General features: G+C 41.9%; 8 protein-coding genes across 9 annotated transcripts in view; 3 read left to right on the forward strand and 5 right to left on the reverse strand.

Annotated features, from left to right (window-relative positions):
- The first annotated feature begins 734 nt into the window (after positions 1-734).
- On the forward strand, positions 735-1,900 carry LOC9272708 (zinc-finger homeodomain protein 11). Its single transcript, NM_001424603.1, has one exon. The coding sequence runs from the start codon at positions 1,083-1,085 to the stop codon at positions 1,797-1,799; it is 717 nt and encodes a 238-aa protein (NP_001411532.1). The 5' UTR covers positions 735-1,082; the 3' UTR covers positions 1,800-1,900.
- Positions 1,901-11,097: 9,197 nt separating this feature from the next.
- LOC4333922 (cytochrome c oxidase assembly protein COX11, mitochondrial) lies at positions 11,098-14,058 on the reverse strand. Its single transcript, XM_015773436.3, has 6 exons — positions 13,665-14,058; positions 12,913-12,965; positions 12,276-12,348; positions 12,097-12,201; positions 11,504-11,584; positions 11,098-11,406 (listed from the first exon to the last, which is right to left on the reverse strand). The coding sequence occupies exons 1-6, from the start codon at positions 13,983-13,985 to the stop codon at positions 11,305-11,307; spliced, it is 735 nt and encodes a 244-aa protein (XP_015628922.1). The 5' UTR covers positions 13,986-14,058; the 3' UTR covers positions 11,098-11,304.
- Positions 14,059-20,657: 6,599 nt separating this feature from the next.
- On the forward strand, positions 20,658-21,540 carry LOC4333923 (cortical cell-delineating protein). Its single transcript, XM_015773387.3, has one exon. The coding sequence runs from the start codon at positions 20,894-20,896 to the stop codon at positions 21,263-21,265; it is 372 nt and encodes a 123-aa protein (XP_015628873.1). The 5' UTR covers positions 20,658-20,893; the 3' UTR covers positions 21,266-21,540.
- Positions 21,541-25,124: 3,584 nt separating this feature from the next.
- Positions 25,125-30,408, reverse strand: LOC4333924 (65-kDa microtubule-associated protein 6). The gene is made up of 11 exons (XM_015773390.3): positions 30,166-30,408; positions 29,861-30,067; positions 28,068-28,328; positions 27,244-27,462; positions 26,981-27,136; positions 26,728-26,887; positions 26,463-26,614; positions 26,282-26,369; positions 26,102-26,175; positions 25,923-25,997; positions 25,125-25,734 (listed from the first exon to the last, which is right to left on the reverse strand). Exons 1-11 carry the CDS (start codon positions 30,295-30,297, stop codon positions 25,378-25,380), a joined length of 1,881 nt encoding a protein of 626 aa, XP_015628876.1. The 5' UTR covers positions 30,298-30,408; the 3' UTR covers positions 25,125-25,377.
- Positions 30,409-37,286: 6,878 nt separating this feature from the next.
- On the forward strand, positions 37,287-45,406 carry LOC4333925 (E3 SUMO-protein ligase SIZ2-like). The gene is made up of 16 exons (NM_001418595.1): positions 37,287-37,625; positions 38,672-38,752; positions 39,154-39,202; positions 39,289-39,367; positions 39,452-39,611; positions 39,997-40,130; positions 40,504-40,572; positions 40,754-40,841; positions 41,086-41,161; positions 41,957-42,030; positions 42,168-42,275; positions 42,689-42,850; positions 43,173-43,277; positions 43,360-43,440; positions 43,528-44,542; positions 44,776-45,406. Exons 1-16 carry the CDS (start codon positions 37,581-37,583, stop codon positions 44,889-44,891), a joined length of 2,442 nt encoding a protein of 813 aa, NP_001405524.1. The 5' UTR covers positions 37,287-37,580; the 3' UTR covers positions 44,892-45,406.
- A 2,747-nt stretch (positions 45,407-48,153) lies between these two features.
- On the reverse strand, positions 48,154-56,041 carry LOC4333926 (putative 3,4-dihydroxy-2-butanone kinase). 2 transcript variants are annotated; one of them, XM_015777377.3, is made up of 20 exons: positions 55,852-56,041; positions 55,633-55,706; positions 55,476-55,539; positions 54,148-54,260; positions 54,008-54,055; positions 52,983-53,054; positions 52,796-52,885; positions 51,847-52,020; positions 51,594-51,677; positions 51,157-51,212; positions 50,822-50,952; positions 50,412-50,504; positions 50,208-50,272; positions 49,751-49,894; positions 49,627-49,670; positions 49,207-49,290; positions 49,053-49,120; positions 48,862-48,974; positions 48,690-48,785; positions 48,154-48,549 (listed from the first exon to the last, which is right to left on the reverse strand). In XM_015777377.3, the coding sequence occupies exons 1-20, from the start codon at positions 55,889-55,891 to the stop codon at positions 48,418-48,420; spliced, it is 1,785 nt and encodes a 594-aa protein (XP_015632863.1). In that variant the 5' UTR covers positions 55,892-56,041; the 3' UTR covers positions 48,154-48,417. The 2 variants fall into 2 exon arrangements, with proteins under 2 accessions (XP_015632863.1, XP_066164816.1); XM_066308719.1 differs by lacking the exons at positions 55,476-55,539; positions 55,633-55,706; positions 55,852-56,041 and adding an exon at positions 54,536-54,621.
- A 4,564-nt stretch (positions 56,042-60,605) lies between these two features.
- Positions 60,606-64,275, reverse strand: LOC4333927 (uncharacterized). Its single transcript, XM_015772610.3, has 7 exons — positions 63,522-64,275; positions 63,300-63,338; positions 63,132-63,202; positions 62,103-62,167; positions 61,930-62,019; positions 61,718-61,810; positions 60,606-61,459 (listed from the first exon to the last, which is right to left on the reverse strand). Exons 1-7 carry the CDS (start codon positions 63,938-63,940, stop codon positions 61,058-61,060), a joined length of 1,179 nt encoding a protein of 392 aa, XP_015628096.1. The 5' UTR covers positions 63,941-64,275; the 3' UTR covers positions 60,606-61,057.
- A 4,171-nt stretch (positions 64,276-68,446) lies between these two features.
- The window catches only part of LOC4333928 (uncharacterized), a 7,222-nt gene continuing 5,819 nt past the window's right edge, over positions 68,447-69,849 (reverse strand). The window contains exons 5-7 of the mRNA XM_015774856.3: positions 69,768-69,849; positions 69,240-69,383; positions 68,447-69,114 (exon numbers count right to left, since the gene is read on the reverse strand). The exon at positions 69,768-69,849 is cut by the window's right edge and continues 197 nt beyond it. Coding sequence (XP_015630342.1) covers positions 68,926-69,114; positions 69,240-69,383; positions 69,768-69,849 — 415 coding nt within the window. The 3' untranslated portion in view covers positions 68,447-68,925. The remainder of the gene's footprint in view (positions 69,115-69,239; positions 69,384-69,767) is intronic.

Consider the following 69,849-nt stretch of genomic DNA (forward strand, 5'->3'; position numbering starts at 1 on the left):
TATTTACATAATCGGGAGTGCTTGGTAAAAGGGTTAGTTTGGTAATATTTGATTTGATTCAAGGCATATTTTTTTTTTGCCCAATTATCGTAAAGCCAAAAGCACGTAACAAAAAATAAATAATTCTATGCTATAAGAAGATTAAGGTTCAAATATTCTTTCATGTTGTTTTACAGCCTCATCGATTGCTCACATATTCTAATGAGGTTTATTAGAAAATAAAAACTAATTTACAGGTAAAACTTTTATATGTGTGTTATTAACGATTTAAAATTCAATGCTAAAAAGAAACTACGTTGAAAATATCTTAAACTAAACTTCGAAATTAAATTTGAAAATTTAAATTGTGTTTTTTTATTAGGACAACCCATGAGGCTTTTCTACTTATACTCTATTAGAAATTCAACACATCCCTCGTTCACTTAGAAATTTTAATGTTAGAATCGTTATATTGATCTTCTGCTACCAAATGAGCCCTGTCACTGTAAGTCTGTAACGATATTAACAAGTCGTCGTCCCATCCAATTAAACCAAAACTTATAAAGAGTGTACTAGATCTCTAATACAAACAAAACATGATGGACTACCCAAACCTTCAAAAGATTCTGTTCAAAACAATTAGAGCCCCGTAGAAGTCAAACAGTGAGCTGCCCCTGCCTGTGCTGTCCGTAGCAAATCCAGAACTGCGAAGATCGCAAGCAAAGCAAACTTTTTTTTTTTATCGACGTGCTCCCAACTGGCCAGCCACAACAAACACCCTCTCCCGTTTCATCCCCACACATCATGAGATACATTTGATACTACAGCTCTACTAGTGCTGCCGCTACTCATGGCGCTGATAGCCATACGCGCATGTGTGCAAGTGCAATGCAACCCAGCTCCCACAAAAAAGTCACAGCTAGCTAGCCATCGATAGCTCTCGGCGTCTCGCTCACATAGACCCTAGCAAAGCGAAGCACCGCGTTGCATGCGCCCAGCTGCTGCTGCTCACCGCGCCACATCGCAGCTGCAGTAGAAGTAGATCAGAGAGAGGCGGAGACAGATCGAGATAGAGAGGACTAGAGGAGGAGGAAGAAGCAGCAATGGAGCAGCAGCAGGAGCGGCCGCGGGAGGTGTACAGGGAGTGCATGCGCAACCACGCGGCGAAGCTGGGGACCTACGCGAACGACGGCTGCTGCGAGTACACCCCCGACGACGGCCACCCGGCGGGCCTGCTCTGCGCGGCGTGCGGCTGCCACCGCAACTTCCACCGGAAGGACTTCCTCGACGGCCGCGCCACCGCCGCCGCCGGAGGGGCGGGAGGCGCCGGCGTCGGCGTCGCGCCAATGCTGCCGGCCCCCGGTGGAGGCGGGCCGCCGGGATACATGCACATGGCGGCGATGGGAGGAGCGGTGGGCGGCGGCGGCGGCGTCGACGGCGGCGGCGGCTCCGGGGGGAGGCGGCGGACGCGGACCAAGTTCACGGAGGAGCAGAAGGCGCGGATGCTGCGGTTCGCGGAGCGGCTCGGGTGGCGGATGCCGAAGCGGGAGCCCGGCCGCGCGCCCGGGGACGACGAGGTGGCGCGCTTCTGCCGGGAGATCGGCGTCAACCGGCAGGTCTTCAAGGTGTGGATGCACAACCACAAGGCCGGCGGCGGCGGCGGCGGCGGCGGCAGCGGCGGCCCCGGCGCCGGTGGAGGCGCCCAGACGTCGTCGTCGACGACCAGGGGCGGCGGCGACGTCGGGGTGGGCTTGTCGCCGGCGATGGGCGGCGACGGCGAGGACGACGAGGAGGTGAGGGGGAGCGAGATGTGCATGTAGGAGCCACGTACTTACGTAATGCAGGCAGCATTGCAAATTTGCAATTGCATTGCTAGGGTGGGATAATTCACAATTTAATTAACTCTCTCTTTTTTTTTGCTAATTTCTTTTATTTTTTGCTTCCCTGAGTTGATTCTTGCTGATGAGATTGATTGTTTTAACGGTGCCACTAATTAATTGTGTGTTATTATGATCATTCATTGGTCAATCGATTTTGTTGTAACACTCAAAGGAGATGCTTCATAATTTCTCCTCTTATTTCCCTGTATATCTTGCATAAGCTCACTACTCAAAAGAGATGCATTGTACTGAGGAAGTACGTAGTACATACGAAGGGCATGCTTCTTTTGTTATTCTTTTATTCGACATCAAGCAAGCATGAATTTATAGCACGCCAAGAATCAAGATGGGCATAAAGTTTTGGAAAACTGCTTCTGTTAATTCTATTGGAAGTTCGCGCTTTCATTTTTTTGTAACCACCAAAGTTTGTGATGTACTAGCACTGAACTTTATCTCTATTCCCGCGTAGAGAAATTAATTTTATTTGGGTTTCACTATGATTTTCTACTACTAAAGAAAATTAAAAGGCTGTTTCTAGAAAGTAGCATCGGAAATAAAGACGCATTCCACATTTGCATTGAATGTGTTATACTTCCTCAATACTCGATTTTTCGAACAACATTTTTGTCAAACTTTTAAACTTTTGACAATAATTCTGTATCATTTTTAGAAAACCACGGTACAAACACCTCACGTCCCGTACACATTCACTCATATAAACATACCCCTATGAATACCTTCGAAACCCACATGAATGCCTTCGAAAGGGAAAGGCCACCCACATGAATGTCTTCGAAAGGCCGATTTATATATTTTGAGATTGACGATTTCACCATAAACAGAGATTGGTGCCTATAAAAAAACTGCATTATGACTATACTAAAAGGGATAGGCAACATAATTTATGGTCAAAGTTTTAAAATTCCAATCATATCTTATATATAATCATCTGAGCGGAGGGAATATTCATATTTATATGTGTTTTATTTTCTATATCCTATTATTTAAGGCATTAGATATGTAATTAAGCAGTCAAACTTCTTTCCAATTAATGTTCAGTGCACTACAACAAGCGGTAAAGTGCAGATAAATTAGCAGCTGGCGAGCACAAATAACCAACCTAAAATTACTTGAGTACCAATGCATTACTCAATACAATAATACATGCATATGTTTGGTATTTAATTTACTGATAGAATGGAATAAGCAGTGTATAAATCATAGGTAGATTTGGATGGCATTTTTACGGCTGCAGCTTATTATATATATTAGTTATGAACCGAAGACACGTGATTAAAAAAATAGAATTTTACTAAGTTGGCTAAAGCAAAATATCTCTAAATCAATTCTAAAATTATGTTCTAAAATGTGTAAATCTCATTGCGCACTACGGATACCAGGCCCACCTACAGATTATACACTGTATGTACAAAGCAGTCAGGCAGAGTACCAGCTGGGTCACTGGATTTAACTTACAGTTGATCGAAGCAGAATATCTCGAGTTAATTTGTGTAATCGCATATTATACGACTCAATTATTTGTGCTATATATATGTATGGTGGGTCCATTATGAAACGAGCTAATCTGAGTCTAACTGCATACGATATACCGGGCGTGTGATCAGTTGCAGCAAGCTGCTGCAGTGAAGTTACTTGGTTGAATAGAGTAATTAGTATGTGCTTTATTAAATTATAACGGGATCGCAAACTCAAACCTTTGTCTAGATGCTATTGTAAGACAGTAAAAGGCATGATTACATCATGTATTTTACTATATATGAAATCATGCGGCTCGACCGGTACACGAGGATAATCCTTGAAAAAAAAACAGAATTGATAAACAACGTTCCACAGAAAAATAGAAACAATATCTTGGCAAATTTTTAGTCTTTAGATATGCTTCACAATTTGTACGCCAACATGCTTCTCCTCTAACTCCAGCGGTCTTGATGAACTCCAATAATCAGCGACGACGACTCCGACCATTTAGAGTCTTGGGTTAAGGTGAGGATAAGGGAACAGGCAGGAGGAAAAATATCATCCGGTTTAGAGGGATGATCGCGGAAGGTGGAGGCTTGGCAATGGGTGGTAGACATTAGTGATGGCGGTAGAGCCGCAGGGATAGAGGAGACAATAGATCAATGTCGGCAACGGGGCAAACTAATGTTATGATTAAAAGGCGGTGGTGAATCTGACGGTGGGGCTGGGACACCGTTGTCGCTGCCATCTTGAGGAAGGAGGGATGAATGGGGAGGGGGTGGAGGCCTGCTAAGGGTCCTCGCTATCGGCGTTAGTGTCGAGGTTAGGTGGCGGTGCATTGAGATGGTGCTCTGATGCAGGAGACAGAGGCACGAAGACATTGGAAAGTTGAGCGCGTACGTATTGTGCGGTGGCTGGGAAGAAAAAAAATAAAAGAAGAGTATCAAGGTTTGCGAGGATTTACATAAATTTTTAAGGCAATCCAACAACCTAAAATTTGTAAGGTATTATTTTTTTTTCAAATGTAGAGTAGACTGTTTCCTAAAATAATGACGAATTATTATTATTATTGGATGGTAATGATTGGCTTATTATTCATTCAGTCCTGTGGCACTTAGATGGTGTTTGGGATAGGATCAAAAAACATAAATCCCTAACTTATGTTTTTATGATTAGTCCCTTTCATCCCCAACAACCCTTTATATGAGGTGATGCTACCTATATTTTGTTTAGGTTTACCACTATACAGGAGTACTATATAGCTACTACTAGCTTACATTAAACATTTGTACTGAAGGATCTTCGCGAGAGATCCCCTACTAAAAGATTACACCAAAGAAGCTTGGAATCCTCAATATACTGTTGCAAATAAGAAAGTTAAATTTGTCTACTCAGCTCAAGATTGCAGCATTGTTAAGAGATTTGACTTCATCATGTGGATCTTTTGATTTAAACGCTTAATGATTACCTGCAATGTTGCACATAGCACGTGTTTAGATATAGGGTATAAAGTTTTAGCGTGGGACATCGAGTATTATATAGGCTGTCGTATAGGTTGTTCGGGTATTAATAAAAAGAACTAATTATAAAATCCGTAAATAAACCGCGAGATTAATTTATTAAGCCTAATTAATCTATCATTAGTAAATGTTTACTGTAGCTCCACATTGTCAAATAATGAAGTAATTAAACTTAAAAGATTTGTCTCACAAATTAGTCCCAATCTATACAATTAGTTATTTTTAATATATATGTATGGTGAAACATTTTGGGATGGGATCTAAACACCCCCATACCCATACAAGGCAAGTTCAGTTTTGACTGAAATATGGCCGACATGCCCACGAACATTATCGTACAGTGTCCAATATTCTGCGGATATTTTTAATCTTTATATAAACATCTCATTAAGGCCATGTTTAGTTGTAAAATTTTTCTTCAAACTTTTAATTTTTCTATTCTATTAAAATTTTCCTACACACACAAACTTTTAATTTTTTCGTCACATTATTCTAATTTTAACCAAACTTTTAATTTTAACGTGAGTTAAACTCACCCTAATCTAACAAATCGTTCAAAGCTGGACACGTCGACCCCCTTCCTGCTCGCTAGTCACCACCCGAATATGCTTATGCGTCACATCACTACATCAGCTCACTCTCTCTCTCTCTATCTCTCGAACCGTCGCGAAGCGCAGTGCACTGCACCTCGCTCGCTGTACGCAAACCTTTTCGACTTGTCTTTGTCTTCGCTCACACAGATCCGCATGCAATCCGCAGCTTGACCGCCCGAATTCAACTTTAGAGCAAGTTTAACAGTACAGCTACAATTCATTTATAGCCGATATAATAGTCAATTATTAATATATTATCTCATATATATATATATATTTTGTGTCGTAGAGTTAGCTACATATTTGTAGCCCGCTGCTCATCTCTCTCATCTTTTATTTTATTAAAATATATTTATAGCTCGTTAAGGGCATTTCTAATCCAATGACTAGAATGGTGTCCATAGCATTAAATAAGTTGCCACCTAGAAAAAAAATGATGTGGTAAGTGAATAAATGAGAAAAGAGAAGGAAACCATGTCTTGCATGAGACATGGTTTCTACACAACATCTAAAACATCATGTGAGATAAGCAGCATTAAATTAAAGTATGGAATAGTGGTGTTTGCATTAGAAGAGTAGTGTCTAGTACTATTTTCTTAATGATATAGAGTTTATGAAAACCATATCTATTATTATGGGTTAGCACTGCCCTAATAATACACCTCTCCCGGTTTTCCACCTCGCGACACGCGCATCGTCCAAACTTCCAAAACCGTGCAGGTCGCGCAAGGCTGCAAAAGCCGCCGAGCCGCTTGCTTTTGCCGCCCCGCCCGCCTCGCCCTCGCGGCGGCGCTTGCTTTGCTTCTGGTTGCCCGTGTCTCCGATCCGCGGGGCGCAGCACGGCTCGGTCCCCGCTGGGTAGGGCGAAACGGTGGTGGAGCGCGGCACGGTGGGATCGCGGAAAACCCCAACGCATCCAACGTTCACAAAAACCGCGGCTCCTCCTCCGCACCACGCATCCGGGCAGGGTGCAGCAGCTAGCGCGCGCGATCGGTACGGCGGATTCGGTCTCGCGGGCCGCGCTTGGCGCGACGTGCGGGTGCGGGTGCGGCTGCGGAGTCCACGTGCAGCGGCAGCGGCGAGGACCGTAAGATTCGGGGTGATCTCGCGTTCTGTACTTCTGTAGTCGGCTTGTGGATGGATGGTGGTGAACGGTGATAGGCTGGTCGATACTTCCTCCTCCAGGAACATGGCGGATGATGGGCCTCGCACATGGACGCGCCTGGCCGGACTAGCGCCTAGAGTGCAACTTCTCGCAAGCCAACAGGGAGCAGAACCATGGCCTAGTGCATCCCACGCAACGCGATAAAGCCGTGTCTAGGGTGACAGTGACATATCTAGAACTAGAACCACCCATAAACAGTTTTAATTCCTGTTTTCTTAATAAGGTCTACATCATCCAAGTTTGGGCAAGAACAAAGGACACGCCCGACGCCAAGATCCGGCATCTCTCACTCAATCCAAAATCTGATATCTCTCGCCCTACTAGGGGTGGCAACCGAGCGAGGGAAGACCGGGTTGGATAGGAACGTCTTTGCTATCCCATTCTCCCCTAGCCCCGGTTCCGTAGAGTTAACTAGGTGGAAAATGTCACCAGTAGGAATAAAAACGGTTCGGAAAGTTTTTGGATTCCAAACATATTCTTGGAAATGGAAACGAATATGATATGGCTACTATACATCAGAAACCGTATTCGATAATATTTGATTTTGTTTTCGTATATGGGATTTTCGATTTTGATTCAGATTCTGAAAAAAAATAAAAACGAAAATGATGAAGATGGTTTCTGTCCGTTTTCATCACTAGTCACCAGCACCTGCCCCCGCCCCCGCCAGGGACCCGACAGTGTGAAGGTGAACTAACAAAGTCGGTTGCCTACAACAGCTTGGGTACGACGAAGAGGCGGCAACGGTTTAGGATGGCGACGACTCGTCGACAGCTGGAAACGAAGATGGGTCGATGGTTGGGTGTGAAGATCCGACGATGAAGGCGGCACGACCGACGAACACCAACGTGGCGGGGCAACGACTGAAGACAACGAGGCACGACGGCTCGGTAGTTATGCTATGAGCTAATGACTTATGAGTAGCAAGGAGTCGTGGCGTGATGAGAAGCGGCAAGACGACCCGGATGAGCAGCAGTTGCCGTTGTCCTTGCTAGCGCTACGTTCCTGTATGGCGTTGCAACGCTTGTGGGGTTGGGTGAGGGATTTGGGAATCAGAGTTTTGTTTATATATGGGCTACTTACTTCCCTAAGTGGGCTAATTGGATTTACCAATTTATATTGTTAGAATATGCTATTTTTAGAGATGTAGCTCATACACCGAGACCCCGCTAGGTTACCCGCGGGTTAGTTAGAACCCCCCTCCCCGCTCACCCGCATTCCAGAATCTCCTCCCCCTACCCCCAGTCTCTCCCTCTTCCTGTGCCCATATAGGGGTGGCTCCCCACCAAGACCATGACCCAGTAAGGAAATTACTACCTCTACGTTGGGCACACATAATTTTAATATGAAGAAATTAGTATTCATGCCCATGCCCGTTGGACTCGGACAACTTGGTGGATATCTAGTGAGATTATGTTCATAGATAGATATTTAAAAAGGGGGCCACAATTAGATATGCTTCATTATCTTATAAATTATAAATACATGGATAACAACTAATAACATACAAAAATTGTAAGTCTACCTAAGAATGTACAAGAATCAAGCATACATGCGTCTGCCTGTTGCGCCAAGCCCCGTCACGAGAGGAGAGGGACGAGCAAGGAGGAATAATCGAGGATATATAAAGTCAGTCATAGTTCAGTCTTTATTTCACATGTATATATACATGCTGTGATTGAATGGACTAAAGTACTCACTCCATTTCAAAATCAAGATGTATAATACCGTTGACCATTCACATAACGTTTTACTATTCGTCTTATTCATAAAATTTATATAAATATTATTTATTTTATTTTAAATATTATTTATTTTGTTGTGACTTATTTTATCAACAAATAATCTATCCTCACATGTAGGATTGGCATTTGTAGCCTACACGATCGAGTATGTGCCATACAGACATACTCACAAGCAAGATTAACAAAACTGATAAGTTTTGCGAAAACTACTCGGTTTAAAACCGTCGGTGGTTCGTGGAATCAGATCGGTTTTAGTTGGTTTTCGTATATTGTTGACTGAAAGCTGGTTTCTACCGGCTTTTGATCGGACACACGTCACAAATTCTCTCTTTCTATTGCTCCCATTGGTTGGCCTAATCAGTTAAAGAAAAAGAAAAAATTTAAATTTTCAAGCTTAATTTTGAGATGTTTTTAACGTAGTTTCTTTTTCAACATTGGCTTTTTAAGTCACAAGAACACATTTATAAAAAATTTACGTACAAATTCATTTTTATTTCCTAATAAGCCGTTTTGGCTTATTAGGAAATAAGCCAAACGATGGGACCTACCTCTGCAATCCGATTTTGAGTGGAACAAGTAGTAGGCGAGAGATGGCAAATGATAGTTCCATAATTGAAGAGTATAAAATGGTTGGAGACGACAATACTGGGCTGAAAATTGAAATCCCCTGCGTATTAGAGGGCGTAGAGGCCTACGCCCTGTGGTCTAAAATATAACATCAAAACGTGTTCCAAAAATTCAGAGATACCTTCTAAAAAAAGGGCAGTGATACACACAGAGTACAAAAAAAATGTTTAACCTTATTCTTTTAATCTTTTTATCGGCTAACTCCACTGTTGATCTTTGATGCTGTCACAGATAAAGTAAGGTTGTGTTGGTAAAAAAAACAAAGAGTGCAACAATGGTGCTAACTTTTGAAACTGGTAGCCAATAGCCATTTTTGCTTTTATCCTGCTTTGGATGACATAGTACAGAAATATATATTAAATAAGCTATTCTTTGTTTTTTAGATGTTAATTCAGCCGGTCATCTTATTTGAGGATTTGTCCCATCACTCTATGCCATCTCCTTTTTGGAACCACAAATTTTTTTTTTGGTCATGTGACTAGATTAGGTGTGAAATAGGCATTGGGCAGTTAGGCCTGGCTTAAGGGGCTGTTTGGTTTGGTGCCACACATTGCCACACCACATGTTAGGCATGCCACAAATTGTTAGCTTAGCGTTTAGTTGCTTGTTTCAGTTGCCACAACTTTCTTGTTTCATGGGCCTATATGTCATATACTCATTTTCTAGCCAAACATTGCCACACTTGTGGACAACAAATTGTTGGCCACACTTTGTTTGCCATGCCACACCTATGGCAAATTGAGTTATGACAATGTTAGGCAACAACCAAACAGGCCTATCTTGTTTTCCGCGCGCACGCTTTTTTAAACTGCTAAACGGTATGTTTTTTGCAAAAAATTCCTATATGAAAGTTGTTTTAAAAAATCATATTAATCTATTTTTAAAAAAAGTTAATACTTAATTAATCGTGTAATAATGCGTGTTCCGTTTTGCACGAACACAGCCTTATACCTATCTCCATAATCCCCACTATTATCTTATAAAGAATGGTGCATAATTTGCGAAAAATATTGGAATCTTCATTAGCTTAGCCTTATGTGTGAAGATTTTTTGGCTCCATCCTCACCGGAGATGTTAAATATTTTAAATATTATCTAGGAAAAAAAATAGAGAACCATAGAACACGTTGTACTCTCATAGGGGGAAAGAGCTCTTTCATGCGGTTCGATTCAAATGTTCTGATTACACTCTTTTTTCTATTATCAAAATAGGACAAAAAAATGGTTGATTTTGGATGAAAGTATACCCAGTCTAGCTCAGTGTTCAACTCATTACATGTAGTTCCCAGAAGTCTGTGAGAACTGAGAAGACAAAGGAGAGACTAAAAAGCAATCTAAAAACAGTTCCAGCAATACGAAACAATTTGCTCATCTCTTCCCTTTCTCTCTCCAGAACGCACAAAGTTTGCCTAGGTAAACCCAGAATCAAATGCAGGATTTTTTTGACAAAATATTCTTTTATGAAGTTGCATAAAAAACAAGCGTTTATTTATCAGGTCCAAATAGACGAAGGTAGAAGTAAAGAGAGAGGATAGGGTAGCGTCGAGCTGGCTCAATCCTTATTGGGTTGTATCTAATTTTTGCTAGAAAATTCAGAGGATCTTCATGACCTTTTTTAGCTATAGGCTTGGTATACAATAGCTTAACCCAAGGCCTTGGTTCCACACTCCTCGCAGTTTAGCCTTTGCCATGCTTCGGTCCAAAACTCTTTCTCCAGGCATCTTAAGGCTATGTTTGAGGGAGAGGGAATTGAGAAGATTGGGAAGATACGCAAAACGAGGTGAGCCATTAGCGCATGATTAATTGAGTATTAACTATTTTAAACTTTAAAAATGGACTAATATGATTTTTTAAAGCAACTTTTCTATAGAATTTTTTTTTAAAAAACACACTGTTTAGTAGTTTAAAAAACATGCACGCGGAAAACGAGATACAATCTCCCCTTTCTCGTGTGAACGAACGCAGCCTTAACTAACTTTTTGGGTCTCGTCCTTTTGTATGTTCTCGTCTCCAATTTATCCGGTAAAAAAATTAATAATTTCCCTTTGTTCGCCCATAGTCAACACGCACACAAGCAGATTGTGGTGACCATTTCTTATCCTCATGGTACTTCAAATCAAATCAAGATGCACCATTTCGATTGTTCTGTGAACAATTCTTACATATTTATTTGCAAAATTTCCAAGAAACACATGTCAATTAATACACACTAAACAAAACCCTAACTTGTGTTACATGAAAGGAATTTTTGTGTTACTCGTTGGCAAGGTGTTTAAATAGAACTAATGTTACCACTTACTTTACGGTACCGATACAATTAACTGTCGTTCACCTTAAAGAATGTGTAAGAAAGGACAATATTGTTCACCCCTTCCATTTTGGGGTCTGTCTCAAACTCAGGATCGATGTAGAAGAACACCTGAAGAAAAAAGTTCACATACAAAGTTGGAATAAGTGTAGACAAACACCAGATAACTAACTAGCCATGCATTTCATCGAATGCAAGTTGAATTTACCGGCATGTCAATCTGCTCCCCTGGAAGAAGTGTTTGCTCCTCAAAGCAAAAACATTGTATCTTATTGAAATATATTGCAGCCTACAGGATGAAAGAAAAGAGTTGTAAACTCAAAACATTAGGAGTCTGCCTCCTGTTAGCTTAAATGCCCTAGCTGTACACCTCAGCATAATTTGAGTTAGCAACATAAATAGGATGATATTGTGAAGTCACCTGAGTCACTCCTTGACTAAGAATATCACAGCAGAGGTTATGTTTTCTACAATTTTCTGATCACAGTTTTCAAACTCTTATCAGTTGAGGAAGTCTAATCATGGCTAATGGTTTCAAAAATTTTCTTCCTAGAAATCATGCTTGAGAGTTGGGGCTATTTAACTTAACATATTTAACAAAAAAGAATATAGGATTAAAAGTTAAAGGATTACATCCAACATATTTCCACTAATTTAGGCTAACAAAATTAACAAAGGATTAAGAGTTAAAGGCCTACAGTAGCTTTGTGAATCCAGAGACACTTCTGCATCTCTCACAAATCTTTCTTTCCAGGACATGGCAGCAGTTTAAGGGTGTAAAAGTTGTGCTGAATTACATACCTTCATAGGAGCTACGTTATATGTGGATACACCAGTTATTGGAGCTGAACTACGATTTTCAGCAGTATAAAATGCAAGAGCACTTTCACCAGGTTTAACCTTCACCTACAAATGGAATAGGTAGAGGATAAACATGCTGCGGAAAGGGCTATAAATTGTTTCTTAAGCAAAGCATTTACTTCTCTCTGTGTTGGAATGAATTTCCACGGCATTCCATCAGCAACGTCAGCATTAAATTGGACAATTATCTCTCTGCAAATAAAATTAATTGCATTAGTCTCAACAGCAAAGAAAATAAAGTGTCATCAAAAAACTGAATCACAGCTAAATTTTAGCACACGAGATTATTTGGATAAACAAGAAACAACAAATTCATTTAAAAATTTATCCCGAAACTCTTGTAATTAGTTGCAATCATATAAACATGAAGATAATGGTTTTCCAAAATATTAGCCCATGATTACAGCAAATTTGCTGTACACATGCAATTGCTGGCAAGGCTGTATGGCTATTCCAAGTTAAACTTCATCTAAATCTATCATCACATGTGGTTTCATGTCATCCCACTATTTGAAATGAAGGTACTTCTGAACCATAAACATTGGCAAAAAGCCATCTGATCATGTAAGAGAACAGTAAAGGAAAATTTACACAACAGGCAACAGATCGGCAACACAGGCCTAGTTTGAGCTCACATTGCAACAAGGCTCTATCAAGAGATAGAAAGTATATTTTAAAAACCACCATGGCACTGCCTTTCGGAACTGGAAACGACAAGTAGTGAAAAAACTGGACCCTGGGCATAGGAAGAGTCACCTTGAAGTTGTTGTTCCGTCTCGAGCATGTCGTGAGATCTTCTCCTCCACACTCTGTAGAGAGCCAAACATTGTTAAGGAATAATACTCCAGGTTCAAACTCACTTGAATCAGGTAGTTACAAAGATGCCAAATTTATCAGAACTTTTTCAATGCACCAGTAATGAATAATGAATGATTCACTACCCAGAAAATTTATTACTATTTTTTGACAGAATTCATAGAGTCCAACAATAACCCTGCTTCAGCAATGTCTACTTAGACCAGTTATCCATACAAGCACCAAAAATGAATCAAAAACTATTTCATGCCACTCCCAACACATTTGTAAGATCACCCTTTGATGGGCATTTTAACAAATTCCAGCACAGATATTCATAGTTGTTAATAGAATGCAGAGTGCGAGAGGCGAGAGGCGGCGAGAGGAAGTGCCATCTATCAATAGATTACAATCTTCTAGACTCATAATTTACACATGGCAATACAACAACACGTTCGTGTCCATGGCATCTATAAGAACTGGAACGGCGGTCTCCACATGACAAAGGCCACATAGCTGATGAATCGCATCAATTTCAGCATATCACAGTGCCAAGCAGCAGATTGTAAAACTAAAACCTGCCAATAATGGAACCAGACGCTATCCACAAAATCAAGCACAGCTTAATCGATGTCCCAGCACAGTGTTAATTTCAGCATATTACGATTGAGAACAAGAAAGATAGAGGCAAGTTAGGGAAATGAAGACCAGACCTCGCGGCGCTGGACGGTGCCGCCATAGCCGGTGGCCTGGCAGAAGCGGCGGTAGAGCGGGACGGCGGCGTAGGAGGCGCCGACCATCGCCGCGGCCACGCCTAGCAGGTACGCTAGCGTCCTCCTCGAGCTCTTCTCCCGGCCTGCCGCCGCCGCCGCCACCGCCGCGGCGGCGGCGGCGGAAGAGGAGGAGGAGGCGGACGAGGCGAGCCCGCGGCGGAGGAAGGCGTCGGCCGCCGCGGGGGGGGAGCGTCCCCGGAGGAGCGAGAGGGAGAGGCGTTGGTGGAGCCTGGCCAACGAAGGCGGCGGCGGCGGCGGCATCGCGGCGGCGCGTGCGAGAGGCGGCGATGTGTGATTCCGCCGCCGCGATTCGCTGTACGGTGTTCGACGCTACGACCAAGCAGCAGCGATGCGGGGGATCTGATGGCTGGTTTGCCGCGATATGAGCCGTCCGATCCACATCAGACGACTCCCAGCAACCCTTCACTAGCCTAGTAGCGTCAGATTTGCAATTCCCAGTTTCTGCATCAGAATACAACACAACCAGCATGAAGCAACTACAAAATCTCAGTCGAAGTAATGATTTTCCATTTATGTTGCTAAATACTCCCTCTATCTACTTTTGATAGTCATATTTCTAAATCTAAAAAAAATATTTTTGATAGCTATATTTCAATCCAACAACCTATCATCTTAGTAACTTTTTCGGATTTAATGTGTGACTCTCCATTCTTCCACACAAGATTGGCTACATGAGCATCGAGAAATGTAAATATTAATGAATTGCTTGTTTACGATGAATGACTAGTAGCATGTTTAAATGAATGATAAGTAGAATTATTTATCCTTGATCTGTGTGTCAAGATGAAATATAACTATCAAAAGTAGATAGAGGGAGTGTATATTATCTTCCTCGATAGTCATAATTCATCATCCGTGCATGTAGAACCGAAGACGGAAGAGAGAGTTACAAGCAGAATGTGCAGTTAGCATCAGCAAATAGACCTACGATATGTAAGCAAGCTAACTAAACGAAGATATTTTGGCCTTGGTACTGTACTTCAAATATTGGCAAGTTACCTAGCGTGATCCTAAGAATTTTCTCATACTGTAATTCACGAGGCCATCACCATCCAAAACTTGCCTCTCGAATCATCTTGTCGCGAAGAGTAAAAAAAAAAGAATCCTAGACATGATCAATTCTTCACTAATCACATGTCATCAGTCGCTTAAACTCCTCGTAGCTGGCACGGCCGTCGTCATATCCTTGATCATCTCACAGATTTCTTGATCTGTTGTCCCCTTGTCAAGACCGATCATCACTTCTCGGAGCTGAGCTGAAAAGGAAATAGTGACCAGTGTTTAGAGAAACATGGTCCTAATTGCATGAGTTTCTTGTTTAGAGAGGAGTAAGATGACTAAGATGGGCAGAACATTGAAGAGATGCACAGAGCACAAACGATTGAAGAGGTGCTTTGAGTGATTAGAATTGATAAGAACATAATCTACCTCTGCGGCAGAAATGTACCCATCTCCATCCTCGTCAAACAGCTGGAATGCTTCCATCGGTTGTTCCTCTGAATCAGGGTCAAGTGTAAAAATCAAATTAATTAGAAGTTAGAATAGGTATAAGTAGCAGTTTGCCAAGAATTACTCAAACCACACAAACACAAGTAATGAAACATTGCCACATTGCCAAGAAGGAATTAGTGTAGGACATGACTAAGTAATAGCAGTTTGTCATGCCAACTTATAAGTTACACCTTATTCGGAAGCAAAGGAAATCATTAAATGTTTATGCATTTTAGAACACAGAGCAGTTTCAAAAAAGAAAAAAAAAGAACCTACCACTGATTCAAGTACATTGCATTTTGTTGCAATAAAACCATTACTAAGCAAGGTATCCATTATAAAATTTTATGTTCTTTAAACTCAAAGGAATTAAGTACTATTGATATAACATATATTTATATAGCATAGTAGAGAATCTACAACCTCTTAAACCAGATACATATGCAAATTAGGCTACCTAAAAGAGACTATACACAACAACAGTTTCCACATGTGGACTAGCCAAAAATGCATATAAGGACCACATCGGATTAACTCTCCAATTTTAGGAATAACAATGCAACATAGTGCTAGAAGGAGGATACAAAGAAAAGTAATTGATTGTTCATATACTATGTTGCTATAATGCTTGTGGTTGTGAGGGTGGAATATTGAACTGAAAATGCAAACGTTTCATATTAAGAATCTGATATGCTAGTGTGCATTGCACTTTTAATTTTACAACAAATGTCATCAACACAAAGAACTATGTTGTCATAATGATATTTTGCAATTGATATAAACCACACGTGATAGAAGTGATACATAACATATTCAAAAAGCAAGCATTTACTATAATATATATAAACTGTGGAAAAAGGATTATGCCAAGGAGGAGTACTTGAGAAGAAGAATAAGCCATACATTCAACCAACTGTGTGCCATGAAAATCAATAACCACTATCTGCCATGAAAATCAATAACCTCGTTCCCAGCATCAGCCTCCTAGCTTCAGTTTAGCTTCAGTGTGGCTTTGGCCTAATGCGCTAAACAGTTCTTCACTAGTAATGACACATAAATAGATAACAAGTTCTAAAGCACATTATACCATATTCTTGTGTGAGAATTGAGGTTATTTTCTTTTCAGATAATCTATTAAATAATAGAGTTTCAGTTTAGCTTCAGTGTGGCTTTGGCCAACGAGCTCAACACTTCTCTTAGTTCTTTACTAGTACAAAAAGTTCTGAAGCACATTATACATTCTTGTGTGAGAATTGAGATTATTTTCTTTCCAGATAATCTGAATACATCGGATGTATTCTTCTAGTTGAGGTGGATAGGTGATCTTGAGAAGATTAATCTGAGTGCTAGCTCAACATATGTTGGTATTTCTTACTTTCACATATAAAATTCTTGAGCGCATGGATATATCATTGTAGCACTCCACCTAGAAGTATTTTAGTGTATCAAATTTCACAAAGAACATGTGTGCTTAACTCTTCTACATGATCATCCAAGGACACATGCTAAAATAGCCAAAGGGTTGAGATGATTTTCTAGTGAGGAACAGGGTCTTTAAAAAGATTAATTTTAATCCTATCGCAATACTTCAGCACTGGCCTGCTCGCTGCTACGAGATCGTGCTCTACTCCGTACGCGGACAAGGTTGACTACAGTGATCTCGAGGGTTGTCACCACCTCCACACCAACCTCTAACGAACTATGAGATACGCAGCAAATACTGGTATTCAACAATATAGACACCACGTCTACACTATTAAATATTATTCTAATGCCGATCAAACATTAAAGTAAATACTATTTTAGTGAATAATATTCCAGTATACTAAATAGGAACTAACTAAGAAATATACCTCACAATGTAAATTTCAATTACTCGGTCAAGATAATATCAATTAGAGCAAAGTAATTGACAAGTTACAAAAGTGATGAGGAAAATACTAACAATTCTAAAATTTCTCCCTTACTCTAAATATTTCTCCCTTACTCTATCCCTATTCTAAGTATACATAAATGATATAAAGAGCCTCTTGTAATTTAGCTCAAGCATGGTGTGTATTGTGAATGAAGGAGGAGAGGGGTATTTATAGGGAGAGAAAGCTTGGAAGGGTGGAGATGCTCAATGTAATCCAAAGGGCATCTTCATCCTCTTCTTGCCATGTGTCCTAATGACGGTTGGAGCGCAAGAAATGGTCACAACCGTCTTAGGAGGTCGGTAATTACTGACCCGTATAATTTTTGGACCAGCTGGGCTAAGCCTAGGTCGACTGACCCCTAGGGTTGGGCGACCCTTGGTTGGTCCCTCTGGCCCACTTCTTACTCTTGGGCCCTGACATGTGGGTCCTTAGTCCATTGGCAAGGCGGTTGAGCCCAATACATGTATTTTTGGGGGGTTTGTGGGCCCAAGACTCCATTGTATTGGATATGAATGTAATTCTTCCCCTTCTTTATATATATCATCTCAAGTTTGGTAGTTTGTCACCTGCATCCAAATATACACTAACACTCGTGGAAATTGTTAGAATTGAACCCTACCACTATGTTGGAGGTCTCATATTTTCAAATTTGTGTAGGTATTGACGGCGTAGATTTGGTATTTAACAGCTATCAACAGTATATACATAAAAAGAAACTTGACGGATATTCTCTACTTACATGACTCCATCCATCTCGAGGAAAGAAACATCACAAACTGATTCAGGAAGAAGACGCAACAACCATCATCACTCATAACAATTCTAGCGAATACAAGCTAACCGATCAAACAGAGCAACCGTAACATACACAAAACAAGTGCACACGCTCCAATGAGGCAAAGGGTTAGTACTAGCGAAGAAAAATGCTCCAGAAACAACCTCAAGAACACCCCTCCTCACCCCGCTCCCCACCCCCCACCCCCCCAAGAAGAAGAACTCGAAACTGACCACCACGATAGCGCTCTCGAGAAACGACACAGCAGCAGCACAAAAAGTCGTTGTTCTTATCGAAGAAGGTGAACACCTCCTTCAACTGCTCGATCTGCTCCTCAGTGAGACGATCTGCCATCTCCATGTACAGTCTCCTCCCTTCCTCTCGAGCCGGCTCTCTCCCATGGGTGGAGCTGTGTGGGTGTGACAATGGCGGTGCTCTCAAGAAGGCAATGGGTTCGCGGCTGCGAGTGACTGATTCACTGCTACTTGGAGAGGAAATGCGAAGCGGAGGAGGGTGATGTGGAGGCAGTGGGACCCAGCGTGGGGCCCAAAAGCTGCTCAAAATTTTGGAAGCATATGCTTGCGCCTCCAGAGGAATGAGTGTTTCACCCACTGACATGGGGGTCCAATCGAGTGGTTTTGTTGTGATCTTCCTCTCTTTCTTTACTCGCACGAACTTAGACTCTGGGCCTGCCAGTGTATACATAAGCCAATGGATTGGTATTCCAAAAAATAGGAAGTAATGAAGGCTTGTACCTTGAATTCCAAGTGATTTTCTTAAACTTAATAGCAAGTTAATTGGGCTTGCAAACAAATTAACTAAGGATTCTAAATCCATTATACTCAGATATGTTGTATACTAGGTTTGATTTATTTATTTTGGGATGAAAAAAAGTAAAGTTTCAAGTGATCTCAAGAAGTAAAAATAGGTAGGAAATTGGAAACAACTCAATAAACAGTTTCGAATTCAAATCCATGTGGAAATGAAACAGGGCCCCAAATTGATGCCTGAGTTTGGATAGACAGGAATCATCAAAAAGTAAACCAGATCAAATCAATTCCAAATAACGTTTTGTTGCACGCTTTTGAGAAATGCACCCAAATCCAATAGCATCGACCAACCTGGAGAAAAGAAGAGCCTATGCGTGCAGCGGGAGAAGCTTGGGACCGACTAGGGCGGCCTAGGGTAGCTCGGAGGCACACCGCCTATGAGGCTATGAGGGAGCTCAATGGCGGCGCGGCCAAGGAGCTCGGCTGTAGCAATCCCCGGGCGAGCTCGGCGGCAGCACCTTGAGGATGGCAGCGGCAGCGGAAAGGAGGGCATTCACCGGTGGCGTAAGAGACGAAGAAGATGAAGAGACGTGTTCACTCCATCTCTTTCTAACCGAAGCCTAGGCCCAAAAACAAAGGGATTGAGATCCTCTACAGTCAAATGCACGGTGCCTTTGTCACTGATATGTCGGCCTAGGGATCATCGAGCCCACATGTCAGTGACAAAGTCATGTGACTTCGATTGCAGAGCATTCTGATCCGATAGAAAGGGCCCCAAATGTCATATTACCAGGACGAGCCCGTGTTTCAAACACCAAAACCTTATCCCAGCCCATAGCCCATATTAATACATCTGGGCATTTCTGGCTGCAAAATCTAAGCACGAAGCCATGGAAAGAAATAAGCTCAGGTGACTCGGCCAGGCAAGGCGATTCTACGGGTTCTCAAATTTCGCCCTCACGAAATTGCTATTGAACTATCGATAATTTATTAGGACGAAAACTTTGAATTTTAGATCACTGGATTACTTGGCCAAGCAAGGCGATTCCACGTGTTGTCGAATTTCCGCCTCATGGAATTGCTACTGAATTGTCTAACAGTCTTTTGGGGGCAAAAGAATATTTGGATCTTCTTTTGGAGACAAAACTTTCAAATTTTGGATCGTTGAATCTGCTTTAAAATTCATGCAGATGGGGTGTGGTGTAGTGCTAGAGGGAATGAACCCATGACCTGACTGACCTTCACACGCACGTGCCACATCAACTAAGCTAGTACCTACTTTTAACTTCCTATATATGTGTTATATACCAGTTAAAATGTAACTATACTAAGTTATAAAGTATATATAGTTACACTACAATTACACTATATTATATTTGAAAATTCTTTATTCAGAAAACTTAACTTTCAAAAGTTGTATAGGTGTAAGGTGCTCCCATTTCTCATTGCCCCCATCACCCCATGCCGAATTTTCCGTACTTCTTTTCCATGCGAGTTTTTACCTGGTCGCGCTTGGTCGATCCCATCCCACCAGTGGAGTGGGGTGGCAATCGATTCGCCTTTTGAAACCCCCGGACAAGCCAGCAAATGGCGACTACGCGGCTGCATGCGCCTCGCGGGCCGGAGGATGTCGGCTAGAATGTTTTTGCTTCCGGAACGGACCGTGCGTTACGTTTTCTGTGGCAGCGACGCGGCGTGCATGCCTGCAAACACTAACAGAAAATAAAGCTGTGGATGAAATTGGATATAGATACATGGCCCTCTTCTGGCATGCATGGCTGCACATTTTAGTGCTCGTTGAGTTGTAAAGCTTTTGACCGGTTTCTAATCAACACATACATGGGCCGCGTGATTCTTGCTTTGGATTGATTTTTTTTTTAAGGCTCGCTAGCTACATCGATATAGACTTGTATGAAAAGGGCAACTCATGGTGTATGATGGATGGATATCGTTGTTTGCATACACCGTTGCCGTCGCCTCCAATTTTGTGTACACACACGCACTAACTGAGATCGATGAGACGTTCCCAAAAAAATCTCACACCACCATGCATCGTTAAGCATCTATAAATACTCGCAATAATCCCAGCAACAAACAGGACAGGCAAAGCACACAAACATACACACTCAACAGAACGCACAACAAGAGAAGAGATCGCTACACACACACACTAGCTATCCAATCCGACACATTAAGATGGCGTCCAAGAGTCGTTTGCTCGCGATCTTCCTTGCCGTGAACCTGGTGGCGCTGCACGCCGGCGTGGCGCGCGGGCAGCAGAGCCCGCCGTCGTCGACGCGCGGGAACCCGTGCCCGACGAGCGCGCTGGCCGACCTGAAGGTGTGCGCCGACGTGCTGGTGCTGCTGAAGCTGAAGATCAACGTGCCGGCGAGCCAGCAGTGCTGCCCGCTGCTGGGGAGCCTCGTGAACCTCGACGCCGCGGCGTGCCTCTGCGCCGCCATCAGGCTCAGCGTGCTGGGGATCCCCGTCAACCTGCCGCTCGACGTGCCCCTCGTCCTCAACTACTGCGGCCGCAACGCCTCCGCCGCCGGCGCCAACTGCTCCTGAGTTAATTAATTCGATCATCCGTCGACGTCGTCGCGATTAGCCAGAGATCGACATGCATACACATATACGTTTATATACACGTACGGGAGAAATGCTAAAGCTCGTGCAGACAGCAGGCATGCGTAATTAATTAGCAGTGTTGGTTTTAGTCGTCTTGTACTTATATGCACGGATCGTTTCATTTGCACGTGTGTAAGTTTGCCGTGGATGCATTCCACGGCTTCAGGGGGTCAATGGTCACTAATAATGAATAATATCTCGATCGTGTAATACTACGTTTAGTTGTTGTCCAAGTTATTTTTGCCTGCAGCATGCTGTTTACAACTTTACATTTGCCCTTATCTCTCAGTGCATACATGCATGATACACCACATTTAGCAGCAGTCTAAACTCCAAATTAAATATCCTAAAATTAGGTACCTCCACCCTCATTAGCTAGTGCATTACCTGTCCAGAGAAAAAAACAATATGGAAGAATATATGTGGCCGACAGCACCATGCGCGTGCACGCTCCATAGTGCAAGCGCCGCCCAGCCGGCGCCCAATATTATTATCGCGCGCCAGGTTTGTGGGCTGTGGCCTCCTGCGATCGCGGCTCTCAGCTCACTACTACTCCGCTAGCTAGCGTTCGCCACGGCAGAGCACACGATCGATATTCTACACGATAGCTAGCTAAAGGCGCTTACCACCAATAAACCCACCATCTCACCGCCTGTGTATGTCGATCGATCGCGCGCCGGCTGGCCACCAGCGCCAGCGCCGCACCATTTCGGTGGGGATGACACACGGCGACACGTATATATTTGACCGCTACAACACTACTCGTAATTATAAATAGCTAGTAGTAGAGGACTTGTTTGGCTATGCCATCCAGGTCTCTGAACGCACACAAGTGACCCCGCAGTCCGCACCCCCCGAATGCGCCGTTCCGGTGTTCCCCGGGGCGTTCTGCCCTACGCTACGCCCCTGCCGGCTGCTGCGGCCGCCGCGCGCCCTTTATCATATCGTGGGAGAGCGCGGGCAAAATCCAGCGCGCGCACTCAGTCATCGTCGCGTTTGTTTTTGCAGCCGTCACGCGTACCACCACCCCGGCAACCACCCCCGCGCACGCCGTGTACATACGATATGGCTGCGGACTGGTGCCTGGCGTGGCAACAAATAAAGCCGCAATCACTGGCCTCCTCCCGTCCTCCGTATGTGGAGCATCACGCATGCTCCGCACACGACATGGCCACCGAGCAGTAGTACGACGTCGTGTTGGTTATATATAAGTCCGACACGTCGAATGTTGATTATGATAGAATTTATAAGCCTACTCTTATCATATTATCCATGAGATTTTTTTGGTTGTGGCTTCTCCCATATGACATCTATTTTTGTGGGCATTGTGGGTCGGGTTAGGACGCATGCCATTGTGAGCGACAGTTTTCATCAAAATTTGGCCTGACGGTTTTTTGCCAAAATTCGATCAAATTTTGATTGCTTTAAAATTTATTTCCTGAAAACAATTTGAATTCTGACTCAGAACATGCCCTGGGTCCAGGTCAAAACGTTCAAATTTTGCGGTTTTCAGCGCAAACGTTGACCCTGACCAACACCTTCGCACGTGATGGCTAGTTGGCTACAACTATTGGCCCACTCGAGCTCGATAACTGGATTAATAACGGATTATCACATTGCTAATAGTCGGATTCATGCTATATTCGATTAAGAAAGTTAATCTATTAAAGGAAACTTATACAGAAATAACTGAGTTTAAGTAGAATGCAGCATGGCAAGTTATCTATTAATTAGGAATAGTTTGTTAGTTTCCTTTTATTTTTAGGAAAGTGTGTTTAGTGTCCTATAAGAATGTTATGTTTTTCTTTTATCTTTAGTAAAAAAAATTTCTTATCCTACGAGGACTACTATCTCCCTATGGGTATAAATATGTACACCCGGGGTTATTGTAAGATATCTCCACGATCAATACAAATACTCTCGGCGCATCGCCACCCTCTTTACTGAGGTTTTACTTATCACGGCGGAACTTGGCACCCAACGCGGGACTGCATCGGTTTTCAATCTCCGGCGAAGGGGTAAGTCCTACGTTCCGCCGGCCCTGGTAATTGTATTGGCTACATCAGTACATTGGCGTCCTACACTGGCGTCGTTTAAGGCTGCATCAGTACATTCGACCTCTTGGATTGCTCTAGTTCGGTTGATATTTTTACCTACCAATTTATCATATGTCTCTATTAATCTAGTCTTAGCATACCGATTTAGCTCTATCGGTTGCTTCTCGCTTTAGAGTTTCTGCCGGTATCAGCTAAATTACCTTGCTAGATTAGATTAGCTTAGACATCTACCATCTTGAAAATCAGTTAATGGCTTGATTGTCTAGATATTATGTTTCTTTTCATACTTAGTGCTGCATCAGTTAAATTTGATCTACTAAGTTGTACTTAGAACCATAATCCTAGCATGCTTTTTAACTGCCAATAAGGGTTTCATCGGGGTTTTAGCTGATGAGGTATCTAGAGGTTGCATCGGCTTACAAGGATTGCTTATAGATTGGATTTAGTCGATGACAACAAAGACTTTATTATTTATCTAATCTTGTGGATTTTATGACATCGGATCTCCAGTCGATGTACGCTTTAACCTTCAGATCAATACTTGTTCTATTATATCATACTGCTAGCCGATTGATTTATACTGGATTATATTACTGTGATACTATATTACCATCAGTCGATTGACTTTATATCATTATTTACTCAAGTATCAGAATCTACATTAGACATATAGCCGATAGCTCAAAATACTATCGCAATCGATTGGTTTATAATGGATTATATTATTGTGATACTATATTACCATCAGTCGATTGTCTTTATATCATTATTTACTCAAGTATCAGAATCTACATTAGACATATAGCCGATAGCTCAAAACCCTATCGCAATCGACTAGTATCAGCATCGGCTGGAATTAATTAATCCATTGGCTTGTCAGCGGATCGGCTATTTGATTTGTTGTTTACATATCTTGTCAGTTGCAGGATCAAACTGACTGGAATGTCCGTATATCATCAACCTTTGGACCTGCACTGGAGCTAAGTAGATCTCCCAGGCCAGTGTGTGTTTTTCGCGTCAAAAAATGCTAGTTCACAAACACTCACAATATGCATGTCGTATATGCGGACTACCATACAATATGCTACTAGCCCACTACTGACAACCCATCTCCCTCTCCACCTTGTCGTCCCCAATTACAACACCGCCCGCACATGAGGCATGAAAGGACCATGTTGCCACTCTATGTGATCTCTCAACAACACTAGTGAGCTCAACCTCCTTGTGTCACCCACACCTCTTGCGGCCGATGGTTCCACTAGTCTCCCCTCCCGCCTTTGACCTTCTCCAACCTAATTGATCAACGCACGTTTACTCCATCGTCAACCCTGTCTCCTGACCCAGCCAATGGCACCGTTGCCTCCTCGATATTACCCATCACTGATAGGTCACTTCCACGATCATCTCTCTAAGCCTAGTCCTCTCCCCCATAACCCTACCACGGAAATCCTAATCTATCGCCACGGCAGATTATATCAAAAAATAATACCGCTCTTTATATATAGTGGTATTAAAACATATTTACAACACCAAATGTATAGTAGTAGTAGGATTAGTAAGAAATCATTGGGGTCATATGACCCAAATGCCTCGCCGTAGGGGAGTCCAAAGCAGGCGGATGCCATCCGCCTCAGCACCATGGGGCGGTGCGCGTGCCGTGGCCCGTGATCACGGCCATTGGAACCCCGGCCTTCGCACCAACTAGGATGCAATTAATTGATCCCATTTTATGATAGATATGATAAGGACATAACCACCTCTCTCCATTACCCACATAGAGTACTTCAATTACTATACATAGCGCATATATATACACCGTACGTTGTACTAACCGTATCCGGTACAGCATTCTGAAATAAACCAATAATCAAATCCGCCGTCACAAACGAACCTTCTAGAAGCTTCCGAGCGGTACAAAAGGGAATAAAAGTGCATGTGTTTCAGGACAGCTAGCTAGTGTCGTGTTATCTACACGGGCCCACCTAGCTACGCGCTTCATGACATCATCGACGACGACAAGCCGCCGCCGCCGCCGCCGCCCTTGGACACGGCGACGTAGTTGAACGGCGCCGCCGCCGACAGCCGCCTCGCACCGCCGCTCCTGAAGAACTCGCCGCAGTGCCCCGCGCCCGATCCGGCCGCCGCCGACGACCGCGGCCTGAAGGGATCAGCCGCGCCGCCGCCGCTGCTCCCGCTGGACCCGCTGCTGCTGCGCACCGACGGCGGCGCGGCGTCGACCCTCTTCCGGCTCATGTTGCACGGCTCCGTCGCCCTGCCGAAGCTGCTGCCGGGCCTTTTCAGGTGAGGCATCGCCTCTTTCTCGCTGAACAGAGTGCGCAGCTTCTTCTGCTCCTGCATCAATGCAATTTTAATTCCAGTGAGTTCGTATAAAACGCAGAATTGTTTGGTAAAAATTCACGCGAAACTGTTAAATGCTCATAAAAGATCGAAAGGAGTTCATAGTCCAAATTCTCAGCCTATACAGGGGTATGGGCCTGAATTTGGCCCATTGAAAAGAGGCCCAGTAAGATTGTAATTACCCGGAGGCGCCTCCTCTCTTCTTCCTGCCTCAGCCTGGCTTGCTTGTGCTCTTCCAACACGGCGACCAAGCGAGCCTTCACATGACAAGAAATGAAACAATTTCATCAGCTGCTACGTGCCTATGCCTATGATATGTCAATCCTGATGTTTGTGTACTAGGGTGGAGAGAAAAGCTTACCCCGTCATACAGAAAAGGCTTGTTTCTTTCGGTCTCCCAGACTAGTGTTCGACTCATCAGGTTGTCGATCATTGCTGTGGATTAATAATCATCAATGGACTATTTCAACCCCCAAACATCTTCTCAGTTAAATATCTGATTCAAGAAAGGGGTTAATTGAGATGTTTTTTTTAAATGTACCTGGAATCTTGTTGATGATAAGCCTTGCCTTTTCGGCGCGTTTCAGGTTCAGACGCGCTATTCTTCCAGTATTGAATCTGTTCTCTTCCTGAGACCACAGATCACTTGTTTTCAGCTATCTTCAGGTCGAAGAAGATATTGGTCAATGCATTCAATTCACATTTGTAGCAATTGGCCTTACCAAATTGTACTCCTCGAGCCATTTCTCTTCCTCACACGCCAGCAGCCACTTGTTGATCTTGTCCATGATTTCTTTCCTGGACTGCTGCTCCTCCTTCGCCTTCGCGATCTGCTCGTCGATGCTGGCCATGAGCTCAGAAGGATTCACAAGGCCTAACAAGATGACATTAACAACAGAAACATGGTTAAAAATCATCTCCCATCTGACATACATCTCGTCAGTAAGTGAACAAAGAGCTAGCTGGTCTGAACTCTGAACTTCTTACCAGAATCAATCAACGCGATGGACTTCTCCGGCACAGTGCTGGTGTCAGGCTCGACGTGCATGCTCCTGCAGATGCTCTCCAGCTCCAACCTCCTCTTGAGCACGAGCTCCTTCATCCGGCCAGCCTTGAGCCTCGTCAACCTCTCGACCTCCTCCTCCGTCTGAACAATGCAGGCGAGACAGTGAGCTGATCAGTACTGACGCTGCAGATACAAATCTGCAAATACTGCGTCAATCAAGCAATGGCAATGTACCTTCTTGATGGTTGCGATGGACAGCACGCCGGAGGACAGAGCCTCCTCCCTCGCCGGCCTCAGAACGGCCGTCGCCTTCCTGAAGCTCCGCCGCTCCTCCTCCGGCAAGTCCATCAGGTCCCAGAGCTCGACCAGTGGCACCACGGCCTCTCGCAGCTGCGACGAACAAGTGCCGATCAGTGTCAGGCCGTCTGGCAAATCAACCAAATCGCAGCAAGAAAGCATGGATGAGAGTGGCTGATGCTACTAGCTGGAGTAGCTACCATGGCTGCTCGCTTGGTCTTCTCCGACGTGAGCATCGCGACGACCTGGGAGAGGCTGGCCAGCGTGCTGTCGCTGATGCTGGTGGGCTTGCCGGGATCCGCCGTCTCGTGCAGCCCCGGGTGGACCTCGTTGACGATGGCGATGAAGTCCTCGCCGAGCACGTCGCACAGGGAGTGCACCTCGGTGACGTGCTCAAGAACCCTGTGAAGCCGGTCAGACTGCAGCCACAGCCACAGACAGAATCATGCCGTCAGATTGTCACTATCGAATGCAGATGTCGCAGATGATTTTCCTTTTAATTGTGAAAGGGGATGCCGAAGATGATTGATGCTGACAGTGATCAGTATACTAGTACTTCTCATACATATTAATGATTAATTAATTAATGTCAGCTAAGTTTGAGAATGGCTCGTGGATATCTGGGTTTAATCGTGGCAGTCCATACTCCAGAATCATAAGATCCTCCCGGAATGTTCGCTAGCTTTTCAAATCACTGCAATAATGGCTAGATTTGAATGGACAAGTGAACCAACACAACGGCATGAAAATACAGAACAAGGCCTAAACTGATTTCCTACTAACTAGTTGTTGGCAGGTCTGTCATACTCATATATGGATGAAACATGATTAAAACGCATTATTTCAATTAGTACCTGTCCTACTCCTGAAAATCAACCTGATGGCCTTTTTGAAAAGGACATTGGTTATGGTTTCTTTGCATCTAAATACCTCAGATCAGTTACAACCAAATAAAAAGAAAAGAGTACTGAAATTCTGAAGTTTCAGAGGCGTGTGTTGTAAAAAATAGGATGAGCTACAGTACCTTCTCTTTCTGAAGACTCGACAGGCGTGCTCTGTACTCGTTGAGCCTCCTGATGGTCAGATCATGTTCATCGAACTCACTGGCTCTTGGGGAATTGTCATAGCCGTAGCTCCTCCCTGAGATTTCTGTTGATATCTTGTCGATTTCTGATCGGATGGCAGTGAACTGTTTGCTCCGTTCTGCTTTCATTGCCCTCAGCTCTTCCAGCAGGTTTGTTGCTGCTGACACCCGGTCGTTCAGCGACATGGTCCATTTGTTCACCTAAAGGAAACACCACAATAGTATACCAGCCTGAAATTAGTAATCCAGGTAGAAGCTAACTTCACCAAACAAATGATTTCCGCTGCCAAATTGATAGCTGTAATTACAATGTACTTGTTAACCTGAATGTCTTTGTTGATTACAACGGGTGCTCTACCTAGTACTACTTGTACTGATTTTTGGAACACTAGACAATTAATGGTTGTAGTTTAGAAACTGAAAATTATTCATGCAGGCAATATAATGAGAAATTTTACGGTTCGTGAGAAATACCTCGAGGTACCTAAAATTTTACACTTTGGTACCTCGAGATACTTACTACTGAAAGTATCAAATTTTTAAGCTAGAAAATGTTGTTGGAATTAATAGATGAGCTAAGGCCCATTCGAAGATTAATTCTTTGGAAAATCAAAAAAGCCCACCTCATGGGATGGCATGTATATGGAGTTTAGTACCACTTTGCTTATTCTAGGAGAGGGGGACCTCCTTAAAAGGATGATGTCCTCCTAGCCACTTGAAACATGTGTAGTGGAGAGAAGAGGGGAAACACACGCGCGTGCTTGCTTGGCCTGGCAGGGGCAGGCGGCGCGCGTGCACGACGTTACGTGTCGAACGGTCCGCAAAATTGGCTCCTCACCCTTGCGCAGATGCAGCCTCCTTTTACAGTTTTGTTTTGCTGCGGGAAATTCGGATTTGTTTTGTTTTGGAAATATTCCGAAAAATCCGGTACGTGAAAACGGCATGGAGTCCGGATAGGTTACGCGCGAATTATCCGGTTCGGTTTACGCGGGCGCCCTGATCAGGCGATCTATCTTTATATAAACTGAGCTGCCGCCTTCACGCAACACACGCGAAATTAATCTAGGGTTTGCCTCCTACTCTGTACTGCGCCGTCGCTCGTAGACTACTCCATCCCGCTCGCTGGCGTGCACTGGCGATCGGGAGAGCCGGTCTCCGAGACCTCTGCTTTCGACGTCCTGCACCGGGAAAAGGCGGCAATAAGGTTTTTGGGAAGCGCTTCGCGCGACTGCTCCCTGTTCGTCCGCGACGGCTCGCCTTCCTCTCCGCTCGCGTGCTTCGTACCTTCGTCGACGCTTGCAACCGCGAGTAGTTCCTGCCGAGCAACTGGTATTTCCGCCACCTCGGTACGTGTTCGACATGTTGCGCATATTTGATCTGTTCGTGTTTTATTGCTTAGTTTACATGTGTAGATCTAATGATGCATTCAATTTAGTTTACATCTGCAATGTTATGATTTATTTATGGAATAAGTTAAATCATTATGTGCTTATAATTTCAACAAATGTAATATCTCTTGATATTTTCTCAAGAATGGTAAAATTACCCCAAAACTTAATATTTTCGGATATCAGGTATCTCGAGGTAAGTACTTTCTCAAGCACCGAAAAAAGTCTCACTAATCATACATGGACATGGGTGAAGCTCTGAAAGACTGAATCTAAGTAAACATTTTGATTATTTTCGGCTTGTATGTGATGTTAAAACAGAGTATATGGCTGTTCAAATGTTACCTTGAGCTGCGGGCTGCTGTCGGCGCCGAGGGCGGCGGTGAGCGCGGCGATCTCGCCCTCGCCGGCGGCGAGCGACTGGTGCAGCGACGCCCGCTCGGCGGTGGCCTCGTCGACCTTGCGTCGGTACACGCGCATGCACTCCATCTCCAGCTCCCGCACCGTCCGCTCCCTCTCCTCCCTGCTCTTCCCTATCTCCCCCCACAGTTGCTGCAACCAAAGCCAACCTCCACACCGTCAGCTAGCCAAACCACACAGCTTGCGTACGCGCCCGCAGCTCGACGCCGGCGAGGAGAGGCGACCCTCACCCTGAGCTCCGCGAGCAGGGCGCCGCAGCCGCCGGCGGCCTCGGCGCCGCCGCCGCTGATTCCGTCGGGCCCCGGCCATGAAAGCCGCATCGCCGGCATGCCGTACAGGAGCTCCGCGGCGACTTCTCCCATGGCGGATGGCGAGCGAGCGCGCGCACGCTTGATTGCGAGGTCGAGAGGGGTTCTTTTCGCGGTGAAGAGGAAGATGGCGGGAGCGGGAGACGTGTTGTTGGTTGGAGAGAGCAGTATATATGGAGTAGGTCGGAGGATTCGTGTGGCTGGGCCCACTTGCAGTCACTGTTGGGAGGGGGAGTGGGGCCAGCGAGTCAGTAGTAGAAGCCAGTGGCCACGGGTACACAGAAGGTACAGGTGTGGCCAGCCATGGCCGTCTGCATGATTAATTCCATGTAGGCCAGGCCAAAAAAAAAAGGAAAAGAAAAGAAAAGGAGAATTAGGAAGTAGCCTGGCTAATAAGTCCGGGGTTTTCGTTTTATGCTTGCTTGTGCTGCAGGTTTTGTGTCTGTCTTACATGTCTAAATAACTCTGCAGTTAGCACGACAAAAGGACACACACGAGTCTGTCATGCAGGATTGTTATTGACACTGAAATTAATTAACGTTTTTATTTTTTTATTATAAGAACGAGCCTGCAAAGGAAGATGTATAGATGAAAAGAAAGTACAAATTAGTCGAATGATGGAATGAGAATGACCGATGCATTTGCACCGAAAAAAACCAATTAAATAGGTTTGCACATCAGTGTAAAATCAGCAGTGTAGTATTGAATGGCAACAAGGGTTTTCATTTTCAATCGGTTCGAAACCCTTTTCGATCCGTTCGGCCTAACGGAAAGATGTTGGAACGTTCATTTCATGCATGGGAAAAACGTATCTAATTGAGAAAGAGACCATCTTTAAAAAAAGGTGTCGGAAAGAGACGCCTATCGTATCGGAGATCAAATTCATATTCCCATATACAATACAGTAATATATATACACATATATACTTTGATTGATAAAGCATTCGATGATTCGTTTAGTTCTGTTTAATTAGTCTTTTCCATTAGGGTTTTTGGGGCTTTGCATTAGGTTAGCAAAAGAAAGGGAGAAGAAGCATCTTGAGGTCAACTACTACCAAAAATCGACCACACACCTAATGGTTATGATTAGGAGTTGGGGAGTTGCATGGTGTGGTGTTCCTATGCTTTTGTCTCATCACAGTGGTTGCATACATTGGCTCCAAATCATCCATGGGTTGGTGTGTCCCAAATCCTATCCTAAGTTCCTAACCCCCAGCCTAGCTCCTAATTTTAATTCAAATATATGTTGCATACATATTTTTGTCTTAAACAGGTTTACACTTAACTATGCTTGCTTGTGTGGGACCTAAACATGATGCAAACATTCTAACAGTCCAAATCAACTAGGGGCACAATGGCACATAGTTTAAGCTCAAAAGAGAGTGTGTGAAGGTTGCATCCAGCAGAGAGAGAAAATGTATGAGGAGAAAATGACCTCTTAACAGATAAATTGACATTCTAAAAAAAACAGATAGATTGCACAGAAAATTTCCATACCAGATAAATTCGCTGGCTGATTATGAAATTGACAGTTAAGCAGGTCGAACAAACGTAAGAAGGCATGACAGAGAAAAAAAAAGACAAAATTGGTTATATAGCATCAAAAGTTCACGTTTTTGTTTTTATAGCACTGAAAGTTACCGGTTCACTTTAATAGCACCAAAAGTTCACCCTGTTCTCATTTTTAGCACTTCCGTCAATTTTTCCGTCCGTCTTGATCGTTATTGATCCAGCCATACACACGATATGACATTTCTACTCCTCATTGATATGCATTATACTTGTACTTATAAGGGGTAGAAACGTCATATCGTGTGTGTGACTGGATCAATAACGATCAAGACGGACGGAAAACGATCGAGAATTGACGGAAGTGTTAAAAATGGAAACGTGGTGAACTTTAGGTGCTATTAAAGTGAACCGGTAACTTTCGGTGCTATAAAACCAAAAACGTGAACTTTCGATGCTATATAACCAATTTTGCCTTAAAAAAAAGATTGTTGAGTTTAGACATCCATGATATGCTCCCATGCATATACATATTCCCGAACAATTGCTCCTACTGTAGACTGTACCTAAAAAAACTTGAGTATGTAGTTTTGGCCCGAAGTTGTTTTTTTTCTTCTCTTTTCTCTTTTACGGCTTCTGTACCAAAAAAAAAAAAAACTTGAGCCTGTTTCTCCTAATATGAAATGGTAGTCGCTCGAGCTCTTTTAAAGTGCTCTTCCTTAAACCTAACAACAAATTCAAAATCTAGACCATTAATTTTTTTATTTGCGTTATATAACAAAACGTATATTTCCTCCTCCCTATTAATAGACCACAGAAAAGAACTCGTGTCCACAATTATCCATTCAATCTAACCACGCATGCAAAAAAAAATAGTGGTATACAAAGATGATAACACTCTAGCACATTAGTATGGACCAATATGTCAATGATTTCTATTTTAAATTTGACTTATTAATGACATCTCTGAAAATTCAAAGTAAATACATGACACTAAGATGTATCAAAACTAATTTTAATTTTACTTGACAAGTATACATGACAACTGTAAATCTCAAATTTCTGAATATGCGAAACAGAAACTAAATATGGTTCGAATCTCAAAATATTTTACGGCCGTTTGATTAAATAAATTAATAGTGGATAGAAGGTATAGTACTACTGCACAGGATCGTCGTCCGTGTACATGCCCAATCAATTTGTCGAATTGTCACTGTGGCAAAGGATATATGAGAGCGTTGACGTGGAACAACCAGGTAGTTGGCTGATTGGTGCCAACACGGCAGGAAGAAATTAAAAGTGAGCCGAAACCCAAATAATCAAATATCCAGCGCGAGAGAGAAAGCTAGCATAGCTTTTCAAGTTTTGACAACACCATAATGGTTTGGTGATAAAAGACGAGTCGCTCGAGCATCTTTTCAAGATCCCCGATATAAAGCTCAGTAAAGGTTTGCTCAGTGCGGTTGCGTGTGTATGGGCTAGTTTTCCCAAAGAGAAATTTTATGGGTACTTCTAGATACCTAAATTTATATCTTTTTGAACGCGCGAAAGAATTACATGTCAATATATTAGAAGAAATGAGATTTTGTTACGCAACACAATCACCTAAATTTTACACTAAATATTTTTTGGTATCTCGAGGTAATACATGGAGGTACCAAATTTTACACTTTGTACTTTTTTAAATATGGTAAAATTACTCTTTCTCGAAAGTTTCACTTTTTCATTGTATCAGGGTATCAAGCAAAACGTTTATTTTTCAGAAACAACCGATAAAATGTGTTAATAGTGGGAGAAGAATGTGTTGGATAAGTCATAAAAATGTAGGAGCAGTGCAATGTATGAGTAGCATTCACGTGAGAGGTTTCCCAAATCTGAGCACTACCATTCATCAGGTGTATTCACGTCTCCTAGCACGGAGTTCTGTTTTCTTTTGGGAACAAGTACGACGTAGCTAATCATATGAAACTAATGAAACTATTAATTATGAGCAGGAAAGATGCTGAGACTATCCAGATTAGATGTGAACAACCCAAATCAGCAAGCGGCTGCATTGGCTGTCCCTTACCCGGCCTACAACAATAATTCAAGGCACCAACCATCTTTGCTTCCCAACCCTTGCTTTCTTTTTAGCTGATGCTTTAATTTTCTTGGACCGTTACAAAGTTTGCAATGTTCCATTACCTAATACTATTTCGAACAAAGTAGTTTTAAACAAAACGACCGTACTCTTTATCCCCTATACATTTTATTGTATGGCTCTATGCCTTTGTCTCTAAAAGTGCATGGGCATAGTTAGTACCAAATCAAGGTTAGTTAGACCTCCTTTGTTGAGCACACAATAATTGACAATGTATGCTCGAACTTTGAACCTGTTATTAATTATCCTATCAAAAGTAGACATGATATTGATAACTATCTGGTTTGGATAATGCCAAGCTCTGGAAGTTGTGAACACAAGTCTTCAAAGGAATGGACGAACCAACGGACCAACCGATTGAGAACCATCTAACGCATATTGCATAAACAAAATAAAAGCATCAGTGCAGTGCCCTTTGTGTTTACCTTCTAATCACATAAAATGAAATTACTCCAGATCATTCGGTTGAAGCAGCATTGCAATTGGAGGAGAGCTTAATTATAAATTAAAAATAATTATGAATTATTGAACAGTAATGCCATGCCCATAGAATTAACGGCACTCAGTATGGGTATATGGGTTATGGGACTTCGATAATATGAGTAGATCCCAATTGTCGAAAACAGTATAAAACAGAGTCCACATGGAGAATTTATATGGAAAAAGGCATGTCCCAATTCCAGATTTTGGCTATACCGAAGGCAAAGACAAGTGTGGTTCTCTGGAGCATCTATTGATCACAATGCATAGTCATATATAGTAGCAAAATATATTAGCCAATCAGTTCCAATTTGGTTAGCACAGTTAGTGGATAAGCAGTATTCAAATAAATTACCAATAAGTTAGCAAGTCCTGTTTCAAATGATTGCCAAATCAGAGCATTCTTATGATGCGTTCTTTTGGGCAGTTCGGATCAGCTACTTCCTTGTCTTTCATGAGTATGTTTTCTGAATTGCTAAATAATATGTTTTTTAAAATAAATACTTTGTGTAAAAAAAGTTTTTGATAAAATGAATATTAATCCATTTTTAAATCTACAATAGCAAATATTTAATTATTCATACATTAATAATCTACTTTTATGTGCTGCAATTAGCTCATCTTATATGGCCCGGCTCGAACGCAACCTTAGGACATGATTGAAGCTAGTGCCTAGCCCATCATTTTAAGCTCTGTCTAAAATGGAAAATAGGCTGGTTGGATAAGGAGGGTGATTGGCGAGGGTTGGGTAGAAGCTAGAGTCCAATCAAACAGTTTTAGCTTCAGCGGTGAGTAGGGCCGCTGGAGACGATGAGATGGGTTAGAGACCATAGGTCAAGCTGGGATGGACTGCGTGGGCCGGTGAGGTGCGGTAGTTGGGCCGAAGGAGGGAGAGAAGTCATGGGCCAGCTGAGGAAATTTGTGTGGGCCGGCCTGCTAGGTGAGGGGAGGAAAGAAAAGAAGAGGAGAGATTGGGCTGAGAGAAGGAAAAGGAAAGAGGGCCCAAAGGAGCAGTTGCATTTGTTATTTTCTTGAGATTTTCAGAGGTGGAATTTGGAAGAATTTGAGAGGGAATTTGGATTAGGATTTGAGTTTGACATTTGAACCAAGAAAATTAAAGGGAGTCCAAGGAAGGTATCAAAATGGGAATTTGATATTTTTAATTCAACTTGATTTTTGAGGGGATTTTGTGACGAGGGGAAAGAGAGAGATTTGAATATTTTTCACCAGATTTGAGTACGAGGGTTATGTTTGAATAAGAAATATCAGCAGGGATTCAAGGGAGGATATTTTGGGGGTTTTCTGATGAACTTCTTGACTTTGAAATTTTAGGATGGTTTTTTGGAATAACTTGTACAAAGAATTTCAAAGGAAGATTGAATTCAAATTTAGACCTTGACATTTAGGAAGGGTTTGAAACAGGATATTGAATGTTTTTTTATGGGGTTTGGATCTTTGAATTTCAAAATATAGGGGGAAGATGATGGACTTTACAAAGGGGTGAATAGTTTGATGTTCAAAGTATTCAATGCTTTTGTGAATTCAAGTGAAAAGCTTCCAATGGGGATTGAGATGAGATTTTGAATTTGATAAATTTTTGATGCGGTGAAGTAGATAATTATTGAGCCATTTATTGGAATTGTTTTAAGACATAATTTGAATACAATGTTTTTTAGATATATTTTTGGAGCGAAATTTTAGGGTAACAAGAAATGATTTAATTAAGATCTTTGGCACGATCCTAAATATAGAGAACCGGAATTTAAAACATAGGATTTTATTAAATTATTTTTGACTGTTACAAGAAAAACATGGCGTTACACTCTGTATAGAGCCTGAGACAAGTAACAGGTGCAGCCGTATATATATATATATATATATATATATATATATATATATATATATATATATATATATATATATATATATATATATATATATATATATATATATATATATATATATATATATATATATATATATAGGTTATTCCAAGCAAACCCTAGGTGGCAATATAAATCCCAATAAACCCTAATACCCTATAAATGTATTTATGTCATTTGTTCCAAAATTTTGGTTGATGTTTCTCCATGATATGCTTTACAAACGATGACAATATATTGCTCTTGACATACAGTAAAGGGCTATAAAGCAATTTTCTAAATATGCTCCTTGCATCACAAGAACAATCTCTCATTTTATTCCTATTGACTGGATGGCATATTGAAAATGTGCCTTTTAATTTTAACTGGTACCTAGTGCTTATTAATTATCACCCTAATAATTATCAGTTCACTCCATACTATTCCATTGTAATAATAAAAATTGTAACGCACGGACACTCGACTAAATATAGATGGTAGGGAGGGAAGTCAAAAGTGGTTGCAAACGGCCACGCAACACACGAGGCACAATTAATTCTTTGATCGTTTCTTTCCTCCTAACAACTGTATACTAGGCTGTATCTCTCTCGCTCTCTTGTTGTTCCCTCCTCTCTTCCTCCCCTCGCCTCTGCGTTGCACCACCACGCTCGTCTGCCTACCCGCTGCTTTGGCTGTGGAGAGCCCCGCGCCTTTGTCTCCAGCCTCCCTCCTACTTCCCTAACGCTGAACGAAAAAATTCATGACTCATTAGCTCGCTCGGCTCTTCACCAGCTCGATTCGATTCATCGTATTTTTTCTAACGAGTAAAGCTATCATTTCAGCTGGTTAGCCATGTCGGGCCAGCTCGAGCTAAAGGTGGTGGGCTCACGAGGTGGACAATCAACATGCTGAACTCCCAACTTGAAGAGCACTTCTCTCCACTATAGGGAAGGAGTAGCCCAATTCTCCCCTAGGCCCATCCAAGCCCAACAAGAATACTCCTCCAAACCCTAATCCTCCCATACCAATTGCAATTGGTTGATCCCCAAATCACTCCAGCCGCCCCCCTGGCTGGCTCTGCCTCTGGCTCCGGTTCTTGCCGCTCGCGATCCCCAAAGCGCGGCAATCCGCCGCACGCGCGCGCGCGCGCTCGCACTCCCTCCGCCCCGCCGCGCCGTCCCTCCTGACGCGGCGTCTCGCCGCCGCCGCCGCCGCCGCCAGGTTGGTGGTCGTCGCTTCAGGTTCGCGGAAGCCAGCGCGTGGGCAAGCGTCCTGGCCTCCAGGGACGAGCCAGGGTTCGCCGGGAAGGAGGACGGTGAGTTCATTCCCCATCGGATTTTCCAGCCATGGCGCTCGACCCCGCCGACGATCCGCTGCTCGCCGATTGCAAGGTAACCGTAATCCATCTAATCTTTTTTGAGTAAATTTCACAAAACTACAGGTATTTTGCATAATTTATCACGAAACTACAAATTTAAGAGCTTGTTTCACAAACCTACAGATTCAGTGTCTCCGTTTATCACAAAGCTACAGGTATTTTGTACAATCTATTACAAAACTACAGATTTAAGAACTTGTTTCACAAAACTATAGATTTAGTGTATTCGTTTATCACAGAGCTACACATTTAGTGTCTTTATTTATCACAAAACTACATATTTAGTGTCTCCATTATCACAAAACTACATTTTTTAATAATGCTAAAACCTGTAGATTTGTGATAATGAAGATACTAAACTTGTAGTTTTGTGATAAATGAAGATATTAAATCTGTAGTTTTGTAAAACAAGTTCCTAAATCTGTAGTTTTGTGATATATTGTGCAAAGTACCTGCAGTTTTGTGATAAACGAAGACATTGAATCTATAGTTTTGTGAAACAAGTTCTTAAATCTGTAGTTTTGTGATAGATCGTGCAAAGTATATGTAGTTTTATGAAATTTACTCACCTTTTTTTTTTGGGGTGGGGGGGGGGGGGGTTGCGGTTGGTCTGGATGGATGGTGCCATGTCTCTTGCTTCTACCTAAAGCCCTCCTCTTCCATCCGTCCCGATTCATTAAGATTTTCCAACTCGATCTGCGTATACCGCTCCTTTCTTTACAATTCATCAGTTTCATGTTGCCTTAGATTACCCCCATTTTTCATGTTACCACTATCTTTCTTTTATCAAGAACCCATCTTTTTTGCATTTCCGGCTGGAATGCAAGGCACTGGGGCAGCCACTTGACAGCATGCTTAATTTCTTGTTCAAAAGGTTGCTCACAAATCTATTGTCAATGCTACATTAATCTTTTTTCACTTGTGCTGTTTCCCATAGCTTGGCAACTTTGTCTTACTAACGTTGCTATATGGAACACATTTGGTGGATGGATTATTTATGTTGGTGAGCCCAAATAGCTTATGCCTCCTTTTTATGTTTAAACATCATTTTGCATGCAGTACAAGTTGAATCACTTTAGAATAAAAGAGCTAAAGGATGTCCTGCATCAGCTTGGACTTCCAAAGCAAGGAAGGAAACAGGTTTGTTCACTGCATCTTCCTTCATCTTTTTCATTACACAATTACTTTCTAGTCATCGCTTAATTAACACCAATGGCGCTAGTTACCATTCTTCCTTTTCCTTTTCTTAACTACGTAAAATCGCTCCCTCTCTTAAAAGAACTTCCTAAAAAAACTGGTCCACCCTTAAAAAGACATCGTCTAAAAAAAAATCTGGTGATCCTGTAATCCCGTTACCATGTATGGACATGTAACTAGTATTGTGGGAAAATGTGAGATTCAGTTGGGTTTAATGGCCTCCATGGCAATAGCCCAGACATATTTTGCAATTAAATTAACTTGTATGTGACTTCTAGTATTGCACATATGGGATTTGTTCACTTATGGACCATTTGGGTCTTGTGCTTTCGCTTCATTTACAGGAACTTGTGGACAAAATTATAGCAGTATTGTCTGATCAACAAGAACAAGGTACATTACACTGTTGCTTTTGAAATTTTGATATTTTTTACTGGTGTCGACTACTAAAAGGTCATGATTTCATTTTGTTCTTGCAGACTCCAGATTGAATGGCTTGCCAAACAAAAAGATGGTTGGGAAAGAAACTGTGGCTAAAATAGTTGATGACACTTTTGCGTGAGCTTACTTTCTTTATATACCTTTTTCAATGATCCAATTAGCTATTTACAAGGCATTATAAACTTTGTGTACTGCTTCCAGAAAAATGAATGGCTCCACAAATGCTGTTCCAGCCTCTAGAAATCAGACTGACTCGGGGCACATTGTAAAGCCTAAAAGGAAGTCAGATGATTCTGCTCAGTTGGATGTCAAAGTCCGTTGTCCCTGTGGTTATTCCATGGCCAATGATTCCATGATTAAGGTACTGTTCAGAAATTCATATTACAGTTACAAGTATAATCATGCAATATCTAATTGTCCTCCACCAGCCAATCCAACAGAACCTGTAAAATTTCTTCTAAACCTTGTACTGATCATGCTGAATTATTTGGGTTACTATTCATTTATGATTTATCCATCATGAGTCTTATGTGCTGAAACTTGAATACAGCTAATTGTTTTGGGTTACACATTTATTCATCGTGAGTCTTATGTAAAACAGAAATGTTATACCAAATGTAGCACCTAAGTGTTGTGTTATTTCATTATTTCAAAAATTGGTAGCATCTCGTAATCTTTTTCGTGACAGTTCCTGTTGCTTGCTTCTGTTTAGTGTTATTATCCACAATTTGTTTGCCCCTTTTCAGTGTGAAGGTCCACAATGCAATACACAGCAACATGTAGGCTGCGTTATCATATCTGAGAAGCCTGCAGACAGTGTTCCTCCAGAATTACCACCACACTTTTATTGTGATATGTGCCGAATCACTCGAGCTGACCCGTAAGTTCTTCTATACTCTCTGATGTAGCAACTCATCCTTACTGAACCACCCAATTGTCCTGCGATCACATGCTTAATTTCTTCCTTGTGCCATAATGATGTGGTATATCAAGTTCTTCATGGTAGTTCAAGCTCAAACATCTTATTCTTTTAGTTCTGTGGCATTATTTATTTATTTATTTATAGAACTATTTTTTTTCTGAGCAAAACCATTTTTTCTGTGAACTTTAAAACTCTATGATTTCTCTTTATTCCCGTTATGTGCGTTTTCTTGTACGACATTGTTAGGCTGAGTACATAATTTACCAAATTCCTATTTGGTCTTGATATCATAGCATATTGTTCTAACATGATTTCCTTCTTTAACTTGCAGTTTCTGGGTTACTGTTAATCATCCTGTACTTCCAGTCTCAATAACTCCCTGTAAAGTAGCATCTGATGGGTGAGTTATCTATTATTTTGTCACCAAAGAACATTATTTAATGTTGGTTCCCAAAATGTTGGTATTGTCACATGTGGAATAGAAGGGTCGATCTGGGGGCAAGTGGGCAGGATGGATCCTACATTGTTCTCCACTTCCTTTTTTCCCCTCTTTTTTGTTTGTGATTCATGCTTATGTCCAGGTCATATGCTGTACAGTATTTCGAGAAGACCTTTCCGCTATCAAGAGCTAATTGGGAGATGCTTCAGAAAGATGAATATGACCTCCAGGTTAACTCCCTGTTCCAATGAACCATCATTAATTTTGTTCACGATGACCATTCCTAATCATTTTGAGCCATAACTTATTAAGATCTGTAAAATCGAACCTTTGCAAAGACATCTCAGTATAGAGTATAAACTATGGTTATTATGCTTTCTTATTGATTTTATGCTAGAGAATATTTGAGTTGTTTGACCAATATGTATCCAATTATGGCCTTGATTTTCTGTTGCATTCTTTATTTTCATGCAGGTTTGGTGTATCCTATTCAATGATAGCGTACCTTTCAGGATGCAGTGGCCTTTACATTCTGATATTCAAATTAATGGTATATGCCTGAGTTTTCTGTGCAGCAATGCATATTCTATAACAGGGTTAATAGAAAACGGTTTATTCAGTTAAAGAATCATGTCCTCAAACTCATTGCAAATGGTATATGCCTGAGCTTACTGTACGTAACAATGTATATTCTATAATAGGGTTCATAGAGAACGGTTTATTCAGTTAGAGAATCACGTCCTCAAACTCATTGCACTAGTTTTGTTTGTATAATCCATGCTAGACTAACAGAACAGTGTCGTGGAACATACATTGTTTAATACGCTGCTTTGTTATCAGCAGTTCTTTTACAGCTTGTTGAATTTTTGGACGGTGTGTTTTCTGCCTTGAACTTGGTTGAAGGGCCTCATAATCTCTTGGCTAATCAGTGTTTGCTGTTAGGATGTCTTGAGCTTATGTTTTCTGTGGTACAATTGAGCCTATTTGCCCAAGCTAGGTGGATGATGGTGCCTGTTACTGCATTAAAAACCAAACTTCATCTTCAGCTCATATTTTGTTGCATTACCAGTTGTTTTGCTCCTCGTTTTACTTTATTGTGGGTGATTTGTGCATGCACATCTTTTTGCATCTATGTTTTCATGCACTTGCATATTCCTTTATTTCGGCAATTTAGAAATGTAGCACCTTGCAAGTTTACATCCTTTTAGCTATATCTGATCTCTTGTCACTTCATACGTTATCTTAAACATGCCGTGATAAATGGTCATCTGTACCGAATAGTAGTTGAAATGTTCAATCATAAATCTGAACTGTTCATGTTGGCAATTGGTTTTCTTTTCTTCAGGTATTCCTATTAGGGTTGTCAACAGGCAACCCACACAACAGTTAGGGGTGAATGGTAGAGACGATGGTCCAGTTGTAAGCATCTTATTCTCATAAAGCATGCTATTCTCTTATTCAATTATTCATCTGAGATATTATATACATCATCTCTGTCAACTACTAGCTATTCTGTTTGGATATTTAATCCTCCCTGCCCATTTTTCTGTATCCAGTTAACAGCATATGTGAGAGAAGGGTCTAATAAGATTGTCCTATCTAGAAGTGACTCTCGCACATTCTGTTTGGGAGTCAGGATTGCCAAGAGGAGATCTGTAGAACAGGTAACTGCTTCTTGTAAGTGCACAGCCATTGTTAATCAAAATATTATTCAGAAATACATTTTTAGCAGAAAAAGGTTGTTCTGGAATCTGGATCAGCATACAGTTGGGATATTTCTTGGTCATCTGATCTTGATACCTCCCTTTTTCACAACAAATGCTTGATGTGTTTTAGCTCATTTCCTTCCTTTTTCTTTTTACCTCTGTATGCTTATCCATTCGTATATCTATTTTATGTGATGAAAAATTCCAAACAATACTTAAAACATATGTAGCTTGTTGGATATGGCCAGAACTCGGTCGATTCTCTCAGCATCTACAACACAAGCTGGTACCTGGGAGGAACATGGCAACTCTTGAGATTTAGGAACCCTGTTTTATTTATCAAAGGTCCTCTAAATTTTCATAGCATACAGGTCCTATCTTTGGTGCCAAAGGAACAAGATGGTGAGAACTTTGATAATGCCCTTGCTCGTGTGCGTCGCTGTGTTGGTGGTGGAACCGAGGCAGATAATGCTGACAGTGACAGTGATATTGAAGTTGTAGCTGATTCTGTCTCTGTGAATCTCCGATGCCCTGTAAGTACTGTGACTATTTCTGAGAATGCTTTAGGTCCTTAATGATATTCCTGTTCATTGGAGTGTTGGCGTATATGCAGTCTAAAGTTTTTCTATATATGTTGCACCCCTGACACTATAGGTCTTAACTTTACTCTTGCTTGAATTATCATCTGTATGTGTTCATTATAATTTTCAACCTGGATGTTTTTGTGATCCTATTTTACTAACCATATAATGTTTTATTCATAGTATGGCTGACACTACTTCATGCAAAGTTAGCTATGAAGTACTCCTATGATATCTGTATAATGTCTCATGAAAATGCCTTTTATCTTGACAGATGACTGGTTCAAGGATCAAGATAGCTGGCCGGTTCAAACCCTGCGTTCACATGGGTTGTTTTGATTTAGAAGCTTTTGTGGAACTTAATCAACGTTCAAGAAAGGTTTGATTATCTTTCTCACATCAGTTAGCATGTTTCTCTCTTTTTCCTTGTCTAACCAAACTATGTTTCTTCTTGTTTGCAGTGGCAGTGCCCAATTTGCCTGAAAAACTACTCTTTGGACAACATAATCATTGATCCTTACTTCAACCGCATAACTGCTTTGGTGAGTTTATAGTGGAAATGAATTTCATGTTCGTATCTACACCATTCCATCATGCCATCTGCTGATTTGTTGTATTTTGTCATCTAGGTCCAAAGTTGTGGAGATGATGTATCTGAAATTGATGTCAAGCCTGACGGTTCCTGGAGAGTCAAGGGTGGAGCAGAACTGAAGGGTCTTGCACAGTGGCATTTACCTGATGGCACTCTCTGTATGCCTACAGATACAAGGTCCAAGCCCAACATAAGAATTGTAAAGCAAGAGATTAAAGAAGAACCGTTGTCTGAAGAAACAGGTGGCCGTCTTAAGTTGGGAATCAGAAGAAACAACAATGGCCAGTGGGAAATTAACAAGAGATTGGATTCTAACAATGGTCAGAATGGATATATTGAAGATGAAAACTGTGTTGTTTCAGCAAGCAACACTGATGATGAGAACAGCAAAAATGGAATCTATAATCCAGAACCAGGGCAATTCGATCAACTAACCAGCAATATCTATGATCTTGATTCTTCTCCTATGGATGCACATTTTCCTCCAGCACCAACAGAGCAGGATGTAATAGTTCTGAGTGACTCAGATGATGATAATGTTATGGTGTTATCACCTGGTGATGTTAATTTCAGTTCAGCACATGACAATGGGAATGCATTCCCACCCAACCCACCTGAAGCTTCAGGAATTTGTGGGGAACAACCTAGAGGAGCCGGCCCAGATGTGACTTCATTTCTTGACGGTTTCGATGATCTGGAACTGCCATTTTGGGAATCTTCGAGCTCTCAAGATGCTGCAGGCACACAGGTGACAGACAATCAATGCGAAATGCAAAATTTCATTGTCAACCATCAATTTTTGCACGAGCCAATTTTAGGGGTTAACTTGGGTGGAACAGCAGCATCAAACACACTGGAATGTGAGCATGATGGTGCGTTACAAGCTTGTCAGTCGAGTGATCAAGATGGTGATCAGAATCAAACATGCCATGATGGGCACTCCGGGGATTTGACAAATCTTAGTATCATTAGCACTCAAGATAGTTTAACTAATGGCAAAAATGCTTCTCAGAAAAGGACAAACTGTGAAGATGGCACGGCAGGTTTAGACGGTATGAATGAACTAACCAGCTCCTGATTTATGAGTTCTTTTGTTTTTCTCCCTCAATAATAGTCTAACAATGCGCTGCAAAAAGTATTAAATATACACCAACCTTTGCAAATGCACACTTCAATATAGAAGTATGCCAGGTTTTGTTCGTGTCGGATATTAATATATTATTTCACAATCGTGGCTATAGTGCTGCGTAGGAAGACATAATATTTGAATCCATATGTGATGCAGGCTCAGTTGTCAGGAGCGCGAATGGCTTGAGAGGAGAGATGCCACCACTTGGGCAGGAGCAGGATCGTACAGTTAGACAAAAGTTGATATTAACAATCGAGTCAGACTCTGATTAGCAGCTGATGCTATTTGATGTATGGTCCCTGCTATAGTGCTATGCCCCCCAGATGCATGCACCATCACCATCACTTATTTTTTGGCTGTGCACTAAGAAGGGCATCACTTCTTTTTTGGTTGTGCCCTAGTTGAGAAGGGATAGATGTTGGAGCTATGGTGGATGGATTGATGTTTGGCGGCAAGAAGCTGGGTCGGTTATCCTTGCTTCTACTAAGGTGGTATTGATTGATACAGTTAGGTAGGGTAGGTCCATTGTGTAGGCAGCAATTTTGTAGCTAGCTTGCATATACATCACAATGGAATTGCAGTGACAGAAGTTAGCTGATGTAAATATCATATGATGCTTTTCTGTTGCCTGGTGTACATATTATATGATGTTTTTTTTTTCTGTTGGTTGGTTACATATAGAGAGTTACTCCCCCTGGTGATGTGTACTTGACGTTGGTAGTGTTATTTCTTATTAGTAACGTCAAATAAACATGACTCGGAGGGAATACTATTTGTTTTTCTCAAATTTGTTGAAGGAAGTAACAAGGTCAATTGGTCAGGTGGTGAATACTGCTTTCGTCTATATATTCCAGACGTGATAAGATGCTCATCCATGGAAGTGCAAGTGGTCTAGCTAGCCTTTTATTAACTTGCTAAGGACTTTCACAATGCACTGACGTGGCATTCAGCTCGAGCCAGCCATGTCAGAGATTCCACTGCTAAGGGCTTTCATAGTGCACTGATGTGGCATTCAGCTCGAGCCAGCCACGTCAGAGATTCCACTCCACCGTCTGCCAGTTCTGTTGCTTCACAAAGAACGCGGAGCCAAATATTGTCATAAGTTCTTCGTTAGATTTCGTAGGTCTGGACCTACTGCCTACACCTTTGTGTCCCGTGCCACCTGCTCCAGCTGCAAGGGAGAGGATCGGAGGATAGGTAGCGAGGAGAATGGGAAAGGAGCGGCTAGATCCGATTGAAGGAGCCTGCATCAACCACCGTCGAGGAGCTCAATGGTGGCGGCAACCCCCTGCGATCCTCCCTCCGGCGCTGGATCCGCCCACCGATGGCGGCGAGATGTATGGACCGGGCAGGAGAAAAGCAGACAAGGGAGGAGAGGCACATGCGCCACAGACCTTGTCGAAGCTCGCCTTCGCCGACGCCGCAGCCGTCATCAGAGCTCACCTCGACCATCGGATTCGAGACTGGGGGACGAAGATCGTTAGTGGCTTAGGCCCGAGCCGCGGTGGGGTTTCGGAGCCCGCGAGCTCGACCGCAGCCGCCTCCAACTTCAGATCCGGCGAACTCAGTGGCGCCATCATCCGCGGCTCGGTCTCGGCCTAAGGTGCTGCCCCACAGCCGCTTCATTCCCTGCCCGACATGTTGCCGCTTGGGCAGCCCACGCCTCGCTTCCTCTCTCAGTGACTGGTGGGGAAAAGCAAAGGGAAGAGAGAAAGAGAGATGAGAAGATGAAAAGTGAGAAGCAAGAGGAAGATGAAGATAAACATTAAGTTTTTCACGCAAAACGAGGTGGTAATAACATGTGATTAATTGAGTTTTAATTACTACAAACTTGAAAAATGGATTAATATGATATTTTAGAGCAACTTTCATATAGAAAATTTTCGCACGAAACATACCGTTTAGCAGTTTGAAAAGCGTGCCACGAGTATCCAAATTTTTATCCTATGGCTGTAGAAGAAATGAACAGGGCCGAAGGTGTGACTCACTGTAATAAGACTCCTATTTAAGACTACATGCATAGGTGGTGTTTCTTACACGGTTCCTATCTAGTTGGTGACTTTAACTTCTCAAATGTGGTACCTGCGGAATTAATCTTCCAGCTAGTGATCCATGTTTTTGAGGATAAGTAGCATAATTTCTTAATGATTTCTGTTGGTCGTACGGGAAGCAAGCCTAATCCAACCAGGTGGGCCACTCTGGTTGGCCCTCCACCACTTAGCACTTACTATATAGGCAAATTTTGCTACATGACATTGTGACTTCACGGTTTTAGCTGTAGTACACTGCGCGAAGTTACTTTAGGAGAAATGCATTATGTAAATGTGGTTATTTGTCAAAGGACACTCCATCTATTAAATTAATGTTTTTTGCTGACTACGAAGTTACTTTAGGAGAAATGCACTATGTAAATATGGTTATTTGTCAAAGGACACTCCATCTATTAAATTAATGTTTTTTGCTGACTAGATAAGAAGGGACCAAGATACCTCTAAAGCAGCCAAAATAAATGGTGCAATCATATCGGTTTAATAGTCTGCTGGGGCGTTTTAGCATTGAGAACACATCTCTAGCCGTGTGGAGTATGCATTCAGGTTGTGTGAAGAATCCCACCCCTCCCCTGAATACACACTGTGGTGGTGGATAAAGGAAAAGTCTATACGTACTAACTTTTTCTTACTAAATTTTTACTTAACACTGACATGTCATGCTATGAGTGCAACTAGATTTTTTATAACTTTCATCTACTTGAATCAAACGGTTGAGATGATTGGTAGTACAAATTTAGTAAGAAAAATTTAGTATGTGTAACGGTGCTCGGTGGATAAACCGGATGACACTATTGTCGGTCTTGTGGATGACGAAATGCTACAGTGATTGCCGTCACCAAATTAGGGGGGGAAAATCCAGATTTGGTTCCAAATCAATTCAGCCTGTTTTCTTGCTCTTCGTTTCTTGGGTGGGTGCACCGGTCCAGTAGCATTGTTTTCTCATCATAATTTATTTTCAGCATTAGATATAGATATTAACTACTCTCTCCGTCCCACAATATAAGGGATTTTCAGTTTTTGCTGGCAACGTTTGACCACTCGCTTATTCAAATTTTTTTTGCAAATATAGAAAACAAAAAGTTAATATAAAAGCTTTGTCAATAAAGTACTGTAGATAATAAAGTAAGTTACAAATAAAATAAAAAATAATTTTAAAAATTTTTGAATAAGACGAGTGGTCAAACGTTGCAAGCAAAAACTCTACGGAGGGAGTAGTTAAGAACACATATAAAAGCTTTATTGACAAATTATCTTTTATCACTAATAAGCATTGAGGTGAAACGATGTGGTTGCCTGCAAGCAAACAAGCAGACAAGCACACTCAGCTCCACGCCGGAGAGCTGCCGACTTGCCGCCCTTGCAAGGCTCAAGCTGGAATACCGTGTGACTTGACTGACTGCGTACCAGTCATCAAAACGAAATAGCAGAAGCATCTCAGGCAAAACATATCGTCGTATCATCGAGCGCATGAAAAGATGGCATCGAAGAGGCAAAAGCACAGCTTCACTTCATGCTTGGAATATCGTCTACAAACTCTTCAATAAAAGAGCTCTTTTGTATGATGTGAGGGCAAAAGAATACGGAACTCGATTTCTCGGCCCATGCAGAAAGGCACAAGCGGAAACCAAATCTGAAGGGGTGGGTGAGAAAACGCCCCCAGAATTTCGCCGTCAGTCAGTATAGTCGTACTTTTGATCTATGAATGAGGCATAGCGTGCACATATATAATAGCATGCCATGCGCTACCCTAGCTATCCGAGGCGTGCAGCTTACTCTTCACTGCATGAGCCGCCGCACGGTACCATGCTGCTGCAGCAACTGCTCCTGGATCAGGAACTGATGCCACCAGGTCGGGTGCAATGTATGACGACCGTCCTGCCTGCATGTGCAAGCGAATTTTGTTACTTTCGGACGGAATATAATCGAAGGAAATCTCCGAAGTCACTCTAGTGTGTAGCAATCTAGCAGTAGCAGTAGCAATCTAGAAACGTAGTCGTGGAATGGAGCTAAAGAGCATACCTTCGCTTGCATCTGTTTAGTGGATTCAGCACCAGCTGATGCTGCTTCAGAAGACGCGATAAAGGCAGTCACAGGATCGTCCCCGGCTTTGAGAGACTGTTTAAGCACGATGAGTTCATCAAACTAGAAATGGTAAACGATATACCAAGAGCAAGTGGATTCAAGAAGGGACCTGTTTCAGAACTGTACATGCAGGAATTAGAGCATCCAACATTGTGCGGTACCCTGCACTAGCACCACCATATTTGCTAACCGCAGCAACAGAGGCCTCCAAAGCATCAGCCCCTGCAGAAAAGCAGCAAAAATTATTTCAAGCACGCAAATATTTTAGATGTCATTACACTCATGATGTGAATCTCTTACATTCATTTGCACCAATACTTGTGTTCTGTTTTAAGCTTGCATATGCAGCTTTGCAAAGTATGTCATACCTGAAACATAATAAAAAGAAGGATTACATTTCTGTGAATTAAATGGTCGATAGTGAAACAGAGGTAGACATGCACAGATTTCTTACAAGATTCCACTTGTTCCACCCATCACTCTCCGGACTGTTGACCCAATCTCATTAATTGTTCCAGCTGCATCATTCATTGGGTAGCTGGCAAAGACGAATATGCACTAGAAATTGGTCAACTAGTACATGCAACTAGGGGAAAAGATGCCCAACTTAAAAATATAAATCGGGATGAAGACTGGCTGGCTTGCAGTACTACGAATACGTTATAAACTTGTCTCAGGTAAAGTTACAACCAAATTGCTGATTTTCATGTATTGTTTGAAGGAAAGGAATTAGAAATCAAAGAAGCTTGTATTATAATTATTTAATTATAGTGAATTGTTCATTTGTAATACATATGTTCAGCAAAAATAAAACATTAAAATACTGTAGGTAACAGGAAACAATCAACAATAATATAGCATTCTTCTAACTTACCGCTTCTTCAGATCTTCAAGAATAGTTGTTGCACCTCTATACATCTGAAAAATACAGACAAATATTTTATCTTAAAATAGCTATATCATGAGAGGTTAAATTGGCAACCCATTCTTAGCCTCACCGTGGTTCCACAGTCACCATCACCCACTTTACTATCCCATTCATTTAAGTTATCCTTGATATTGATAATTTCTTTAGCCCCTGCTTCAATAGCAGCCTCCAGAATACACCCTTGCTTGCTTAACTCCTGAGGTTCAGTGAGAATCTGCAGATAAATCATCGTAATTAGGAGGTTCTATGTGGTAACCGATGGACTGATGACATGCATATGCCAGCATGGTTTGAAAAATCCAAATACTAATATTTTGACTAACCGTGCTATTATTTTCATAAATGAAAATGATTTCAGAATTTATTTATTTATATTTCCCCTTTTTGCTGTAAACTCAGGGTATGAAATCAAGTTAGCCCATGAAGAACCAGCAGTATGCAGCTCTTTTATACTTCCATACTACCGTGCAAATGAACTTATAGGCAGCAGGACAGCATGGAAAAGGCTCAAAAGAATTTCACTTTACCTCATCATCCTTCCCTGATGGTGATGGTGGTACTGGAACAGGAATTTTTGCTGGTGGACGATTTCCTGAATCAACAATAAATTTAGAAATCTGATGATTCAGCAGAAAACGTGTGATAAGGGAAACTATTCTGGGCTTGTATACAGGTAAACAGACTAACAATCACATATGAAAAGCAAAAACTTCTGCCAGAAAGAACATTACCTTCAGATCCAACAGGCCAAGCCGGAGCTTTAGTTGGAGCATCAAGTCGCTGCAAAATGTTTTCATCTGATCTCATAATAGTGATAGAGAACCCTGCAAGTCAAAACAGGATACTTGCATAAGAATGCAAATTAACCATAACTCTAAGCTTATATAGTGTATAGACGACAGAAAGGTATATATATAAACATCATGTTGAAGGGAGAACAAGGTTATATGTTAACCAGAAAAGATTCGTGAGATTTGGTCAAACAAATCCATACTATTTTTATTGATGCAACCATCACAGATCATCATAATTTAATGCATTTTCACTGGACATGTTCCCAACTAATTTATGCTGAGAAATGTTTATACACCCTTGACAGAAGCTCTGATTATCTTATGGAGATATAAATGGTAGAACTGACCAGCCATATCAAGTGAAGTCATAAGTGTGCCAGTGTAGACTCTGTCAACAGCAATCCCATACTCCAATTGTAATTCAGGAACTGCTTTTCTTGCTGCAATCATAAGTTCCATGATAGGAGTTGCACCCAATCTGCATTTCAAAGATGGGATCAAACGATCAGGTAATACTACAGTGTAAGGCAACTGCTCATCATAGGTCAGAATGTTGGACCAAGATACCAAAAGTAAAAGGCTTTTTTTACCTTCCCTGTGAAACTAAATGCTGATAAAGTAAGCAAACCATATGATAATCATTGAGATATGGTGAAACGAAAATTCTAAGATCTTTAGTTACCCATTGATTAGGAGGACAACATTGCTCCCTCTTGTGATAGGAAGATACTGAGTTTCCTGGAAGGATGCATTGCCATCACATAAACAATAAAATGCATCTATAACTAAACAGTGCAAACAAAAATGTATGGATTTCATGAACAGCAGAAAATATGGATCCATGGTACTGAAATGAAATGGACAAAATGACCCACAAAAATCCTGCTAACAACTTTAAATGTTTGAGGTTTCAACTGCAAGCTTTGCTATTCAAGCTAAACTAAAAAAAAAAACCATCCTTTATGAAGAATGGAAAACATGGATTCAAGGTACTCAAATAAAATGGATTAAATTAGTAAAACGGATGCTAATGGTAACTAAAATGCTTGCGGGTTCAACTGAACGAGAAATGGAGAAACATAAAAAGCCTAGAAAAAAAATAGCATATCAAAAACATACCTGTGACAATATCTGCTTAAGAACATGTTCTACTACTACATCAATGGGCTGGAGCTCAACAACAGCAACACCAGGTTCTCCATGCTGCGGAACAAAAAACGTGTTTCATATTTGGGGAACATGCAAATTTACAGCACTCAGCATGGAAATGATCAGATACAAAGGCACAAAAACTAATAAGTAAACTAAATTCAAGTAATGACAATTATTTCTGTGCTTAATGAGAATAATAACTGACAAGGTTTAATCTTACAATTCCAAGGCCAAGCTCCATTTGCTTAGGACCCAAGCGATCAGATGTCACCTGACCAGGCAATGTGCAAACAGAAAGTGCAACTCCCATTGTACCAACAACCTCAGATGCATGTTTTGCTTCTGCAGCAACTTCTGCAAGAGATAAGCCAGCATCTGCAGCAGCCCCAGCAACCTGTAAAATCCAAACAAACTTCAGACTTAGAGGACAACAAGAAATAAGTGCAACAAAGGATTGATTCATTCAAGTTAAGCCCAGAACTTGTTGATAGACCACAAGGACAAAGTTTTTTTTGTTCAGCATGCGTATATACCTTGTACTCCCTCCGTCCCAAAATAAGTGAAGTTTTGCACTATTCACGTTCAACGTTTGACCGTTCGTCTTATTTGAAAAATTTTTTAGGATTAGTATTTTTATTGCTATTAGATGATAAAACATGAATAGTACTTTATGTGTGACTAAATATTTTTAATTTTTTCACAAATTTTTCAAATAAGACGGACAGTCAAACGTTGGGCACGGATATCCACGGCTGCACTTATTTTGGGACGGAGGTAGTAAGAAACAACCTAATTAATTAATATGTACACATATCATAAATGTTCTAAGTGCAAGCTGGAAAAGGATGGTTCCATCAGATAATTTTACCATGAGCACAATACAGAAGAGATCTACAGTTCATTGACGTACTATTGAGAACAGAAAATGAATTTCTGTATCTGGCAGACTAGCAACTAACTTAAAAAAGTTACATGTGTTTGTTTAAATAAGCATGGTGCAGCCTGGGGGTAAGGCTAGATGAAAATCAGAAAATAGCATCTGGCATGAACAAGTGGAAGATCAATCAAAATGAGCGGGATTTTCTCTGGTCAGCTTTGCTTGGTAAGTTCCAAAGTGGAGCATGCAAGCACTGAATAAGATTGAGAAAATAATAGCAACACTAAAATACCTTGTGCACAAGGATAGTCCCTGCTAAACCTCTTCTACCAGCTATTCCTCGAGGTGGAGGGAGGGCACAATCGTCTCCAACAATAACCATCTACAGTTGGTGGACAAATATTAATTAGAAGGTAATTTGAACTTGACTTGCCATACAGAAGTACACCAAATTAGCAAGATGTCAAGTGTTCATCAACCTCCATCTTATAGCCTTCAGATTTTGCCTGCTCAGCAGCTAGTCCAAAATTGAGTCTATCACCAGTGTAGTTCTGCAAACGTTCAACAATCAAAGGTCAAAGGTGTGAAAAGGAATGAAGCATAACAAAGAAGCGATTGGCATGGCTCAAATAGAAAATTATGACAAATCAGCACTGGAGAAACAGAAATGCAGGTTGAAATATTGACAAAACAGCAGCGCTAAGCAGCATCAATATCCAAAATTACTGTTCTCCAGTTTTCTCCCTTTTTTTCATCAAACTAGTGGAGAACAGGTTACCAACAGCATAAAAACAAATATAGCGTAGGATTTCTCTATCAGATTATATTCCAAATCTGGTGGCCCTCCATTTTTTCTCTGGATAACACAGGAAACTTTTATTTCTTGGGTGGGGAACAAAAAATAGAAATTTTAAGAACAGAGAAATGAGCAATAAAAAAACAAAGCTGCAATGCACCGTGAAAAGGAGCAAGATGATAGAACCTGGAAATTTTCACCCAATTACCAAAAGATCAAGTAGTATTCATGAAATAACATTCAAACAATTATATATAAATATATATTTATTCTTTTAAAAAATGACTAATCGGCAACTTGGAATTAGCCCCACAACACTCAACACATACAAAGCTTGTTTTAACCAAATCGTGTCTACTCTACAACCCACTCACCCGTAGCTACTGTTTCCAGAATGTACAACGTAAGAGATTTAGCACGCCATCCGCAGAACAATTTAATATGTCGCGTCTTCATTTTTTTTTTTAAAAAAAAAGGAGTTCATAGATTATTTTGAGGAAACAATCCTCCTCTCCATCTATCCGTTGTGTGTGTGTGTGTGTGTGTGTGTGAAGACATTACTCACGAGATAACAGCTGGTGAAAGCAGTATGTGCTAATCAAAAGAACATTGTTCAACTTCAAAGCATCAGATGATACAACATTGCAAGGCCTTAAGTGCTACCTATCATCTCAGGAATGATCTTTTAGAACAAAGGCTGCAGAGTACCTTTACTATTAGAAGGCACCCCATGGGACCAGTTACAGCTCGAATAGCCTACAATGAAAACATGCAGCTGAAACATGTAAGCTATGGTAATCTCAGCAGTAAAAGCAGCTTACACTTTTACTTTAACTGAAAGATCATACAGCTAAAATAGAATCAACGGGCGGAGAAGTGAAAACATCTCCAGAAACGGCAGCTGTCAACATTCCTGGCCCAACAAATCCAGCATGGGTTGGCTCATGGCCACTTCCACCACCTATCAACAACATTGAAATGCTTTAGTGAGATGCCATAATGTCAATCTTATGGCTATGCTCACAGGGTGATTTTGAATGCAGGAGTAATTGTGTTTTGTATGTAAGTGTAAATTGAAATTCAGTGTCAGCGATTGCAAGGAGGGCAACAACAGCTGGCTAGAGTAATAGCAGACTGAGATGCATATTTGTTAAATTGTTATACTTCCTATCAATGCCGGAAACAAAAAAAGCACTTCCATGTCATTGTATCATGATAGATGATACCATAACAAACCTGACAGAACTGCCACTTCAACCCCTAGTCTCACTTCCACTTCTTACCAAATAGTAAGAAAAATAACTGATCCACTGGGGTATTGAGACTTCTAGAGTCGCACAACAAGAATAGAGCATACATCAGATCTGATTATACTATACGGTCATAACAAACATAAAAGTGCCACATTTTTCGGAAAAAAAAATGTTAGAATGAGCTAAACAATACAGCGCATAACCAGAAAAAAGAAGTGCATACAGACTTCATAATGACAAAATGAGCATTCTGGTGGGAGACATGGTGTATTGTATACACATGGGCAAGAAGCATGTCTTTTATATCACAATACCGTGGCATACAATGCACCTTCATTATGTGCAATATATTGCTGTATACTCATGTTTCATTCATTCCAACAAAAACATGCCCAATGTACAAATTTTAAGATTGCCAATCTCAATCAGTTGACTGCATGCAAAGCCCTAATTGTTCTCAAATTCAAAACTGAAATTGCCATCCTGATCAGTGATCGCCAGATTCATTGGCAGTTCAAGGAGAACATCTACAAAATATGCGGATCTGATTGCATTGCACCATGCTTTGCTTTTGGATGCAAGAAAAAAAATATTGAAGTAAATAGTTATTGACTAGACTGTTATGAAAATGTACAGAAAACAATGCTGGAGTAAACTAACTTTGTTATAATATTCCAATTTGAGGTACATTGTGTGGAAGCAAAGACTAAGTCATGAATTAGCGAGGAAAAATCTTGATTTCCATGGAAACCAATCATCCCCTCCAATTTTATGATGCAAGGTATAAACAGGACAGCTATGAACTTAGATCCAATCGTGTCAATTCATAACCAGCAAAAAGGAGGCAGTCCTATAACAAAAAACACAATTCCCAACGAAACAGACACATACAGATTAAAAACGAAAAACACAGCTCCCCACACCTGAGATAACCGCGACCTTATCATAGGCGCCCTGTACGACATCAGCACGAAGAACAACCTTAATCTGCACACACACACACTCGAGAGATGATTCATCGCAAAATGGTCGCCAAACCAAACAGAATCGAAACCAAATTCCCCTAAAAAAAACCATCACCTGAGGGAACCCGTCCAAGTACTGCAGGCCCGGGTACGTCTCCACCAGCCCCTCGATGAACTCCGTCACCACATCTGCAAAAACAAAAAAAAAAGTTCAACCAATCCAACCCCCCGAGAACATCGGGAGCGAATAAACCCTAGGAATCGAGGCAGAAAAAAAAACTCGCGGAAATCAACGGAGAAAAAAGCGGGGGGAAATGGGCGTGGAGGCCTGTACCGTTCGGGTCATTGATGAGCTTCTTCCCCTGCAACGCCATGGCGAGGCGGGGGCGGAGGGAGCGCGGCGGCGCGAGCTCCGGCAAGCGGCGGCGGAGGAGAGGAGAGATTGGGGGGAGAAGGAGCGGGGGGGCGAGCAGTACGAAGCAAGTCGCCTTGTTGCTTCTGTGGGCGCTTGCTTGCTTCTTCGAGGGGAAGTGGGGGCTTATCCTTTTATAGACACGGATTACGGGATTAGCAGTCCACCGAAATGCGAAAAATGGAATTACCGGAATGCCCCTCCTGGTAGAACCGCCGTGGACTTTACGGGCCATTGCATATAGGGGTGGGCAGAAAAAGACCGAACTGAAAAGACTGAGACCGAGACTGAGAAATTCGGTCATCAATTCGGTCCTAGGTAGTGAAAGACCGAATTTTGTTCGGTCAATTCGGTTAGTCTCCTCGGGTAACCGAATAGACCGAAAAGACCGAATTACCAAAAAATGTCTAAATGCAACATACAATCCACTATATTTAATAGAATTAAACTCTAATTTTCACATCCTACTTCTTCTAGGCATGCAACCTATTAAGAGTCTTTACTCATAAGTGCTTACGATTTTTTTTTGTGATTTTTGTGTTGAAAATTTCCATTGTTTCTTTGCATATATGAAAATATTGTTGAATTTCGGTCAGGACCGAGACCGAGACCGAAAAGACCGATACCGAATTTGTCGGTCCTGACATTTTTTACTGAAATTCGGTCTTCACTTTTCAAAGACCGAAAAAACCGAAAGACCGAAGACCGAGACCGAAATTTTCGGTTAGACCGAATGCCTACCCCTATTTGCATCATGGTGGTATAGCGGTTTATTCCGTTGAGGGCACCCATTGTACTAAAGTATAGACTATAAAAGTTTTCTAAAAATTAAGAGACCTGCTACAAAACGAGATCCCATTGCAACGGGATAGACATATCACAGGTACCATGTCCTAGATATCACGGGTACCGGGAAACAGGTATCGAGTACCATGCAGCTGATACCACAACAAGTATCAGGTATCAGGTACTGTATCGTAGAAGGATATCCTGTTCCAACGGTATCATACCGTTGTCTAGGTTTTCTGAAAAATTAATTATAGAAATATGATTAGTGATAATAGATTTTAACATAGTGTATATTAATAAGTAGTTTTATTAAAAGTATTAGTGGATTGAATATTCATGTAATATCTCTCGTTTTTCTCAACCTAATATTTATACATTTTATCTACTAAATTATAATAGTACAACATATTTTATAGGTGGAAGGTCATTTCGATGAAATTTTCAGAAAACTATTAAATCAATTAATTTGAATATTTTGTTCCATTCAATGTACTATTAAAAGATATGATGAATACGAGACTTTCAATTAATTAAACCACCAAGCAATCTTTTGAGGGCTTATCTAGGATTTCTTTGTGATACTTTTTATTATTGTTACTGGTAAAAGAGAGAAGCGGTATTGAGAATGTTGATATCATAAGGTTATATTATTTTTCTGATGATTTAGATATGTATTTTTGTGACGTTGACCGATAAGTAAGACGATGTTATTTGAACTTTGTTACGGAATACTAGTAATAAGAAATAGATGAAAAGAAAAAGAAGAGACAAACCATTCTTTTAAGGCAACCATTCTTTTTAAAGGTAAAGTAGTGGTATACTCGTGGTATATTCCATGAATAGATGTTTTACATTAATTTCTACTGTTACAATTATGTAATATCATATCTAACATATGTGCTAAATAATAATGCACTTGTGAAAAAGAATATGAATATGTACCGTTTATACGTAACTAATCACATAGTTGGATGGGTACACGAGCTACAACAATAACACCAAGTTGTTTTCACCATTCCTTTTGCTTTAGAAGTGTAAAGGAACTGTCACTTCCCTGTTACAGGTGTTATGATAGTCTTACAAGTGTGTTTGTGGAAATTTTTGTTAGGTGCGTTTCCAGTCTGATTTTAAGTGTTTCTTTTGTAACCCTAGCTGTTATAAACAAGAGTGTGCAATGGTAAAGTTTGTAAATTCTTGATGATATGCATGGCAAAAATGGAAGAGGTGACTTGGAGCTTTCTAGAGGGGACAAACGACCTACCGGATTAGCGGCCTGTGGGCTTCACCGGTTGGTGTCGATAGCTGACCCCACCACCAAAATAAAAACGTATCTGTGCCGTGCATTAGTAAATCGGACGGCACAGAAATGGTCTTGGCCCTTATCCTTTTCCGGTTATCCTGCGGATATTCTGAACCATGAACTCTCACCGTCAGGAAACGTCACATTTGTCGTTTTGTACTTTGCTCTCAATCAAAATAGCTATAGAGAAACGAATGAAAAAAAAACAGAGAGAGAATTGGGCCACTTCCAGTCTAGGGACAATTGGGCCCGCGAGATTAGGCTCAACTTGTAGCCCATTACCGATTTACGCAAAAGAGGCCCATTACTGAAGAACAGGACCAAAAAACTTTCGGCGTACAGAAGGTCGGCCTTGGAAATTCGGCCTACTATCTCTACATGGACAGTTTGGACCCACTACATGGCCCATGTATACTCAGCCCACGAATGGGCCATTCATTAATTGGGCCCGTAATTGGTGACTCGTACTCATACACAAAGGCCGAAATGGCACGCATTCACAGACTGAGGGCCAGTTTGGTTTGTGACCAATGTTGGCCTGGTAAGGCCAACATGTGTTTGGATTGAAGCCAAATTAAACTAATTTGGCTTGGCCTATGTTATATAGGCATGCCAAAATTTGGCTTCAATCCAAACATACACAATTATTGTTGAGGTTGCCAAAAAATTGGCAAGGCTAATTTAGACCTCAAACCATACTGGCCCTGAATTTACAGACTTTGACAGGCTGAATTTGCACGTTAACAGGCTAAGGGCCTGTTCACTGAAAAAAAACTTACCAAAATTTTGGCAGAATTTCTTATATAGTTACCAAAATTTGGCAGCAAACTAAATGTAGCTATTTTTTTAGTAACTTTACCAAAATTTGATAAAGTTGAAAATGACATCAAAGTGAATAGGCCCTAAATCTATAAGCACTTGCGGGGTGGACTTATGTGCCAAAATTACGGCAATACATCGCCTGAACTGAGGTTTGGATGGAGAGATGTTCCTCCAAACCTTTTTTGGGTTAATTAGATCCATATCATTATAAATACGGCATACGAATTTTGTGCTAACTTTTGCTGAGCTCGCCACCTTTGGTGCTGGATCTGCTCACACAAGCTTGCGTTTAGCCCTTCCGCCGCTCCAGCATGGCCTTGCTGCAGCCACCGGTGCTCGCCATTGGACCCAGTGAGAGGCTGGAGATGTGGGGCGGCGATGGCGTTGGCACTGCTGCTGCGGTCGGCCAACAAGAGGGGAAGGGAGAGAGAGGAGAAGAAAAAATTGTAAAAAAAAGATAAAAAAAAACGTTATGAAATGATATGGTTTTAATTTTGTGCCAGTTCAGTTAGCGTGGATACGAATAGATGAATTGTAATGTTAATTTCTAAAATGGTATATTCGTAATAGCATGAAAACAACACTAAAAAGAAGAAATTGTGAGTGCATTGGATATTAAACATGAGATTTTGGGGTTAAAATCGCATGATTCTTATCACTGCACTATAGAATGTATCTCAATTCATCACCTGAAATGACCATCCTCCATCCATTTAGGCCGCTCTGGGTGGACCACCGAACGCGCGCGATGGCCTAGTCAAGGTTTCAACATTTCGATTAGTCCGCTTTGCAACAAGTCTGATCAGGTTCAAAAGTGGATACCTTCGGATAAATGAACGAAGCCCAAAAAAAAAAGAAGATTGATAAAAATAACTTCAAAAATGTACTTTATTTAAGTTTCAAACGTCAAATTTTGGCTAGGGCAGATGAACTAACAGGCAAGCAGACGATGAGATGCCACTGCCCACTATGCAGTGGCGAAGGTAAGGGGGGTGCCAAAGGGTGCCAACACCCCCCTATCCAAACACTACCACCACTACACCCTCATGTATTTTACTCTATATTAAGTTAGCTAAGATAAGTATTTATTTAGTTTATTTTGTGTAGCTTGAAAGTATTATTAATTTAATTAGTTAGCAAGTCTAAAAATATTAGCAAGAGACATGATCTATAAAATTAGTTTGTGATTTCTCATATTTTTCAAAGTAAAATAGATGATACTTATTTGTGAGATTATTTAATAGTTTATATTAAAAGAATTTAGCAATAAAGACTAGTTTTAAATTTCCAATGATATTATTAAAGAGCTAAAATTTAAGTTTTTCTTAAAGGACTAGTTTACGCATTGCTTGTTATTGACGGTGACTATTCTTAAAGGACTAGTTATTCGGTCTCATGGTTTATCTTCACCCCACACCCCCCTAATCTCAAATCCTGGCTTCGTCCCTGCCACTATGCAACTTCGTCGGAACCGTTTACAGCTTGCCGCAGACTACGCAGACAGCACGACACGGTGCAGAAGAATTGAGCGAGAGATGAGAGATGAGAGATTTCTCATTGATCGTATGCTGAATTAATACATCCATCGCGCCCATTGTCCAGGAGCACAGAGAGGAGAGAAGGGACGCCGCCAACCGCCGCGTTTCCTTCTCTGCCAATTGTCCTATTCCTACGGGTGAACGAGATCACCCAAGATTTCTTAACAAGATTTGCACATCTGAGTGAATCCAGGCAAAAATAACACGATATGACGCAGGAGAACATATTTACACATCAGACAATCCAGGCAAATATATTCTGCTGCAAAATCTGATTACATTGCAACGCAGAAAACGTCTCCTCTCATCGGAGGGTAAAAGGCATCTAAATTATTGGACACCACACATGCAGCCACACAGGGCGAAACGAACAATCTTACATAGGCGTATCCCTGCAAACAAAAAGGATTCCGGGATACCAAGGGGAGGCGACAGTAGTAAGCCGACCCATCATCGCCTGGTACTACAGCAACACGTAATATAGATAGAAGCAATGCTCGTGGTATGATGTTACCAACGCCGGGAGGCCAGCAGCATCGCAGGCTTGCAGCAACGCTCGCCCTCCTCGGCTCTGCAGATGATCAAAGACCGCGTCATCACCATCGGGAGGCCGGGATGCTCATCCTGCCCCCGCGCTCCGCGGACGATCAGACTGCGTCCTATGAATGGATATCAGCTGTCAAATCCTCGGGCTCAGCCAATCCACAATGTTGTCCATGATCTTCTCCTTCTCGGGCTCGATGAGCAGATCATGAAGCAGACCGTTGTACAGATTGAGGGACTTGTCCGAGGATGAAGCTTCTTCGTACAGTTTCTGTGATCCTTGGGGATCGGTCACCATATCATCGGCACCATGCATCACCAGCATCGGGACAGTGATTCTGTGCAAGTGCTGTTGCAAATACGACGTCAGGCGTAGGATCTCGTACCCTGTTCTAACTCGGATGGAACCGGTGAACACAAGCTGGTCTGAATATTTAGCCTTCAGGGCTTCCGGGTCACGTGATACCGGTGGCCCGTTCCTGTGTGAAGCCGTGAACTGGTATCTTGGGGCTATGAGGGCAAACACAGGGGCCATGACCTACAAATAGACAGCAGAAAATATTTCTGAGATGTCTACAAAAGCCAGTTACTGTTCCATGCATGCTACTCCAGTCTACACAGAAACTAGCAGCTGTTCTCCTCTCACCAATCAGAGCAATGGAGAACACATCAGCTCTCATTTCTAGTTTCTGCCCCAGTTAGCATAAAGCTAATTGGGACGTATTATGTATCATGTTTTATCTTAACAAGCACACCGATTAGATCTTACAGATAAGCATTTTTACAATCAGCTTACCTTTATGATTGGATGGGCAGGCTGAACACGAACAGCTGGTGATGTCAGGAAGATGCCCTCAACACAAGAATCTACCTCTGGATCAAGCATAGCCTACCAATAACAAAACACACCAACAAATTTAAGCTTATGCATTTGTGCACTCACAAGCACATGCTAATGTAGAAGTGAACACCACACCAGTACAATTCCTATGGTACCAATGAAGTTACCTTCAAAATGATGCCTCCACCAGTTGAGTGGCCAAAACAGAAGCATGGAAGACCAGGGTTTTCAGCTAAAATTTTCTTGAGATACATTTTCTACATTGAAAGAAGCATTTCAATAAGATTTTATACAAGTGGTCTCAGACAACACCAAAGGTAATAAGTTCAATTGCCCGTACCAAGTCACTGACAGCATGGTCAAGAGATTGCACGTAACCATGAAGACCATCACTTCCACCATGACCTGCATAATAGTGTATGTAGGTTAGAAAGACCAATGGGCCTATACCAAAAAACCAAATACATTACAGCCCAGTCCATAGTGAGTATTTTACCAAGGGCCATCATAGTAGATTGATTACAGAACACCCAATTTAGCCCATATAAAATTTGACAAATTCTGAATACCAGGTGGTCCATTGTCCAACTCTCTGAGAATACCATTATCATTGGTTCCTAACTACTAGAATATTGCAGTTACATGTCTATGCGCTCCAAGTTAGGTATGAAATACAGATGAAACAAAGTGGAGAATTGAAGGTATCAGTTTATATGGTTGGTTTCAAAAAGGACTGATACTGAACTGGCAATAGAGGAATTGGTAAAGTGGAATTGTTAAATGATGTTTAAATGGCACCGTGTACCCCCTAAGAGAGAATCAGTCAACGTGCCAATTTCCTCTCTTTCCTATTAGTTTTGAACCATTGGGATTTGAAGATAATTAAGCAGGAATAGGAGCTGATACACAATCAGGACTTAGGCTAGTTTGGCTTGCTACCCTACCAAAACTAACCAAAGTAAACAACTCCATCAAAATACTATCTTACCGAAGTTTGATAACCCATATATTCATCTCACAATAACATAGTAGTTTTGTAGGGCAAAACTTGCACCAACTATCCTTACTTTACCAGGTCACAGACAATATTTTCAGCAGGCCTTCGGGCTTAAAATCATTGAGAACTTGAAGATACATCAATGTCCTTGAAATGGTGATGAATTTTGAAGCCTCGTGAGAGGCTCCAGTCACCCAATTTTCTATCGACTACTTATTAATTTCTAGTATACTCAAGCCATTCGTTCAAAGAAAAAAGTATACTCAAGCCAGTAAATATATGAGTAGTTAGCTAAGGTCAGTACGGAAAATGAACACATAACACTCAAAAACAGGCAGTTGCATAAGCGAAAAGCGTTGCAATAAGACTCACCAGTCCAGTCCATCCCATAAACCTTAACACCGATGTCGTTCAACCTCCTAGCTAGATGATCGTATCTCCCACTGCCACATGAACCAAAAGGTAGGCCAACCATCAACTACCGGACAATACAATCCACCGGCTTTAAATATCAGATGGAAACTGGAGTAAATCCATTACCTGTGCTCGTTCAACCCGTGCATGACTACGACGAGCGCCCTGCGGAAGAATCAACGGACAATCTGATGAGGACACTAGCACCAAACGAGACCTTTTTTTGTGAAATGATTTAGATAGGAACAAAAAAAAAATTCAAGCACGTGTGTGAGAGGGAATCCCCCCCTGAATTCATTCAATTCATCCCTTTCACGGAAGGTCGTCATCGTCGTGGTGGTGTCTCACCTCGGCTTAATGGCGGAGGAGGATCCGTGAGGCCACCAGCACTGCGTGAACAGCGTCTCGCCGCGGTGGGTGGGGATGAGCTCGTACTCGCGGCCGGCCTCGCGCGCCCGCCGCGCGGCGATCTCCCGGCGGGCCGACGCCTGGCGCCTCGCGGCGACGATCGGCGACCCGGCGGGGACCCGCAGCACGACGGCGGCCTTCCCCTTCTTCCCGCCCGACGCGACCGAGGCGGCCACGGCGTCCGCCGCCGCCGCCGCCGCCGCGGCGGCGGCGCCGGGGCGCGCGCCGCGCCACCGGAAGGGCAGGAGCAGGAGCAGGGCGAGCGGCTGGAGCAAGGCGATGAGCCGCCGCAGCGCGAGCAGCGACAGCAGCGCGCTGATCCGCCCCGCCGCCTCCGCGGCCTGCATGCTCCCCGCCATCCTCCTCCTCCTCCTCCTCCACACGCGCGCGCGGCGACGCAGGCGCGGTCGCGAGGTCGTTGGTGGTGGGTCTCGCCCGCTGCCGCTCCCCCCGCCCTAGAAATGCCTCTCCCAATCCCGGATCGATCGCGCCGCCACCGCCCTAAAAATGGACCTCCTCTCCAATCCAACCTCCCGCGACCAACGAAGAGAAAAGCGAATCACTCAATCCGCAAAACCAAACAAAAAAAAGGCGGATGATTCTCTCGCTGCCTCGCGCCGATCAATCGGTCGAATTATCCTGGAACCAGATGCTCGGTGCCGTATATCGCCTCGTCTCGCGCAACAACGAGGACGTAGAAAAATTCGAAACTCCGCGCATTAATCGGCCGCTCGAAAATGAGAAAAAAATAACACACAAACACAAAGAGAATTAAATAAAATCCTCGTAGGCGTAGGCGTAGGTGTAGGTGAGGTGGAGGCGGCCGCTTTATAGCCGCCCATGGAGGCGGAGGCGGCGAGACACCTCCACCTGCCTCGTCTCGCCGCGGCAGGCGCGAGGGGGGGGGGGTGGTGGGGCCCACGTGGCGGTCTCGGGACGTGGCGTCGTGGGGGCTAGGGGGACGCGTGGCGGCGAGGGAGCGGAGGTGGGGCCCACCGCCGGTCGGGGGTCGGTGGGGCCAGCGTGGAAGTGGGAGGCGGGTAGAGGGGCGACCGGTCGCTGTCCCTTATCCTGCTCGCATCGGGGTGATCGGATCGGACGGCGGGGTCGTAGTCGCACGGTCGGGTCTAGAAATTTCGGGAGGATATACGAGTGTGCCTGTTGATTCGGGCTCGAGAATCGAGTTCGAAGGCAAAGGGCGGCCAGCCGTGAGCCCATGAGCCATCCGGAAATCCGGATTAGGTTAAAGGTGAGGTAGGTTATCTCGGCCATTCGCGGCGACGATACAGATAACCTCCAGGATGGAGGCGTGCCGCTGTTCGTTTATTCCTCCTGTGCTATTTCCAGCACGTTTGTTTTGCCCCTCGACACCTTCCCCCAAATACTCCCTTATCTACTCTAACATATGAAATGTAACATTTCATAGTATCATAAATCTGGACATAATTTAAGATCAGAATGAATATATTTTCTAATAATACGAATATATCCAGATTTATAGTATGAAATATTGGACCGGTTCGGCTGCCATTCCCGCGGCAGCGCTACGGCTGCAACGTTTGTATTATGCGGCTTGCAGCTCGCTACTGCAGCTAGCCAGCCGTGCAGCTGTGAAAAATACCGGCCGAACAGACCCATTACACCTGATTCTATGTTCTTACATTTTAAAACTGAGGGAGTAGATAGAAATAAATAATTCGGTGTTTACTTTACAACAACGCACACTATCACACCATCACACCCTATCACCAAAACCATATTCTTAAATTGAGCTGATATATCGTTAGACATATTTTTAAATTACACAAATATATCGTAAAATTGATGAAACAATTACAGATGTTTCGTTATCGACATCTATTACATAGCCTACCAACCTAGCCACATTAGCATAATATATTTTGATATTGACAAAACCGCCTCATCAGTCATCACACATGTATCGTTATTGAAAGATATATATTTACCTAAAAAATAATTAGTCGTAGATATAGTTGTCCGTGTAAATTTAGGAATAAACTTGGTTGATAGGTTCCCTACGATGAATCTAACCATATAATTAGTTTGTAATAAAGAGCATTGTGTTTCGGTGAAAACATTTTCTTTTCCTAAAAACTGATGCCAATGCAAGTGCTTATATACGTATACATATTATACTTATATGTTGACTCCTATAAATCGTCTACGGACTATTTTTATGAATATTTTTCATAAAACATACACATATATTAAAATTAACTAAGTTATTATAGGGTTCTATTGTCGACAGGTTCTGACCTAATGGACAAATGCATTTTTGTTGTAAGTGTTTTTTTTTTCAAAACACGCATATGCACGTGCATCACACTGTCGGGGAACGGATCTTTTCATATACACAGTTAACAGCGACTGTAAAGACCAAAATCAGCCACCAATTACATGAAACGGTCCTGATTCTTCTCAAGCGAATCTTTTTCATGAGAGATATGTTGAGGCCAAAATCAAACACCTGATTATATTGAGTGACCCTGATCCCCCTCCTTAAACAGTTGTTAGTACTACATAGTGAGTAGTATGTTAATTAATAAACATCATGCATTGATTTATTCTTAATTTCAGAGGTGGCATGGATTTTTTTCTGCTATTTATTTATTTCGAAGAAGTGCCAAAAGTTTCGCTATCTATCCTTGTCCCAATATCAAGTGATACACACTTTAATTGCAAAACCAATTCATTTTAACAAAGTTTATCAAAGTACCATATATTTTTTGATCTTGGGAAATCTCACATGTGAAAATTCTATGGTGCTCCTACTACTAGACATGCATCTTTTGTTGTTTGAGTATAACTAAGTCCAAATCAAAATCTCATAAAAAGAAATCTATTTTATTATCGAGGGAGAATCAGGATGATTCTGGCCCTGACAGCATGTCTACAGTATATGCAGCCTAAGAGTAAGTTTAATTCATCTATAACCAATCTAATAGCTAATTCATATAATAGTTGTTTATTATACTATTAATATATGGTCCCACCTGTCATACACACATTGTGTCTTGAAGTTCGTGCTGCAGTTGGCTACAGATCTGTAGTCTGCTGCTCTTCTCTCTCATCTTTTATCTCAATTAAATATGTTTGTAGCTGACTAATAGTCTGCTATTGTACCTGCTCTAAATACTTAAATACAAGAGTAGGCGATCGATCCGTTGCACATACGCAAGCACATGTTAATGTTTTCTCGCGAGGAGCTCGTACTGATTGATGCACGCGTACTCGTGGACTCTGTTGGTTCATCTGACGTAAAACCGGAAGGAATTCAACCACTGATATGATCCGTATTAACAGCAGATGCCCTATTAGCCCGCCTAGTACTTGCCCCGTGCTCCCCGCTCCCGCCAAGCGAGACCGTTCTGTGATGCGCGTGCGTGACACGTTCCATAGTGGCGGAGCCGGGAGGGGGAGACCCGACTAGGGAGGGCACACTGGAAATGACTTGGACCGCTGCTACTACTTCTCCAACTGATAAAGGATTTTTAAAAAATAAATAAGCTCAGTTCAAATTTGTAATAATTAATATTTAATTGATCACGTTTTAATGATTTATCTTGTTTTATGTGACACAGAGTTGCCATACGCAACACCCTAAACGAATGGTTTGGCTAGAGTTGATGGCGTCTCATAAAATATGACAGATCATTAGCATAGGATTAAGTAAGTATGATCATTATAAATTTTAAAAATAAATTTATTTATTTTTTTAAAAAAACTTCTATATAAATATATTTTAATAAAACATACCGTTTAACAGTATAGAAAACTTGATAATGAAAAAGGAGTAAAGTTGCTCTATCAAACTAGGCGTCAGCCTTAGAGCTTTCACGGTTGGGCTAGTAAGCTAAAGCTAAAGCTAAAATTTGAAAAAAAAAGAAAACCTAATTTTGAAGTTAACTTTAAGATATTTTCAACAAAAAATTTCATCTATAAATTAGTTTCTATTCCTAATAAATCGTTTTGGTTTATTAGAAAATATGAGCAACCGGTAATGCTCAGGACCGAGGAAAACAGCTGCTAGTACGAAGTATCTTGCCACTCAGTATTTTTTAAGTATAGTTTTGACTTTTAAATCGCTAACCGCATATAAACAAAATTTTTACTTATAAATTAATTTGTATTTCTTAATAAACAGTTTTGGCTTATATTAGGTAACGTGGGTAGTAGTATTTGGATCGAGGGAAACAGCTGCTATATACGTGGTATCTTGCTACTCGGTATTCTATTTCGCATCACCGGAGTGGACTCGATCGGCGCCCGGCGAGCGCGAGCGAGTCCAGCACGGCGGAGCCGTCAGCATTGAATGGAAATGCATGCATCTCTCTTCATGACGCAGCTGCAGACCTGCGTCACTAATATCTGGCCCGGTTAGGCGATGGACGAAATTCAGCAGAGCGAGCCAAGCTGTTCCACTACAAAATTCTGTGTACACGGCAAAAATCATCGGCGACACAGGATCTAATGAACGAGCTGCAGTTGCAAGATACTCCTACGAGTACAACCTGTACACATGATGACTTCGACTTCCGTGCCGCGGCGCAAAGCACTTGGATGATTGATGAGGCTATCCTCCACGCAAAAGAAACAGTGGACCAAATCGTGCAAAACGCAACGTCATGTGCGTTGTGCGGACCTGACGCGTGCAGGCGCAGCTGTGCACCGAGGTCAGGTTGGATGGAAGTCGGCTGTACGCCGAGATACGCAGAACCTTTGGCAGTTTGACATGGTTGAACATTGATGGAAAATTTAAGCCCAGCTCTACCTTAATTTTCAGATACGGCAGGTATGAAGATTAGGTGCACCGGCTCATGTTAAGGACTCAGAAAAAGAGAAGGTAAGCAAAGTGTAACGATTCTCGGCAAAACAAGCCTGGAGGGGCAAGCAGTTCCTAAGCACCTTGGAGGTGCGAGATGTACAGAAGAATGGGTTAGAACCACAAATGGAAGTGCGCAACAAGGCACATGGTTCAACAATAAAAACACCATGTACAACATGACAGCCCTATTCCTAAAAATGGGGTCGCAATAGTATCTAACCAAATGGCCTGTTACATTGGGGCCAAGGAACTGACAAAACCGAAGGTTATATTACATCACAACACAGGGCAGCATTGGTAGTACAGGGGGGCGAGGACCGTCCCAGCAGCAGCAGCACACTTCATGAGATTTGGACTTTGGTCGTGCTGTGGGCAAGTCGTGGTAGAACATGTTTCATCTTGATCAATCAAAACTTCATGTTGCTTAGCGCCAAGAGAAAATGTTAAGGCACTCAATATAGTAGTGCTTGGAAACATCACCATCCAGTAGCAACTGTGTCATGAAGATATTGGCTCGTACGGAAAAGAAAGCCATGGATGTTTCAATGCCTCTGAGGCACTAGGTCGCTTCTTTGGGTTTACCTCGAGAAGGTATGCAACAAACTCGATAAAACCTTGGTCAGCCATGGGCAAGCGGTGCCGCAAAGATGTCTTTTTTGGAATCAAGTACTCCAGTCTGTTGCTTTCCTGGGGAACAATGAATTGAAAGGTTAACACAGAAGGGCTAAAGTTTAAGGATAAATCTGCTATAAAATTCAGTTACATCTGTGTGACTGGGAAAACAAAAAAAACATCTATAGAAGAATTCAAACCTGATTTCTTTCGTACAGCATGTGGTTTTTGGTGAAATATTTGTATGTTTCACGTCCCTGTGCAAGCATAGCTTGTTCTATCGAACCAATGATGCCCATCACACGTGCAAGTAAAGTTGCAGGAGAATCATTTTGGAAAAGAACCTGAAGAGCATAGACCATGGTGAATCAAGATGAACTAACATATTCATTCTCTATGTATAACAGTAAATAGATAAATTGCAAACATTGCCTGCTAAGATCAAAAAAGAAAAATCTAAATACACTTGTTAATGAGTTTCATTTTTTTAATCGCCCTAATACTAAAGGATTCTTAATATGATAGAGATCATTCAAAAAGAACACAGGGATATATCATATATGTACAGAAAGACAGATCCCTTTTTTGTTTTAGTAAAGCCATATGGTACTATGAAATATGCATTAACAAAACAGCGACAAGTTCAGTCAAAAAGAAAATAGAAAGCCATGAGATGAAAGGATTTAACAATTAAGTGGTGCAATAACCGGTATGCAGTAACCACTTACATTTCCAGTGCAAAGTTCAGCTAGTATACATCCAAGTGACCACATATCTATCTTTTTGTCATAAGGCAAACCCAAAATAACC

Source organism: Oryza sativa, chromosome 3, assembly GCF_034140825.1.
Source record: "Oryza sativa Japonica Group chromosome 3, ASM3414082v1".
Classification (NCBI taxonomy): Eukaryota; Viridiplantae; Streptophyta; class Magnoliopsida; order Poales; family Poaceae; genus Oryza; species Oryza sativa.

Excerpts from the sequence above, each read along its gene's own strand:
- LOC4333927 (XM_015772610.3), bottom strand. The coding sequence starts at position 63,940 with ATGGCGGGGAGCATGCAGGCCGCGGAGGCGGCGGGGCGGATCAGCGCG. Across the intron at positions 61,811-61,929 it reads GTGGAGGCATCATTTTGAAG|GCTATGCTTGATCCAGAGGT; the intron begins GTAACTTCATTG and ends TGTTATTGGTAG. Across the intron at positions 61,460-61,717 it reads CTGCCCATCCAATCATAAAG|GTCATGGCCCCTGTGTTTGC; the intron begins GTAAGCTGATTG and ends GTCTATTTGTAG.
- LOC4333925 (NM_001418595.1), top strand. The coding sequence starts at position 37,581 with ATGGCGCTCGACCCCGCCGACGATCCGCTGCTCGCCGATTGCAAG. Across the intron at positions 39,203-39,288 it reads GTCTGATCAACAAGAACAAG|ACTCCAGATTGAATGGCTTG; the intron begins GTACATTACACT and ends TTGTTCTTGCAG. Across the intron at positions 40,573-40,753 it reads TGTAAAGTAGCATCTGATGG|GTCATATGCTGTACAGTATT; the intron begins GTGAGTTATCTA and ends GCTTATGTCCAG.
- LOC4333922 (XM_015773436.3), bottom strand. The coding sequence starts at position 13,985 with ATGCCGCCGCCGCCGCCGCCTTCGTTGGCCAGGCTCCACCAACGCCTC. Across the intron at positions 12,349-12,912 it reads GACGGAACAACAACTTCAAG|AGAGATAATTGTCCAATTTA; the intron begins GTGACTCTTCCT and ends TTTTATTTGCAG. Across the intron at positions 11,407-11,503 it reads GGGAGCAGATTGACATGCCG|GTGTTCTTCTACATCGATCC; the intron begins GTAAATTCAACT and ends TTTTTTCTTCAG.
- LOC4333924 (XM_015773390.3), bottom strand. The coding sequence starts at position 30,297 with ATGGGAGAAGTCGCCGCGGAGCTCCTGTACGGCATGCCGGCGATGCGG. Across the intron at positions 27,137-27,243 it reads AGACCAAGCGAGCAGCCATG|CTGCGAGAGGCCGTGGTGCC; the intron begins GTAGCTACTCCA and ends TGTTCGTCGCAG. Across the intron at positions 25,998-26,101 it reads AGCCTTTTCTGTATGACGGG|GCTCGCTTGGTCGCCGTGTT; the intron begins GTAAGCTTTTCT and ends TGTCATGTGAAG.
- LOC9272708 (NM_001424603.1), top strand. The coding sequence starts at position 1,083 with ATGGAGCAGCAGCAGGAGCGGCCGCGGGAGGTGTACAGGGAGTGCATG.
- LOC4333926 (XM_015777377.3), bottom strand. The coding sequence starts at position 55,891 with ATGGCGTTGCAGGGGAAGAAGCTCATCAATGACCCGAACG. Across the intron at positions 49,895-50,207 it reads CATCAGGGAAGGATGATGAG|ATTCTCACTGAACCTCAGGA; the intron begins GTAAAGTGAAAT and ends ATTTATCTGCAG. Across the intron at positions 48,550-48,689 it reads CTAAACAGATGCAAGCGAAG|GCAGGACGGTCGTCATACAT; the intron begins GTATGCTCTTTA and ends TTGCACATGCAG.
- LOC4333923 (XM_015773387.3), top strand. The coding sequence starts at position 20,894 with ATGGCGTCCAAGAGTCGTTTGCTCGCGATCTTCCTTGCCGTGAACCTG.